The sequence below is a fragment of the Bidens hawaiensis genome, unplaced genomic scaffold, assembly GCF_021521415.1.
Source record: "Bidens hawaiensis isolate Kalapana, Puna unplaced genomic scaffold, B.hawaiensis_p1.1 tig00000820_1, whole genome shotgun sequence".
Classification (NCBI taxonomy): Eukaryota; Viridiplantae; Streptophyta; class Magnoliopsida; order Asterales; family Asteraceae; genus Bidens; species Bidens hawaiensis.
Genome location: NW_027491048.1, coordinates 587,510 through 659,598, shown reverse-complemented (window position 1 = coordinate 659,598; position 72,089 = coordinate 587,510). Strand labels below are relative to the sequence as shown.

The following is a 72,089-nucleotide window of genomic DNA, read 5'->3' as shown; positions in this document are numbered from 1 at the left end:
AGTGCCGATTAACATAAATTATTGCTATGCCAGTGCAAGTTGGAACTCCTACTGCATCGTATGCTGTGGACGGATGAGCATTAAAGTCACCAATCGCTTCACGTCCAAGAATAATGTCATGCTTTGATGTTGCTGGCAGAACCAAAAATTCGACCTCTTCGGTCCTAGAATGAATTCCGTCACTTAATGTGACTGGGAATGAGATTACACCTCGCGGATGCATTATTTCCCCTCCGAACCCCGATACTAGAGCATGGATGGGTTTTAATATTTCCTTATCTTCCTCGTCAAGCTATTCAAAACATTGTTCATGCATAATGTCGGAAGTACTACCGGTGTCGAAGAAGACGTATTGGGAACGGTAGTGTCCGAATTGGGCAGTGATGATCAAGGGGTTTTTGTTATTCGGGCCCCCCTTGATACGAGGAAAGATCACTGGCTCTTTCTTCCATTCCTCATCATCAGACTCCTTCTTCTTTTTCCTTGTATCGTACCCGCCTTGTATCATATGGACGTTTAAATCTCTGACTTGCTTTTTACTCGGGCCCTGGATATCCCGTGCGGGAGCTTTACCATTGTCAGGTTTCCCACCTTTTACCAAGTGTCCAAGTTTTCCAGACTTTACAGCTGCTTCAATTTCATTTTTTAATGTTCTGCACTCATTCGTATTATGACCGATGTCATCATGATACGAACAACGCTTTTTCGGGTCAAGGAATGACCTTCTCGTTAATGGCCGAGGTTTTCTAAAATTCACATTCTCCGTGGTGAGGATTTCGGCGGGAGTCTTTGAAAGAGGGGTCCAATTATTGGGACCTCGGTTCGAGGGTCCCGCTTTGTTTTTGTTACCTATGAGGGATCGTGCATCAAGTGGTTTTGGTGCTTCCGTACCTGGCTGAAGTCTTGACCAGATAGGGCCTTTCGCCTGTCTATTTGGTCTCGGATTTTGAAACTCGACTTTAAATTTTTGCTTTGAGTTACCACTTCTCAATGTTTTCTCAGTGTTCGCATACACCTTTGCTGCAGTCATGAGATCGTCCCACTCTTTTGGCATTCCATCTCTGCCCGTAAGCTTGGTTTTAAAAAGCGAGAGGCGAACAAAAGCGATGAGGTCTAAAACTGAAGCGCGAAGCGCAAAAAGCGAAAGCTTTTCGTATATGAGGCGTAAGGTTTTTATATAATTTTTTTAAATATATATCTTATGTTTTTAGCATCCCAACTCTAAATGTAGCAATAAATAGATGTTATATATGATTCAATATATAAATTATCTACATGTACAACTTAAAAAACATGTTTTACAACATTTTGATGCATAAAAACGACATATGTATGAAAGACGCTCGCTTCGGGTTCGCCTCGGCTTCGCCTCTGGCCGCTTTTTGCCTAAAAATAGCGCCTCACTCTCGCCTTTTGAACATTGCTCGCCTTGAGTAGGCAAAAGCGATGAAGCTCTCGCCTTAGGTAGCCTCTGGCCTCGGCTCGCCTCAGGCGCGCTTTTTTAAACCAAGCCCGTAAGTGTGCGGACTAAATCATCACATTTGACGTTCTTGCGGAAGGCACCGCGAAGCATGTCTTTACTAATTCCACCGATGTTCAGGCTCTCATCATTAAACCTGGTGATAAAATCTTCTATAGACTCGTTATCGCGACGAACGACATCTAAAATTTCTAATTGGTCTCGAGTATGTTTCTTCTGTTGACTGAACTGTTGAGAAAATTTCTTCACCAAGTCGTCCCAGCTAGCACCGTCAGGTAACTTTTCAAACCACTCTCTTGCTGCCCCTGTTAGTGTCAACGTGAACATGTGACACCAATAGGGAAGCGTCCAACCACTAACACCACCTAATGCCACAAAGTTCTGGAGATGATCACTTGGATCAGTCATACCATTGTATTTACCTACCGATGTAGGTATTTTAGCATTAACAGGAAAAGGCGTTGTGGCAATGCTTGCTATGAACTTTGATTTTTCGGCGAAGGCCGCGGGGCGGTATGGTTTGGTGAAGTCTTGTTCAGCATTGCTATGGTACTCGATGTGGCGGACTATGTCATGCGGACGACTGCTTCTCGCTTGTGGGCTCATCCTACTATCCCCAGTATACATACTGTAATCTTCCGGGTGGTAAGATGAATCGTAACTATCAAACTCATCCAAATAAGATGGTATCCGCATGTCTATGCGAGGACGAGGGCGTAGCCTCGGTAATTCGCCAAACTCCGGCTCTGCCTGTTGGCTGTAACGAATCTGACTTCCTCTCACTATTGGTGGAGGGGAAGGAGATCTCCTAGGAGATTCCTCATAATCCAAAGTGCGAGCGTGAAGTCGTTCATTACGTTTTCTGCGCTCGTATTCAGCCACCAAACTTTGCTGTTGCACGTGGAGCCACTCCTCATGAGTTAATGCTCCTCTGGATCTAGAATTACGTTGATGAGATCTCGCGATCAGAATTTCCTGAATCATTTTCCAGATCCAATTCTGGCCGTTTCCGGCGAGTCTCTTTCGTAATTCTTTTTTGACCCAAATTGGAACCTTCTGGTGCCAAGGCACGTCCCATGTTTGTGGGAGTGGGATTGGATGGTGCTGTAACATTTTCTAGGGAAAAACCCCCAGGTGTTACCTCAGTGATTCGTGGCCCCGGAGCAGTGACACGTTCAAGAGCACGGCCACCCGGAGTCGTGATACGTGCAAAAACACTAAGACCCGGAGGTGCTTCTGTGTTAGTTACACGTGAATCGGGTGCAGGAGTTCCCGTCGGCCCTTTAGGAAGTTTACTCATATCAAACGAACCAAAAAACCAACGGAGACGAAATTATGCAGTTCTAACACCAACACGGATGGCGCCAATGAAGAAACACGGATCCGATCCCCGGGTATGGGTCCTGGATCCAATGAGTCCACAGGGTAAGATACGATAATTACAACCAATGATATAATTATTACTCCCCAAAGTCCAATGACCTGAACCTGCAAAACAGACACCGTGAGTCTCGTTACAGGAAGGACAAGAGGGGGGTCTTCCTATAACCACCTTCCGGCGTGAGAATCAGTAACGTTCGTAAATGGAGAAAGTACTGAAGTAAACAGACTAAGTGTAGTCAGAATGTTAGTGAGTGAATGAATACCTCATACCGTTTGACAAGGTATTTATAGCCGAAGGACGTAGGAAGGTAATTGGGCCAGCTGTCCTCTTCTAGAAGATCTTAAATAACCATCTGGACGCGTGTCCTTTTATGATAGGTTGAGTCATACGTCCCATGTGCATGGGTATAACAACCTGGACACGCGTCGCCCAATGATAAGACAGATCGCACCCTGGCCATGTGCACGGTTATAACAACCTTGCCAGGTGTCCCTTGTTCATTGGCCAGTAGGTCACCTATTCCTCAAGTAACAATCTTGGATATTCTTCTAAATGGTAATTGGTTGGTGACAGCTGTCCCGCTGGCACTTTCTCTCGATCGTTTGGGCGGACTGATGTCCTATCCTGCGGACGACTTTTGAGGGTGCGAGGATGCTTCCGCATGTGGTATTAGGACGTTCTTCCTCTACCATGATATGCGGGTGATCTGTATGCTCCGCGGGTGGTCTATTTAGAAGCTCCTCTGTGACCCGCGGGTGGTACTTAAGAGTATTTGGGCCTTTTTGATACCCTACCTCTATAAAGTCGTTTTCTACGGGACCATTGTATGCGTGCTTCTTAAAAGATGATGTTATTTAAAGCCAATGTCACATCTATAAAATCACCTTTTTAGTTTATTAACTTATCAACAAAGTTAGTTTATTATATATATTCTTTTAAACAAATTAAACGGATGTCTATATGCTATCTTATCTTAAAGTTTGTTTTTAATCCCAAATTCAGAAAATTACATTACAAATTTAGTTAAATTTAATAGTGCTGATCTTTTAGGTTAAATAAATATGAAATGACTTGAATATCGTCAACATAAAAATTAGATCCGTGTACCTTTTAAATTTAAATAAATAACTATGAAAAGTTAAACCAAAGAGTGAAAATGAGTGGTAGATCTAGGATTCGCTAGACTAATGGGTACGGGTTATTCCCAACCCTTGAAGGGTCCTCGTAGACAATCCATCCTTCAAGGGCAAGACCGAACACCCCGCCGCCCCTTAATAATTCATGCCTGAAATTAGGGTGGTTACGCGGTTCCTTTGACCCCTCATCCAATCAAGTTTTTTTTTCCTTTTCTTTTTATTTCCTTTTGTTATCACGCAAACTTATAAAGAATGAAGTATAATATTAATATGACTTGAGTGGTGAAGTTGAATGATGAAGGAAAAAACTGAGTTGAAACAGACATGACGAATAATAAAAAATAAGAATAATGATCCATAACACTTCACCTCACACTTACACTCATATCATGTTGTACATATATTAGTGTGAGAGGGATATATCTCTATAATTTGACGTTTACGTGATGAATATATGACACTATTCCCACACAATTATAATCTTAAATAAATGGTATAGTCAACTATGCAACAAAGAAAATTTAAAGTTCCAAACTAATCTTGTTTTAGTTATACTGTGAAAAGAATTTTGATAGTGTGAAATGAGAGTTTGTCATGGACCAGATGGGCTTTTAAAGAAAATGGGGCTCATGGATTAATGCCTCATTGACTTGTCATATTATCTTGTTGAGTTTTAAAGGCTCATTAGATGCTTGCCTTCAATTGCTTATAATTTTTTTTATAAGTTGAATGATTCTTATAAAAATTTGAGTGTTTTTAAAGGTTTAACTTTATTTTAAAGCTGCTTAACTTTTAGTTTATTGATATTATTTTTTTTTTAAATTAAGTGACATATTCAAAACATTTTTTAATATTGGCTAATGGCTAATATTTAGTCATTATTTTATTCATTACAACTTAAATGGAACATCATATATAGAACTTGTTTAGAAAATAACTACCGAACAATACCTATCATTCATATATGTTTCATTTATATCACTTAGTTTTACATTTATTTGGAATACTAGAAATGAGGTGGTATTTGAAAGGAAGACAATCAATGTGAACAATGTATTGGATGAAATTAAAGCCTTGAGTTTCTTATGGATGCGTCACAGATCAAGGCATTCGAGCATTACTTGGGAGAGGTGGCGCGTGTTTGATATAGATAGGATGTAAGAAAGGAGTGCTAAAGTGAATTGGGTGTAATTTTATTATGGAGGTAGTGTAACTTTGTTGGACTAGCAACTTGCTAGGTCGACTTTTATTTTTTTGTTTAATAAAATTCTCTTGATTGATCGTTCAAAAAAAAAGTTTTACATATATTTAACATTTACAAAAAAAAATACAAAATAACCAGAACACTTATAAAACTCGGTTATTACTAACTGAATTTTCCTTTTTCTTTCTTTTTTTTTCTTTTGTTATTTAACTTATGACGATCACAAAATATAAATATGATAATATGATAAATGAAATTTTACAAATAGATGGTGTCACATGTTGACAGGTTAAAAACTCAAAATGAAGCCAAACATGAGCTCAGCAATGACACGCTTGCTCACATATTAACACAAAAACGAACCATTTAGCCTTGATTATATTTTCTTTTCTTTTTTTCATTATATTAATATTTAAAAATTACAAGTTAACTTTAACAAATGATAAGTGTTCTACTTTTATCATTTTCTTTTTAACAACCAACAAACAGAGAAATGTCTAGGTATATCGTACGGGGCGACCCAATGATAAAAGGTCACTACCAGCTAGCCCAACCTAGTCGTACAGAGCCATTAAGCGTCTAAAAGTTATCTCTAGTTTCGGAGAAAACCCACCCGTCTGAAGGCCCACTAGTGGTAAAATCTGGAAGCCCTTAGAATCGAACTTAAAATCATAAAGATCCAATGAAAAAATAATAATAATAAAAAAATGTTGTTTGTAGCCTTGTAGGGATCAAACATGGATCTCTATTGAAGAACCTAGGCTTTCTATCACTACCATATACACCACATTTTTATCGTTTAAATTATAACATGATAAATAATTTTATAAAACATTTTATCTAGAATAACAATCACACACTATTTAACTCTACTTTCCATCATTTGAAAACACAAAGTCTTATTCACCACCTTTGTATCATTTGACCAAAACACTTTAATTTCTTATTATTATTTTTTTAAAATAAATCAGTCAACCCGTGGTGAAAATACCAGCTCGACCCAAATCTTACCCATTTAACAAAACATGATCACATTCGACCCAACGTTATTCGACCTGACCCGACCCGATCCGAACCGCTAGAAAGTAAAACCAAACTCATTCGTTAAATATTATAATATTATATATATGTTTCCTTCCATCATAAACTTGTACCATACTAAATAAAAACAGTAGGCCGTTGATAACGCATTTCATTTAGGTGGGAATAAACTTTACATGATTTTGTATTGTCGATAGTGGATTTCACCAATCGGATCATTTGTTTCCTAGCGAATTCAATAATAATAATAATAATAATAATAAGCTATTATAAGCACATGCACTATTCCCACCACAAACTCCACATCTTCAAATATTCATCCATCATCAAAAAAGCATCAACACACATTCGAATCATTTCACTTTCTTCTCAATTCCAACTATGGACGCAGCTCAATACATCAGGAGACACCACAGGCATAATCCGGGTCGTCAGCAGTGCGCGTCCGCCGTCGTTAAACACATCACAGCTCCCGTTGATATCGTAATTATTAATTCCATAACTCTATGCATATTCATGTCTATGATCTTGTATGGATTGATTTTTACGCTATGTATGAAGAGTCAATCAACTTGATGATGTATCGGATTAAGCTTATAAGCTATATCGATAACATGTCAAATATGACACGATAACTAATTATCATGTCATATTTTTTTCCAAACAAGAGCACAAACCTGTTAACATATCTGCCATGTCATGTTAACAGGCTTGTGTCAGAAATTGTCAGTCATGAGTTTCGTACTTTTGTTTATTCGCTAGTAAAACACAAAGATCATTGAAGATCCGAGATGTTTTTCGATTACTCCTCAAGTCAACTATGTTTTTCTCGTTGTTTTTGATAATTTTTTTAATACCAAATAAGTATTTTAATGTAGTTTTAACAATTGAAAGTAGTTATTTGTCACATAGATGAATAATTTAGCTTAAGTTATCCTGATTAATGTTATTGGATGATTATTGACTTTTGTAATTTTTTTTTCTAAAATTGATCAGGTTTGGTCACTAGTTCGGAGGTTTGACCAACCTCAAAACTACAAGCCGTTTGTTAGCCGATGTACTATGCGCGGGGATCTTAATATCGGGAGTGTTAGAGAGGTGGATGTCAAGTCAGGGCTTCCAGCGACTACCAGCACCGAGAGGCTGGAACGTCTAGATGACACTGAGCATATTCTCAGTGTCAAAATTGTTGGTGGTGATCATAGGCTAAAGGTATATATTAAACTCCAAACAAAATATGCGACACGTTGGTCTGGTCTAGGGATGGCAGTTAAACCCGGACCCGATAGGAATACCCGAAACCTCGACATAATTGGGACGGGTATTACCCGTCCCATTAGGGTTTGGGACGGGTTTGGGATTAGTTTTGAAATTTTTCGCGGGTCTGGGACGGGTTTGGGATTTATAAAATACCCAGTTACCCGACCCGATTACCTGATAACATTGACCCATTTACCCGATTATATACCCGATATACCCGGCATAATTTTTTATATATTTGTTATATATATGTTTAGTATATAATAATATTAAAAATTAATATATATATATGTTTGCTTTTGTTAGTTCCGATAAGTGGTCATCTTAACATTTGAAAAGTTTAATGTTATCATATTATATATATATATATTGTCAAAACCCGATGGAAACCCGATGGGTTTAATTTGGGTGTGCCTGACGGGTATGCCCGAAACCCGTGGGTTTACCCGATACCCGATGGGTAATTACCCGATAAAAACCCGACGGGTCTGGGACGGGTCTTTATAATCGGGTTCGGGTCTGGGAATACCTAGACCCGTCCCAGACCCGACCCATTGCCATCCCTAGTTTGGTTCGGTTCGGTTTGGTTTGGTTTAGATTATGTTTTAATTTTTTTTTATTATTTTGTAGAATTATTCTTCAATCCTGACCGTTCATCCGGAGGTAACCGAAGGAAGATCCGGGACACTAGTCATAGAGTCATTTGTGGTGGATATACCCAATGGCAACACTAAGGATGAGACATGTTACTTTGTGAAAGCCTTGATCAACTGCAACCTAAAATCCCTATCTGATATCTCCGAAAGAATGGCGGTACAAGACAAGATTTGAAAAGATGAAAGAGCCCTTGCCGTGGTTTGGTTCGTGCGGTTATTAATCAAGCTTGCTTCTCTAGTTCTCTATCATTGATGTGGTTTGGTTTTAAGTTAATATGGATTTATATATAGTGAGTATTATGTATAATTGGTGATAGCCAGTCACTAGAGTTGTAGCAGCTCATTGTTTGCATATTGCTCATATTTGCAAACATTTGGTAGCGGTTTATATAATATTATGGTAATTTTCTTAAGTATTTTAATGCTTTTGTTATTTAAATATATTAATATGATATTAGGGCTGACAATTTATACACGAGACACGACACGTATCTACACAACTTTAACATGTAACATGTAAGGCCTTAACATGTTTCGTGTATTAAACAAGTAGACACAAATTTACCTGTCAATTTTCGTGTCTAGACAGGTAAAATACATGTTTACCTGTTCAGTACCTGGTTAGATATATATATATATATATATATATATATATATATATAATAGTTATCCTATACCTTAAATTCCTAAAATATTGTCACTCTCTGTTTTTCAGCCGTCACCACTCACGAACATTCCTTCTCCGACTTTTGTTTCATTAAACAAGTTGTCAAATATGTGTTTCTAAACAGCTCTTATCATGTATTATCGTGTATAAAAGGTAGTAACAAGTTCGTGTTTGTGATACAGGTACACGATAAGTTTCGTGTCGTGTACAGGTATACACATTTCATGTTCGTGTATTATCGTGTACGGATATACACGATATGCCAGCCCTATATGATATGTTCAAACTAAGAAAAGCTAAAAGATAAACATGTTGGCAAGTGGTCATGAAATGTCACATTTCGAATTATCATGTTTGGATTTACATACTTGAAGTAATGGGTTTTGATATTTGTTAATTTACTTAAATTGGAAACCAAGATAAAGATGTATCATAGTTGTCTTTTCACTCTTCACTAAAATGTCCAACAAAACATTATTTAATGGAAGTGTAGTTTACGCATTGTCTTTATATTTTGGGAAACAATAATTCGTTTTTTTGTAACCTAAGTGTGAATTTTGTGACATGTAGGAGAAAATAACAATATTGTCATCAGGCTACTTTGCTAAATATATAGTCAGAGATAATAATAATACTTGTGACTAATTATTTAAAAAGTAGAGTTTGGTTTCATGTGCTTTTTTTTTTCAACATGATTGAAAGTAGTGGAAATTGTACCGAATCCTTTTAACATTATAAATCACATTGCATTATAAAGTATATATTAGTTATGGAATTAAAAATTGTCTCACGTCATTTGAGTTTGTGTAGACTTTAGAAATTTATATTATAACTTGTGCTGCATTATTTTGCATAATATGCTATTACTTTAGTAAATAAAGTTTTCTTTTCTTCTCTTACACTAATAACATTTCATTTTCTTCATTTACGAAGTATTAGTAACTTTTAGTTTTCTTCTTTTAAAGTATTTAAATTAAAGTTTAATAAAGCATATATTTATAAGTTTATTTAACTAATGTTTTACGTTTCAGTTAAAGTTTTACCAGTTAACACACTGCACCGTGCGTGCGTGGCACAAAGTTTCGTTGTCTAATTTTAGGGTGGTTTAAGGGCCCTGTCTCAACGCGAATCATCATTCTTTTTTATGGTTTTCGATGTAAAACACGTGTCGATATATCCTTTACAACACTGATACCCATGTTAGTATCAAGACCAGTATCGAATATTCATTTTAATGGTTTTTTAATTGTTTTAAACTCCGTCACAGTGCACGACTATGTTTACTACATATTAAAAATAAAGTTATATGTGTGATGTATTATAAACTTGCAACGTATCAATTATCATTGGGTGCTAAGACTAGATAAATTAAATAAAAAGCTTTGCTCTTTAAAATCGTGTTCTACCACCATTGGATAAACTAATCGTGATATTTTTCTAAAATATCATCGACCGTAAAAGATATTCTGTGTCGTCCCAATAATATTCGTGACATTATTATTTAAAAAAAAAAAAAAACAAGATTGACATACATCGTACATACTCCTTCACTTTCATTTCTGGATTCCATTTAAAATTCTTTTCAAATTTTCATATTCCCTAATTCCTACATCATGTGGTCCTCAGGGGATTGGTTGTCAATAGAAAACAACATATACTTTTGATAAACAAAATTTATCTTTAGAAATGAGTGGAAGAGTTGAATAGATAATAAGGTGTTGGTCGTTAAGGCTCGAATCAAGTCCAGCCTAAGAGTCTAAGACCTTGCGATATATCTGCGGCATAATTTGCTCCACCGCCTTCCACGTTGTATATTAATCCATAGCACACAGCCTAAACAAGTTCAAACTTATACTTATAATTAAGCCTATTTAATAAACAACCTCAAACCAAAGCTTTTTTTATCGAGCTCAACTAGGCTCACAAGCCTAAAATCTAAGTAAACCCAATACTTATATTTGATATTGAGGCAAACATCATAAAAGTTAAAAACCAACATGTTTTCTATTTTTTCTTACTAAATTCATTTAGAATTTTTTTTTCACGTTAATATCCATCTACATGTTAAAAATGGACAAAGTTTTGAATTAAATAAAAACTATTTGAAATCAATGTATTTAAATTGTTTTAGAAAACAACCAGGACAAAAAATAATATAAGTAACATAAGAAAAAGTAAACACGTAAGCCATATTACAACAAGATGTATTGGTTTCAGGTTGTTTCAATTTTTTTCTTTCACAACTTTGGTTCCATTAAGTTTACACTTAGTTTTTTTTTTCTTCATAATAATGCTTTTAAATCCCATTCCTTCAGAAACTTTAGTTTACATCATATGACAATTTGGTTGTCCGACAAATATTATAAGGTTCTTGATAAATAAGACCCATTAGATTTCGACCCAATTGTCCGAGTTTCGATACAAGTGTTGAGCCTTGTACCTTCTACTCACCCCTTATGTTACCAAAACATGTAAGATGATTATGTAGGTTATTTAGAAGCATTCCGGCACTGGCTACACATGTGGAGTTGGTTACGCGTGACCAAAGTCTTGATCATAAAAAAGTCGTACATGTATGTATTATTGTATTTAGCTAATTGATTTGCTCATAAAACATGGTATCTATTGAATTCTGTATGGTACATGTGTTTATGAACATTAGATATATCTTTCTAATTCAAAAATACGAATTTTAGAATGATATTTGTAAATTTGTTTTTTTCTGTCAGTTAGGTAGAATATTTATTTTCCATTCTTTATATTATTAATCTTTGTTTTTTTGCTTTCCCTAACCTGCTAACCATTAAATTTATGCTTCCCATTTTGGGTAATTTGATTTGAAATGAATTTGACTTATGGGCCTGGGAGATCGTTTTGGGATGTAGTGGGTGTACATGAAATGGTTTTTGGGCTGAAGGTGTATTTGTACTTCGTAGTGGTGGCAGGCTGGGATCAAATTAGAGGTGTACAAAACCGGTTTTTTATCCAAACAACCGGACCGGTTTTTTAAAGCCAGTTTGTCCCAAGCCGGTTCGGTTTGGGAACCGGTTTCAGTGAGCAAGAACCCGGACTGGTCTGAACCGGTTCGGTTTTAAACCTGTTTTTTTTTTCTTTTCTGGACTGAGCTGCACTACTGCAGCAGTGTATTTCTGGTGGGCCTGCTCTCTGATATATAAAGTCTGGATTAGGGGCTGCCAAACTCAAGTCCAATTCCAATTCATTGCAATTTGCAATATTGCATTATTGGTCGTTACATTCATTTATTTAAAAATAAAGAAGATTTAATAATACCATAAATCTTGTTCCAGAAACAAACAAAAGTCCAAAAAAATGCAGAAACAGAAAAGAGAAAGAGAACAAAATGAAAAACTAAAAATACATGTTTTCATTCATTTAACGATTACTGACGTTCGTTACTCGACACTAAAATGCTTACATGATAAAACCATAAATCTTCTTCACTCGACATTCGTTTGCCCAAACTAAAACTCCAACGTCATTTTTTCAACTCTTTATTCGATGGCTCGGCAATCGTTTTTTTGATCTTCCATCTTCCGTCTCCCGAACCGGAGCTATTTCTTAGGTACTCATCATATGCGGCTTCATCTTCAGTAAGTCCGGCCATCAATCCGGCGTCCACCTCGTCCTCATATATTTCGCCTTCGTATTCCAATTCGTATTCAAGTGAAGAAACATTTTGTTTTCTTTCTAAAGCATCCAAGTAATCCTTCAAGCAAATTGCCATCTCTACCGACACGAGAGTGAGCTTTGTTCTTCGTAAAGATATAACCCTGCCATTAAAAGAAAAGGCGGACTCCGAAGCTACCGTAGAAGCTTGGACGGTTAGTAGATCTCGGGACATGGCGGATAGAATCGGAAATTGATATCCTTTTCTTTCCACCAAGCCAACACATTAAAATTTTTAAAACTTTTAGACCTATAGCGGTCAAAAAGTCTGCTCCGGCATACCTTCCGAGTTCGCTACATCGAGTGTTTCCCCTTTGCCTTTTACCATTTTCTTTAGCCAAAGTATTAAACAAATTTAACAAGGGATCGGAATTACTTGAACTTCCCGCCGAACCTCTCATTGATTCATGAATAGATGATGTTTTACCATATTTTGCTTGATAAACATCAAACAAACTTGATAAATCTTTTTAAAATTTTTCTTTAGCATTTTTAATATAAAACGGGTCGTCATCGTGTAAATCCAAATCGTAACTAATTCTTTCAAATAAAGTTTCCACCCCGTTTAAATTTATGGTCGGGTTCAATGTGGCGGCACAAGTAATTACCGGGGGCATATCTTTGAAATATTTTGAAAGTTTTTCTTTGATCGGTGGTATTATATCGGAAAACGGTTTACCTCTAAATGACAACTCGTTTAATTTGTTACAAATTAAAAAAAGTTGGTTAAGTACTAGATAAGAGGACTCGTGGGATAATAAACTCTCGATAAAATAGTTGTGGCGGTTTTGAAAACGGAAAGCATATCGGTTATTTGTTCGATAATAGTCCAACTCGATGTAGAGAATTCCTTAAACGCACGAGGGTGACGGGTCACAAGCACACCATGATATAAAATTAAACTTTCTTTTTGTTTGATAGCCTTCACAAACATTGTACATTTCGAATTCCATCTTGTAGGCATGTCCCAATTCGGGCCTAAGCAAATGGAACCCGCCTTTTTACAATATTTGCGATAGCTACTAAACGTTTTGTTTGAGCTAAAAATGTCACGTAACATTTGTTTGAAGTTATCTTTAACATTTTCTATTGCTTTTAAACCGTCTTGTACCGACAAATTTATAATGTGTGCAACACATCGACTATGAAAAAATTTACCGTTACAAATCGGTTTATATTTCAACTGAAGTTGTTTTATAGCACTCGTATTGTTCGACGCATTATCAAAGGAAATTGATAGTATTTTTTTCCCCAACTTAAACGTTTTAATCACTTTGTCTATTATATAAAACAAATTTTCACCGGTGTGAGGATAATCAAACAATTCAAACGCAATGGTACGTTTCATCATCCGCCACGTTTCGGGTTCTACTCAATGAGCAGTGACACAAATGTACGAGTCCGGTGAACCATGTGGAGCCGACCAAGTGTCACTAGTCAAGTTAACACTAGTTTGTAAGTTTAGAAAACATAATATTGTTCAATATTGTTTCATTTTTTGCACTTTGCCACAATTTTAAACAGTCTCTTCTAAGGGTAGCACGACTTACGTGTTGATAACACGGTTGAAGAGTTGTTTGAATAAGCTGGGTCAAACGTGAGTTGTCAAAGTGATTGAATGGCAAACCTTCTTGAATCACGAAACGCGCAAATTGGTCCCGACACGTTTCCATGTTGAAAGTCCATAAGGCTCCATCCGTTGCCACCGAAGCTTGGCCTTCACCCGGTTGGTGCAGCCCAAATACTTACTCACGGTCCCAATTGTATAATAATCAATTAACTATTAGCTAACATAAAAAACAGGCCTAAAGTTTCAAGCCCAAGTTCATTATTTCGGGTCATCTTTCTCGGCACAAAAGTTACAAGCCTAAATTATAACCAAACCCACTGTGAAAACAAAAAACCGACCTATGCACACACTTAGTTTTATTAGCTTTCATAGTTTAGCAAGGTATGTGCAGATCTCATGTGTTTAACAAAAACCGTTCCATGCACACTCTTATATTGCCCTCGGTGTCGACTACCTTTAGCCCAAGCAAGCAACTTCAAGCCTTTTTTTTATCAACTCAGTTACTAGCTCATGCTCTTGTAACACAACTTACACAAATAACCAACAATTAACTGAAACATTTATGATTTATTCATATCATATATTTGATATTCCAACAAGACATGACCTGACCTTCAAACAAAGGATGATTGATATTGTAATCTTATTTACTTATTCATATCATAATTAAATAAAGACTCATTTGCCACATCTACTAAATGCAAAAGAAAGAAAACTACAAAGATCATTGAATATTCAAATCATTAACCACTAATATATAGTAACTTCTTTAGCCACTAAACGAGCCTTTAAGCGATTGACCATTCCATTGGGTTTAAGTATAGTTTGGAAAATCCATTTACAACCAATGAAGTTGTGGGCGGATTCGGGTGGAACAAGAGATCAAGTATGATTCCGTTGTAAAGCATCAAATTCATCTTGCATGGCCTTTCGCCAAAACGGACTTTTAAGTGCTTGAGTAACAGTTGCTGGTTCGTTAGGATCAGCCGAAGTAGCATTGTAAAGGATGAAAGAAGTTGGTCAGGTGTTGTTAAATCTGGAGGTGCGGGTGTGGTAGGGGAATCAGGGGCGAATCTTATTGAGGGGGGGGGGGGGTGGCCCCGCCCCCTGTTTCTCCCCAAAGTAGGCGAAAATTTGTGTACGTAGTGTAAAATTACCCGTTTCCTGCCGAAAATTTGAGCCCGCCCCCGTCGTTTATGAAATGTCCATACAATATAAGTTCGCCCCCCAATTTTCGTTCAAGCTTCGCCAGTGAGCGGAATGGGTCGGGTATGGACGTAATGGGCCTGGGAGATCGTTTTGGGATGTAGTGGGTGTACATGAAATGGTTTTTGGGCTGAAGGTGTATTTGTACTTTGTAGTGGTGTGGCAGGCTGGGGATCGCGTACGGAGTACCCAACGTTACTTAGGGGTCATTCAAAAAAAAAAAAGAATGGTGGACCATTTCCAACCTCTGTCGTCGCCACCGTCTCCAACCTCCACCGCATACATCGTTTCCCGCATCTACTTATTCTCTCTCTCTCTCTCCCTCTTGAAAACCCTTTACACCCACTTCAGTCACCGTCTCCCACCTCCACCGCCGGCCGAACATGAACCTAATCATGGTTGTCAGTAACGCAACAACCCTTTAAAACCAACCCTAACGAACTCGTTTGCCTTCAATTCGAGCTTAGATCTGAACGACTCGAGTTTAAATATGTTCGAAATTGACCACAAAAATAGATCTAACCCGAAATCTGAACTTTTATCTTACCAGAAAATAAAAAAAAATAGCTAATCAATCACAATTCACAAACCCAAAAACATTACCACAATATAACACAACCAGATCAAAACCCCCAAATTAAAACCAAAATTAACCTGTTAGTGACGTTCCGTACTTGATGCTATAGTAGGTACGGAGGTAGGTGGAGAAATGAACGGTACCCAAGCCTCAAGCGAACAGATCTCTGGTTCTTGACCGTAACCCATAACCCGCCGGCATGGATGAGGTGGATTTGGGCACCGGCCGTGGTTGTAGTCGGATGGTGGTGGTATAGAGGGAGGAGAGAGAGAGAGAGAGAGAGAGAGAGAGAGCAAGTGACAAAATGCATTTAACTTGTACCGACCAAACCGGTTCTTGTGCGTTACGTCGAATGACACGAAACATCCTTTTTGCCTATTAATAGAGAACACAAGTAGCAAATTTAACCAAATTAATTAAAAGGGTCGAATACAAGTTGAACTTGGCTGAAATGTTCCTAGTCATATTAAAAGTGAGCATGTTTCAAATGAAACTTGTTGTGACCCATTACATAAATCAGAGTAACAGAACTGTTGCAAAGATTTTATTCACAACAAATAAGTATCTCACTGAAAACCAAACCATCATTCCTCCCATATATCAAACAGTTTTGAGATTCTTGTATAGAATATATAGAACACAAACAAATCATAAATAATAAATTAGAATCGATGGTGCAGGAAGTCGCGTATGTAAGTACGATAAGCGATTTTATATATATATATATATATATATATATATATATATATATATATATATATATATATATATATATATATATATATATATCCATTTCATTAAAATAAACCAATTAAATTACTATTTTATCCTTAATGAACTAATTAAACTATTTACATATATCCCCAACCTAAAAACATTAATTACATATCTCCCCTATTTCAACCTAAAGCAAGTCGATGTTAAGACGATGATATCGCTAGATTCGTTGTGATACCAACACTAATTTCAAAATAAAAACTGTATTGCTAGTGGCAATGCCGACGCCACGTTGCGGCGAATCGGTTCTTAACATCGAAAAGTAGATTAAAAAGAGAAGTAAAAAAAGTAGATTAAAAATAGATGAATCCTAATTTACATATGATTCGGATCCAAATAACCAGTAATGCAAATTTACATATGAATGAGATGAGCAACCAACTTGAAGATATCTCACTTTTTTTTACCATTGACTAGAAAGTAATCCCATTAGATCAAAGAGGCAGGCCAAATACAACAATTCGAACTTGTTTTATATTTTGTAATTAATACATTCTACTTATTTGTGATTACTATATGTTAAGTGTTTATTTTGTTTTATTTTTTTGATATTATGTGGTGTAATTCCGGATTTGTGGATGAACTTGTGCATATTTATGATTATTACTTTTGAATTGATATGTAATCATTAATGTTTGTCTGTCCTTTAGAGACGTTTATGTTCGTTTGTCCATTAGTTTCCATTGGTGTCTATGCGTTCGTTTTTCAATTAATGTCCGTTTACAATATTATTAAAAGGACACAAACGGACATGAACAAACTCAATTTCTTAATGAATGAACATGGACATGAATATTCGTTCGATAGAGTGTTCGTGACCTATCTGTTTATACGACAAAAGCTTAATGGATAAACACGGAAAAGGTCTCGTGTAGTTCGATTCATTTACATCCCTAAGTATAGTATCATCACTGGTTTAACCGAATCAAGAGTGAGTCACATTATGCTACAAGGATAAACAAGTTCGATACCAAATCGGTACCAAGTTTTGAGGTACCGGTATTTTCCGTTTCTTGCATGAAAGACTAGTTCAATATACGCACTGGTACAAAATATTTTCAAATTTTGGGATCGGTACCTGTATCGTTCCGAGCACATCCCTATTGTTCTACGTAACATGTTATTGGACCATCCGTGTTTTTTAACATTAGAAGTTCTAACATTAGAAGTTCTAGTTATAAAAAATGATAGATCTAAACTTAAAAGTTATAGATCTATTAATAAACATAATAGATCTAACATTAGAAGTTGTAGATCGAGTTAAAAAGTTGTAGATCTAACCTTAGAAGTCGTAGATCTAGCTAAAAGAATGATAGAACTTGTAGATCTAGTTGAAAATGATGCATGTAGATGTGAATCACCCTATCATAATCTTTTACTGGAAAACTAAAAAAAGAAAAGAAAAACATTACCGCCGTCATCGCGGCCTCACCAAGCTCTGCTATTCTCTCTCTTAGAATGTTTAGAAGTCTAACAAACGGTAATCGAACTAAAGAATTGTAGAAGAAGAAGAACAAAGAAGAAGAGTTAAACTCTCAAATCAATGCGCTGTTTAAGTACAAATACTAATTACACTTACAACCCCCATAATATGATCTTATTACTATTGACCCCCTCTATTATTTAATACCTAGCATAATGTGAATGAGTGATAGAGAGATGATATTTGTATTTATAACATGTTTTTTAAGAATTTTAGGGAATTAAATAAATAATCTATAACTATTATTTAGAGGACATGATATTCAAGGGTACTCACGAGAGCTGGTTGTTTCTCAAAAATGGCTTTGCTGAATTAGTTAAAAAAATAACTAATTATCATTAAATTTCAGTAGTTTTAATAGTTTTAAGCAGGTACATGAATAATAATGTATGAGTTGTACCGGTTTAGCCATAAGGTGTGCCCACTATATCATTTTATATATTGTAATGATTTATTTTATTTTTTAACGTGTGAGTTCTTTCAATTAAGATGTGTAGGTTTTTAGTTTTTTAACGAACGAACAAACATAAAAACAAGTATTTGTCTTATGAAAAACGAGTGGTTGATGTAGATGGCGATGATTGTTAATGCATGAGAGGGAAGGTTGACGACGGTAGATGGTAATTTGAAGTTAGCCGGTGATGGAGAGAGTAGACCAGCGACAGGGAATATGTAGATGAGATAAATTAAATTTAGGTTTTCATAAATAAATAAGATGTTATAATACGTTTAAAGGCTATCAGGGTGTGATGAGACCCATACCGGCAAAAATTATTGTTTGATGATTAAGACGTTATTTCACAAATAAATGAGATGTTATAACCCACCCATTTAAGAACTATTCAGGTTTGGTGAGACCAATACCCGTAAATTGATGTCAAACGCATGAGAAACCTCAAATCACAAATCAAGCAATCTACATCGAAGAATCGAGACAATAAACATGCTATACTCATATAATCTTTTAACATTACAAATTTTGAAACCAATGATGAAAGGCACATACGTAACAACTAGACAAAACTACAAAATTGCATTTGGTCCGAGTCAAACAAACATTAACGAAACTTACCAATTTAAGCACGAACCGATTGATTCACTTTACGCATGGGCTCCTCGTCGTCTAACTCCATGTCACTAACATCCTCCGAATCATAGTCATTATGTCTATCCCTATCCACGTCATCACCGTCATCTTCTTCATCATCGTCACGTCTATTGACCGTAACACCCAACTCTTCTGAATCTTCATCATCACCATTGACCTATACATTCAAATATTCAATAACAAGCAAAAGTTCAAAAAACTTATTGGATGTAACGGTTGGTCAGGTCGGGTCGGGTCGGGTCCAGTTGAAAAGAAAAGTGAACTTACGGGGAAGAGTGTACGGAACGCCTTTTCCGTGATGGTTCGGAACCCGTTTGGTTCTGGGAAAAAGAGGTCATCTTCCATGCCCGGTTTAGGCGGGTAGCCACGGGTTCGAGCCTGCAGCCATTGCTCGGTTACCCCGCGGTTGATAGCATAGGTTATACTATGTACTAAATATTCTTTGTCAGTCATTAGGTGTGGTTGAACTATCAACTTACTTAAAAGCCCTGTATCCATCATTTCAAAATTGACATTAGAATTATTGGTGTGCACAAAACTTAAATAACTGAAAATAGTAAAAAACCGACGGTTTGGTTTTATGTTTTTAAACACCAGAGTTTTTGGTTCGGCTTTGTTTTGCTATCAACCAAAAACCGGGCCTAAATAACGGAATCCAATAAAAAACCGACGGGGTGGTTTATCGTTTAAAAAAAAACTGATGTTTTGGTTCGTTTTGCTAGCAACCAAAAACCGAACCGAAATAACCAAAACCAATAAAAAACAGAAAATTTGGTTTTATACTTTTTAAAAACTGATTTTTCGGTATGGTTTCTCTCAAACAACCAAAAAAGTAGCCGAAAAAACGAACCCAATATATAACCAAAGGTTTGGTTTTATGGTTTATTCAAAAACCGATTTTTCAGTTCAGTGTTGGTTTTGCTAACAACCAAAAACCGAAAAAACTGAACTGAAATAAACGATAAAAAAAATTAATTTTAATTAACTTATAAGAAACTAATAAATGGCGTAGCCAAAAACTTTAGGTCCTGATGTGTAATAATCAATTAATTATTAATTAACAAAAAAAAATTAAGCCAGAAGTTTCAGGTCTGAATTCATTATTTTAGGCTATATTTTTCAGCCCAAATTTTCAAACCCAAATGGTAAAAAAAATAAAAAAGGATATTAAATAATTTATAAGAAATTAGTAAATGGTGACTTTAGATCCGAATGTGTAATAACCAATTAATTTTAGTTAATAAAAAAATATTAAAACCGAAAACAACTACACTGAACCCAGCCCAATGTAAAAAACCGAAAGCCCAAAACCAAACGCTTTTCAAAATCCCAGAAACTGAATTTTTGGATTTTGGTTCGGTTTGAGCCCAAAACCGACCCGTAACAGCACACACAGACGAATCCTAAACACGCACTGTTTACCTGCAACAAGTCCATCTCCAGCTGCAGACATATCAGAAGTGAAAGGAGTTATCGGCGGGTCCTCCATGCCAAGAACCGACCCGTTATGTTCCTTCGTATAGTAATGAACCTTAGAAGTCCCATTTGTAACAAACAGAAGCTGCAGATTATCATGTAAAACCAGAGAGATAATATCCGGGCTGTAGTGAACGAACTTGGACCTATCGTTGTCTTTGGTGTCAAATCTCTCGGTGGGCTCGATCCCACACAAGAACTCAAGCTCTTGTTTTGTAACCTCAATTATATCCGCAAGTTCTAACGCCTCTTGAATAACGGACCGAGTTTCTTCTGCAGAATGCCACAGTGGCAATGGCAGATTGAGGTCAAAAAATATAAGCCCTCCAAGCTGCTTTGAGATCTTGATGGCTTGTAAAGCACTTGTTTTTGTTCTGCGGTCAAGAAGTGAAAACGAATTGAAGTAAAACATCTTTGCCTGCAAAGACAAGGATAGTGTTGACGGTCAACCAAAACCGACAAACTGAACCCTAACAAAAAAAAACCGACAGTTTGGTTTTATGTTTTCGTAAAAGCCGAACTGAAAGTTCAGTTTTGATTTTGCATGTAGTTAAAACCGGAAAACCAAGCTGAACTGAATTATGGATTTTATTTCTAGTTTTTGAATTTTAAGTGGCTCGTAAATATTTAATAAATAGGGTAACCCAAATATATTTTAGCCCAAATGTATAATACGATTAATAATTAATTAAGAAATATATTTAGGCCAAATTTATTATTTTGAGCCAACTATTTTTTTTTGTGACAAAAACTTCATTTGTTTATAAAGTTCTCAAAAACTCAATTCTTTAAAGTAAATTATAAAGTTCTCACCTCTTTGAGCACATCGATGTTGATTTCGGTTTTCCTTAACGCATCCTCTGCACACGGACCGATACATGTCATTCTTAAACTACCCCTTTTGCTCATTTTCATCCGTGAAACCGCGGTTGTCCGTTTCGGGTCAATCCGGACCGCTCGCGTTTGCACTCGACTCTCATTCAAATAATACAACAACGCTTGTCCAAAATCATCATCCCCAATTTTACCCATAACCGCTGCATTACTCCCAAATCTAGCAAGACACAAAGCCACATTCGCTGCACAACCTCCCGGTGCCCTTACAAACTTCTCTGGGGCCCACAACGCGTCCTTCATACGTTCGTGTGATTCGTGGTCTATAAGTCTATTGGCACGTCTTCCTGATGGCACAAACGCGTGTTGAATCGGTCCGAAACAACAAATTAACGGAGGCCATGCGTATGTGAAGCTAATATCTTCTCCACCACTTGCATCAAATTCTAAATCTTTTTCATTATCGGTTTCGTCTTCGGTTTCACTAAGCTCGGTTTCACTACCTTCGTTTAATGTGTCTTCAACATTTTTCTTGGTGCGTCTTCTCCTTGTCACTTTTTTCTCCGGTTCTTCAGTTAACTCACTTGAAGTAGCGGTAACTACACTTTCCAGAAACGAAAAACACGCGGTAAAAACAAAACATTTTGCAAGTTATATAAGGTTAATTAATCACACAAAAAGCAACATACTTTAACTTTACTAATCATACGAGCATACGACTAAATTTTCAAAAAAGAAAAAAGAAAAAAAGCTGACCTTTCTTGCGAGTTCTTCTTTGAGGTTTCTCGGGCTTTGCTGACTCAGAAGGCAAAGATGTTTCATCATCCATGTTACTAATAACATCAATCTCGGATACTGCGGTTTCCTCTGTCATTTCTGGTTCTGTTTTTTTCTTTCTTCTAGTTGGAGCTTGTTTACGCGTTGTTTTCTTTTCGGGTTCATCTTCTTCTCCATCAGATGTGTTTTCCGCCTGTTTTTTCCTTGGAACGGCTGTAACTAGAATTCTACTATGCAGTCTAACTTGGGGAAATTGTACAAAGTTTATGGAAGACAGTGAAGGCAAATTAGACTGCCACCTATACATATAAAAACAGGATTTGTGAGATTGAGAAACAACTGATATAAAATTACTTAAGCAGTTAAACTACGTTTGATAGGGCTGTAAACGAACCGAACAATGCCCTGTTCATGTTCGTCCGTTAAGCTTTTATCGGACAAGCAAACAACTCACGAACACCTAATCGCAAGAAATTTTTTGTTCGTGTTCGTTCATTAAGGAAATGAAATTGTTCGTGAACGGTTCACAAACACAAAACGAACAACACAAATTTTTATTTGGTTAACCAAAAATGGTCGGTGTCAACGGTCCGATCCGGTCTGGCCCGACAACCAAGTTTGTGTCGGTGTTTTTTTTTTGAACACTCATATTTAAATTTTTTAATTTTACATACTAATAAATCAAATAATACTCAGATATTTTTTATAGTTTATAATTTTGTTAAAATAAATATAATAAGATTAGAAAAGTCATTGTTAATATAAAAAAAAACCTTTAATGAACAAACATAAAGAAATAAACACCTAAACAGTATCGAACATAAACGAACACATTATCGAACGTTCACAAACACAAAGCATGAACCCTATTCGTGTCGCTCATTTAGTTAATCGAACGAACTTCTCGCTAAACAGTTCACGAACAGTCCACCGACAAGTTCGGTTCTTTACATCCCTAATGTTTGATTCAAACTTCAAATTGTGAACAATAGATGATGACTAACTACAGTTTCAAAGTTCAAACTAATACATTTAATGAAAATTATATAGGATAAAATGTTACAAGTAAAAAACATACAATCAAGCTACAATCTTTTTACATCAAAACATAACCTTATCCACTCTTTCTTTCCCAAACCACATAATAATCCAACTTTTAAGCAAAACCCACAAAACCCATAACCCAAGTTTCATAATCCCATCATTTATTATGCAACTTACATGACAAATATTCTTCCAAATTACCATATGTATATGTTGGTATATAAATAATATACATGTAACTGTGACTGTGTATGCATAAAGATATAGATATAGATATATATAGAGAGAAATAGAACCTGGGTAAAGAAGAAAACTGTGTAAAAGAAGGTAAAGATGCCATTTTTGAAGTAAATAATAAAGCTTTGGGTTTTCAAGAATTTAACCTCAAGGCCACCATTTCATAGATACTGAATGAACACCTTCTGTGGGTTTAAAGATGAGGGCTTTGGTTTGCATCTTTTACAGTCTGGTTTTATTTGAAGACAGAGAAATATACAAATTTTTATGCATAAGGTACAATTGTGGGAGTTTTGGAAATTTTAGATCTTGTTATCCTGTTGTTTATTTATTTATTTATTTTTTATTTTATTTTTTATAATTTTGCCACTACCTTTTCAGATATTAACAAAATGGCACATAAAGAAATGAGTTTTGCTATGGTTGATGGATAACCAAATATTCTAAAGAGAAAGTGATTATCAAGTCATTGTCAAAAGTTTTTTTAAGTGAAATATGAATTGATATCGAAGTTAGGCCTGACCATCTTTGGAAATCGTTAAAACTTTTAAAACGAAAATGAAAACTTTTTTGGGTCTTAAGTAAAAGGGTTTTTTGTTGGGTTTAAGCAATAAAGTTTTTAAACGGACTTACTTGGTTATGATTTGGGTTGTGTAAATTATTTTTTTTATAAAGTTAGATTTGAATGAGTTTAGTAATTGCGTTTAAACACTAAAAATACATATTTTTTCAAAAAAAAAATATATAAATTAAAGAAAGGAGGGTATGGGGCCATTGACCACCCTACCCTCCTTCAAAGCTGACATTGAAGTTAGGTTTCTTTAAAAAGGGTGAAAGTTGGGGTGTTAGAAGAAAATAATGTAAAAGTTGGGAGTGATAATAAACATGTCGTTAGTTGTGAGTGTTCATGGTCAACAAGTGAAAGTCAGGAGTATTTTAATCTAATATCTATTTTAAAAATTGGCAATTATGCTTGACTGATATTTCAGTCTCTTGAAATCTCACATTTCACCACTTCTCTGCATACACCTGAACATATAATCGGCACCATTGTCATTTTGAGGAAACGGGGATTGCCTTTCTCCACTGTACTAGTCTTCCAACCCATTTTTGGTCATATGCCTTTTAAACGGTTCTCGTTTTCTAGTTTTGATACAAGATCGGAGTCTCAAATGGATCCTCCATTTTGCGGGACATGATAAGGATAAATGAATATTAACAATAGCTACATTCATGTGAATGTAATTCGAATAGAAGTAGATATGGTTTTAGTCAAAAGTGTTGTAACCTGTGAGTATTCCTATTTCTACTCGTGTATATCTCGTATGTTGCTATTTATTGTTGGTCAATTCATCAATGGATCTCTAATTATCTATAATAACGACAGTGACTTATATGCATTTGATATTGTTGGTTTGTTAAGGGAAATAAACTCTCTATTATCTTTCTCTTTGTAATAACATTTTTTTATGAATGAAAAGTAATGTTTACATTGATAGAGAAGACAAACGAAAAATAAGTTGTGCTGTTATTTTTTTTGGCTTTTTGAATTGCAAACCAAATTTTTAAAAAATTTCTTTGATAGAATGACATATTCGTTTAACTTACTTGCTTAATCATTTTACCAAAGGAACACGGTTCTCTTACAGTGATAAATTTTTCCAAAACGTAACTATTATAACACATACACTTGAAATGTAATGACATCTTGGTGAAACCCACGGTTGCTAATGTCGGTTCAATTCATGGTCCAGGCCAAAGAAGTGTTTATGATAGGCAATGAATATCCAGCTAGCTAACAGATCTTGAGTCACATATTATCAATGTGACTTTCAGCTTATCATAGAATTGTGTCATGTAAATATATTCACGCGGTGTCTTCTGATTCGTTAAGTTTGTACTAATGAATAAAATCTTCACTAACATTAATTATTCATCTCTAGTTGAATAATTAAAGATTTCATACCATGTCACACATATGCCATTGTCGTGTTGACGTGTAAAGTCTAAACCAAGCAGTTGATGTCATTATGCCAACATCCAACATTCACCTCACAACTTGGCACATTAATTTGTCTTACGTAGATGCGTGTACATACGTGTAAACATCATATATTTTTTAAATTTCATTATTTGTGTGACGCGTTTCTACATGTAAAACTCATTATCGTAAGTTTTATACAATCATAAACCGTGAATTTAATAGTTTATATTTAGAAACTTTAGATTATTAATTATAATTAAAGAACACACACGTCATAATAATATTACCACGTATTTTTTTTAATAAAAAGTGACCTTTTATCATTTTTTTACTTGGTATACAGTATATACACACATTGTCTGACATCTAATTTTAAACGGTCTCAAACGTCCGTCGAGATATTTGTCAAACGATATTTTAACCAATAGTTTTCAAAGTAATGACCATGTACTTTCAAAACGTTCATCCGGGTAATTCTCAAACGGCCGTTTTGACCGATAAATTTTAGAGTTTGACACCCCTGCTTTTAGAATGTTTGTCGGGTTTTTTAGGATGACCGTCTTAACTGTCTACTCTGAAATAACCATTTGAGTCATTAGTAAACGATATGGCTGTAAAAATCGCGCCTAGGTGCGAAGATTAATCGCCAGTCGGTACCCTACCCAATAGTAGCTGATTTATCGTTATTTGGTCAAAATTGATAATATTATATATACCATTTGGTATATGTAAGTCTATATATGTAGTATATATATTTGACTAATTACATAAAAGTTTCAATCTGATTAATCCCGAGTGATCGTTATTAATCCAAATTAATCGTTAAATCCTATCTAACCGTCCGACTAACATCTAGTGAAATTCTTCCATAGTAAACAAGCATTTAAACGTGTAAAAAGTATATGACCCTATTTTTAGGTGGTTGTAGGGAGTTTCATCATTTAATCACCGACATGTTTTTCACTTTGTCTATATTATTACACACCTTAAAATTCTAAGCACATCCTTGTCTTACTCTCTTTGTCCCCCATCCTCCACCACACACACTAGCTCTGAACACACAAACTTGTATATTATATAATGTCACCACAGTTTTGGGTGGTTCCGGTGGTGACAATATTGTTGTTGGTAACATTGTGTGAAGCAGGATGTGGATATGATGCTATCTTCAACTTCGGTGACTCGAATTCTGACACCGGCGGTTTTTGGGCTGTATTTCCTGAAGCTCCACCCCCTAATGGCATGACATATTTTAAACACCCCGTTGGCCGCGCTTCCGATGGCCGCCTCATCGTTGATTTCATAGGTATATATATATTTTTAAAACGACAACTATATTATAAAAAAACTGTCTAGTAAAAAAACTGTCCAGTAAGAAACTAATTAATTTGTTATTAAAACTGTTACTATTTAAAACTTTTGTATTTCATAGGTAATATATATTTTTTATAATGACAACTATATTATAAAAAAACTGTCCAGTAAGAAACTAATTAATTTATTATTAAAATTGTTACTATTTGAAACTTTTGAATTTTATAGGTATATATATTTTTTATAACGACAACTATATTATATAAAAACTGTCTAGTAAGAAGCTAATTAATTTGTTATTAAAACTGTTACTATTTAAAACTTTTGTTAAGTTGATGTTATAATTATTTTAATGAAGCTGAAAGAATAGGAATTCCATTTCTGAGCCCGTATTTGAAATCGATCGGGTCGGATTATACTCACGGTGCAAATTTCGCAACGTTAGCCTCTACGGTTCGACTACCGCAAACATCATTGTTTGTATCTGGACTCAGCCCATTTGCATTGCCAATTCAAGTCAACCAATTGAAACATTTTAAGGCTCAAGTAGACAATCTTTACTCCCAAGGTATTAATATATACATGTTTTAAAGTTATGTTTGAAAATGAATTTGTTGTCACATTTTGTGCTTTGGTTACATTTATAGGGCCAACTAATCTTCCTCCACCTGATGTGTTTGGGAAATCACTCTATACATTTTACATCGGTCAGAACGATTTCACATCCGATTTAGCGAAAATTGGCATCACCGGAGTCAAAGAGAGAATTCCAGAAATCATTTCTGGAATCGTTAACTCGATTAAGGCAAGTATTAACAATAATAAGGGTATTGAGCCTAGTTGGGATAATAAGATTTATTTATACAATTATTATGTTTTAACTTGTTATGAAAATATTTTGTTGAATTTTTTTTATTCAGGATTTGTACGCGCTAGGAGGGCGCACGTTTTTTGTACTAAATTTGGCACCCATCGGATGTTACCCTTCATTTTTGGTTCAACTACCTCATGGTGATGACGATATTGATGAATTCGGGTGTTTGATCTCGTACAATAATGCTGTATTTGACTACAATAATATGCTTCGTGACGCTCTTAACCAAACGAGACAAGAGCTCTCTGATGCCCAAGTCATCTATGCTGATTCTCACAAAGTGTTGCTAGAGCTTTTCCAACATCCCACATCTCATGGTACGATTATTTCACTACAAGGAGCCGGGTCAAACGTGTTGGGTAACATTTCGAAATAAGTATGTGTAACACAACTTCAAATGGGTCGGGTCAGGTTGAGACCCAGAGTCTAGCGTTAGTAGACATATATACCTTAAACATCAAAATTTGATTTACCTCTCTCATGTTGGTTGTGGAAACAGTCGGGGGGGGGGGGGGGGATACTGGCATATACCTTTTTTTACATCAAAATCTTGCTTTTTTAGTTTTTTACACTTTGTATACTATTGAGCGTATCCTTTATGACTAAAAGTATTAACCTTTTACTCGTGAGTAAAAGTAGAGAGATGATGTGATTGATTTAATAGATGAAATAAAACAATAAGAATGTTCGTGTAGCATATAACTCTTATAACTTGTTGCTTAAATTTCCAAATTTCAACATTATTTCTCATGGAACGGATTTTAAAGTGTGTACCTCGATGTAGGTTTGAAGTATGGTCCATTAGCATGTTGCGGAAATGGCGGAGATCCCTATAACTTTAATCCACAAGTGTTTTGCGGGAACACAAAGGTTATAGACGGTCAAAATCTGACTGCATCAGCATGTGAAGACCCCGAAAACTATGTTAGTTGGGATGGAATCCACGCCACCGAGGTTGCAAACAAGATAGTCACTGATGCCATCCTTACTGGTGACTTCACCGATCCACCTTTCGAGATCAATTGTTCATAGGTCAATTTTGGTTAATTTACTCGGTAAATAAACCGAGTCAATAAAGGCAATGAGTAAATTCAATAACAAGAATTTTCATTTTTTGAGAGTATGCTAATAACAAGTTACACTGTAGGTGTTTTTAATCATAAAAGGTTACAAAAGTTCTAAGGAAAATAATCATTTTCAAGAACAGGTTGTGTTCTTATCCCAAAAGCACAAGGCATTCTACTATGGCCAACATATTTTGTATCCAAAACCTCGCTTTTTTCGGATTCTTTCTCCATTTTCTGAATTTTTCTCTTTTCGACAAATCTAATTACCTTAAATAATACTATTCCGCACAAGAAGAATCCAATGCTCCCGACACCAATTCCAACCACCCAAAGCTTCCATATCTGGTGTGAAGAAGGTGGGGTCTGTACCATGATCGCGAAGTACCCTTGGCCCCACACTTCACATGTGCGAGACAACGACATGTTGGTTATTTTAGTCATCCCATTAGAGTAAAACTTGACACATTTCCCATGAGGGAGCCACATTGAGGGAAAATTAACCATAATCGGTTTGATGAGAGGTAACTCTATTTGTGTAACGGAAGATGTGAGATGACCGTCTTGACCTCTCACGTAGGTTTCACCATAGGCACTGAAACCGAGAATTGGGGTAACAAAAGTGTAATTTGGTATATTGTAATAATAAGATGACCAATTTCCTAAATTCGAAAAGACTATATCTAAGGATGTAACATTCGGCTTGGGGACTATCCTTGGAGGGACCCGAAAATGACCCAAATTAGCTCCGGTAGCCCAAACAGTCGAGCTGCGTAGGTGGACAACCGAAACTTGCATTCCTGTGAAATTCGAGGGTAGAGATACGTTATACAACTTACCCACTTTTGGAGCTTCAGGCATTGATTTCTTCGCATGATCTTGAAGAAAATCATCCAATGATCGATGAAAATCATCCAATGATTGATCGTCATTAGTCATCGCTTGTGTTACAAGAAACGAACATAAATAATAAAAAATCACAAACTTGATGATGAAGTATGTTTTAGACCCCATCAACTTCAATACCAATCGTTGCTTCCCCAAAGTCCGTCATATGGACATCTTTTTTCTTTCTTTTCGTGCGAATCTTAAAATGAAATCTAGAAAAGAGTCTGAACAAGATCTTGGTTGTGTGATCTTGTGAATTCTTGTTATTAGGTGGTATAAAATGAAATGAAAGATGAATGTTTTGATGTTTTTCGTAGTATTCTCGAAGACGTTGAGATGTTTTGGGTTGTTCCTATGATTGTGGAAAATATGAAAAATGAAATGTCTAGTAGAGTTTGAGAGGGTGATGTTCACTTCGACCGAGTTTTTTGCTCATTTCAAAGACATTTCTTAAAATAGATCCTTCGTACACACCTTACCTCACACCACAAATATTTTAGAGGAGCTGCTGAGAATCCTTCTTAAATTAGATTCTTTATACGTTGGGAAATTAGTGTAAGCAAATGCATTTGTTGTTAATCGTTAACAGAATATAATTATAATATTGATATGAATAATAAGTGACATATGGTTTACTTTCACTTTGATGAGAGCTTCAAAATCATAAAATTGAAGCTACGATAAATGAGATATTAATGTTTCAACCAATTATGTGTTTTGATATGAAAATAGGAAGTTTTGAATCTTAAAAGGTTTCATGATATAAGTCACTTAATAGTTTTGAAGCTCAATAGCTTTTATGATAATTAGTTAAAGACCATTAAATTTTGTAAATGCAATGTTGCTTAGTAATACCTTCCAGTTGTTGGTCTATATGAACTTATGAAGTGTAAAGTATAAACAACTTTTAGCTTATTTACATGTACAACTTAGTTTATGATGAAGTATGGACATGGAGATGAAACACGACAAACACACGCTTCCGATGCTCTTGTTCAATATCATGCTGTTGGTGGAAATCGAACTCACAACCTTGCTTTTAAAATGTTTGTGTCTTACCAATTCAACTAGGTTGAACTGATGTGAGGCTTCTCTTTTTCTTAATTGGTATAGATTTGCAACTTTCCATTTTGATTTCTTTTAAAATACAAACACAAATTATTCTTACTGATTTATGTATTTCAGGAAATTATTTATATCTTATGAATCCATAAGATATGTTATTATGTATATATTATTAAATTTAACTTTTTTGTTTAATTATTCTAACCACCCGTGTATGATACACGGGCTATATCATGGTATTACAATATATCGGAACTTATATATTATAAACGTATTCTCTCTCGATTGTTCCCCACAAACTCAAAACACAACTTAATTGTAAATACATTGGATAATAATTAACAAAAGTTAGCATAATAAACACTAGCAACTTAAGACAAATACCATCCATTTGTCACTTTTATGTAGTTATCCCATATTTCAAAATAACATGTATAAACAAACAAAATAATAAAAGTTAAGGGCAAGGTCCCAATAACTTATGGCTCAAACCAAAATAACGTGGATTGTGAAGATAGACAAACAACCAATCATAAACCTTTATTAATCCACGTGTCACAACAAAATCTTTTACTTTCAGTTTCTTAATAACAAAAGCTTTAGAAAACATTTAATAAAACATTCAAAGATAGGACGAACCTAAGTTTGTGCGGACAACATTTGAAATGGCCACGACAGTTTTTGCGGCGGCCACCGTTGTCATGTCACCACGTGCTGCTACCATAACCACCACTGCCCGTTGCTCCGCCTTGCCTAACCTACCTGTTCGTTCGTTTTCTACCTCCATCAAACAGGTTTCAGGTAATGTTACATCAATACATCATACATTAGTTAAGTATGTTATAGACACGTGTATTATGCGAGTTGGATAATAAAAAACGATATAATTTAGTTAAACGGGTTAAATAAAAAAAGAAATGCTTAGCTTATAAAAATGTTTTTATGAAAAGAATTATATAAATCATTATCATTTAATAGATAAAAGCGAAAAATAAATTATAAAGAGTTCTAAAGACAATTAGAAATAGAAATATGTATAACTATAATTTAATAGGATAGAGATGCCGGAAAAAAAAAGGTGGGATGCAAGTCTGCAACATGAAATTTACTCTTTAATTATGTAGTAAGTATGCTTTTATTGAATAAGATGGATCCATAAGATCATGATCATACAAAAAACTACTAAATATTTGAATTCTTTCGAAAGGCGAAATATGTATATAGTGAATCCAATTCCATTTCGTTTAGAGGTGTTTAAGATTGCTTATTATAACCGTCCATTTTATTGTTGCCTTTCGATACAACAATAAGCTGTTTTGAGGGCAATCGGGATCTTTAACCAAAAAATTGTTTATCTGATTATTTGCGAGTGAAATAAGCAGTTTGAAGTCGCTTATTTGAAAATGTAATAAACAGATAACTCTAAAAACCATTAACTAGGATTAAAACCCAAGGGTTGCATACATGCATCATTGGCCTATCCTTAAATTATTAAACACAAATCTAAAGATACAACAATGATACACAAGATGAAATTTGTTTTAGGCATAGTTATTAAAAGCCTCGCGTTTCTTGCGCATGGGCCCATTTTTCAGGCTAGGCTCAATAAATGCGCTTTTGGTTCCTAGGCGAGCGCTTCGACATTGTTTATGCCAGGAGCATGAGAAGATAAATGCCGAGAATAAAAACGCATGAAGTTCTACTGAAACTTGACTATCTTAGAACTTTTGGTACTAATTAGATGATATTAAATGTTATATAATAGCTTTTGTTTATTTTATTTTAGGAATAGTATAATTTATTATACACATAATATATTTTAAAATTTTTTATTTAAGTGTGCCTTTTTTTCTCATGCCCTTGTTTTTTGCGCCAAGGCAACAAGCAAGGCCTACGCGCCTTGAGTGCGCCTTGCGCATTTGATAACTATGGTTTTAGGTAATAACTTTTAATGTGTAATTGATCAAATATTTTTTGTTCCATTATTTTCGCATACCAGAGTCGAAAAGGTCATCTCTTTTCCGAATCAAAGCCTCAGAAGATGCATCATCCGCACCAGATGCCACCGAGTTGTTCAACGATTTAAAAGAAAAGGTAAATATATATGATATTAAAACATCACAACCATGTTCTATCATTATGATGAATTTTTGTTAAGAACATCTTTTCTCATATTGTTATTTAATTTTATTAATATTATCTTCTTCTTTTTTTCTTTTTTTTTTTTTTTTTTTTGCAGTGGGATGCTCTTGAGAACAAGTCCACAGTCATAATCTATGGAGGAGGAGGAATTGTAGCAATATGGATATCGTCGATTCTAATCGGCGCAATCAACGCAGTACCATTAGTAAGTAGCATCATAAGTTAATTAATATTATTGTAACAAAATAGTTTTGTATGATTGTACATTTGTACCATACTTATTATAAGTTATAATCTCAGCTTCCAAAGATTTTGGAGTTAGTAGGACTCGGATATACCGGATGGTTTGTCTACCGATATCTCCTCTTCAAGGTAAGAGCTTCGACTAGTCTTTTGACTTAACTGATTTTGTCTTAAACGGCTGATAATTATAATATCATCTGTTTTTGTACTGCAGTCGAGCAGAAAAGAGCTAGCGACAGACATTGAGTCCATAAAGAAGAAGATTGCAGGGACCGAATAGATTGGTTATTGTTATGGTTGCTACAATCCATGATCCTGCATTTACCTGTTTTGTTGAATTTGAATCGTTGTTTTATAAAAATTATGTATGCGAGTCGTATATGGTCTTGTAATGTATAGTATCTTATGTGAAATTTGTATGTAGCCTTGATATTGTTTAACTTGGTTATCTGCTATACATATTCTTTAAAAAACCAGTTTGAGATTCGGTTCGGGTTTGGACTATAAACATTTTTTTAGAATTTATTTTCCAGTGTAAACCAACACTGGTTTAGATTTCTAGTTTTTAGATTAGAAACACCTTGATACCATCTGGCTGCATTATTTCCGACAAATAAAGAAATTTATGCATCCTATAAAAATTTCACACGCAAAGCATACTTTAATTGAGATTATAAAAATCGAGAAAGTTGTCATCGTATGTTTGAAATACTAAACTTACATATAAGATACATACCGGTAGGGCTGTAAACGAACCAAACTTAACTATACCGAACAACGCCTTGTTCATGTTCATGTTCATGTTCATCCGTTAAGCTTTTATAGGACAAGCGAACGGTTCACGAACACTTAATTGTGTGAAATTTCTTGTTCGTGGTCATTCATTGAGGAAATGAACCTGTTCGTGAACGGTTTATGAACACAAAGTAACACAAACAATGTTTTATTTTATTTGGTTAACCGAGAATGGTCGGAGGAGTCAACGGTTCGATCCAACTACCAAGTTTGTGTGTGCTTGTTTAAAATTTTTTTAGCATTCACATAGATGTGTTAATTTACATATTAATTAATCACATAATACTCATTTTTTTATAGTTAACAGTTTTGTTTAAAGTTGTATAATAAGACTTAAAAGGCATTAAATATAAAAAAAATCTTTAATGAACAAACACAAACAAATAAACATTATCGAACATAACCGGACGTAAACAAGCACGTTATCGAACACAATTTAACAAACATGGCCTCGGTTCGAGTTCGTTCATCTAGTTAATCGAACGAAATTCCTTGTTCATGTTCGTTCATTTATTAAACGAACACAAATAAACGAACTTGTCGCCCAACCCTACAAACTGGAATCCAAACAGATATCCACATTTACAAGCTCTGTCAACCACTCAACCTTGGAGTCTCAAAGTGAAAGCTTTCAGAGCCAAAAGAACAGATTTCAACCTCTCTAACTTCATCATCAATCAAATTCCCATCATCATCGAACTTAGGCGGATCTTCAAACGCGTTTAAAAAAACTCCAGTTTATTAATAAAATGAAGATCTAAATAAACACCACTTTGCCTGAGACTATACTGCGACAAGCCTCCACCAAAACTCCCCCCAACACTAACAATGGCCGCAGCCTTATCCGCCCACACATTCGGTAGCCTTGATGCCCAGTCAATGGCATTCTTCAAAGGCGCAGTGACGTTGTAGTTGAACTCAGGAGAAGCGAATAAGAAGCAGTCCGAGTTGAGAATCTTGTGACGAAAAGCCTCTACTTCTGGTGGAAACTTGTTGTCGATTTCAAGATCAGTGTTCAACATGGGCAATGATGATATGTCAATGTATTCGATAGACATTCCGTCGAGAATTTCATCGGTTATATCGATGGCTGAGCGGATGAGGCCGTGGTGGAAGGAAGCTTTCCGAAGGGAACCGCAAATGGCAGCAACCCTTATGATGGGTTTGGGTGGCAATGCAGGCTCCATGTTATGTTATCCAAAGGAATAATATTTTGCTTGGACTTTATATAAACAAGACAAATAAATGAAAAAAAAAGCCATACTAATTTTATCTTTGAAATTACTATTTAGCCCCTGCAACCTACAGTTATAAGTATGTGAAAAGGTTTCAAGAAGACTAATCTTGGAATATAGTATTTAAGGTTCTAGTGTCAACCCCATGGATCCGGTTTAACTCTATATATTGTAATCGTTTATTGAATTAAATGATCCAGTATGTGTATTTGTTTAGTTATTTGTAGAAGATGTCGGTTTAAATACGAATTCGCACAACAGAAAAGAAATATTCGAGTTCCAGATTACCACTTTACATTTCCAGTTTTTGTGTTGAGAGAAAAACATAAAAAGAGGTTAGAAACATTCTAACCGAAGTCGAATCTTCAATGCCTAATTGTAAGCTCGGCCCGAAGATGCAGAATACCATTGATGAAGTAAAGACTATCCTCTGAGGTAAACGAAGTCCATGGAATCGCAAACAAGTTCCTGTAACCAACCGCCTTTCCACCCGTAAAAGTATAATTCCCTTTATACTTGCTAATATACTCTTCAGTCGGCTTTGACCGCGCTGCAAATTCATAGTCAACCGCAAACGTCACCGACCCTTTTTCCTGCATGCCTAGGAAAAGCCCGAAACAATGAAACGAGCTTTGTTGGTCCATGTTACAATGAGCCGATAAGAAAAACCCTTGACCGCCTAAATGGAAAGCTTGAGAATAAACCCGGCCCGATGGAAACAGATTCAAACACTCTTCACGTTTCAAATCTAGGTACACCACGCACTGCTGACGTGGAAGCTCGAATTCCACTACCTTAACTGGCCGGTACTTGTATGCCCGTTCGATGAACCGGCGGTTTGGGCTCGGGTTTTCGTCGGCAGCTAGGGTGCGTTGTCGGTGTGGAGCTTCGGCTTTGAAGAAGAGGGCTTCGACCACAACTTTTTGAGCAAAATCGTGGTCAAAGTCGTTGCAGGCCATAACTTTTCTGAGCTTTCTGCAGGTCATGTAAGGGAAGATGATGTACTGAGCAAGACGTGTGGTTAGAATTTCTCGGCGTTCTTCTATTTTAGGGTACTGGATTCTTGACCATTTGAGAACAAAATCGTAAACTGCGTCTTCTGATGCCACCTGGAGATCATCACTTGCCAAAATTGCTTCCACTCCAGCTAGAGGTAAGTTAAGAATCTCGTCTTGAAACCTGATAATTACATGATTAATAACTCGATAACGGAAACCGAAATTCAATAACGGAAAATGAGCTTACTTTGTTATATCTTTGTAACGAACAGCAAAGAACTGTTTTGCTGCATCGGTCAATGGTTGAACTGCTTCAGCCATTAAAACACTAGATGGAAGATCAAGATACAATAGTGCAGATTCAGGTGTCATAGACAAATTTCTCAATGCACGGCTACAATATCTCATGCATGAAGCCACCTCAAACTTATCAGCAGCCATCAACACGTCCAATAGACCAAGCGCAGATGTCACTGTTAAGGTGTTGCTGTACATGAAGTTAAGGAGTTCCATAAGTGCAGCTTCCTCTGTTCCATAAAAAAAAGGTGAGAAATTAGCTAAAAGTATTCATCATAATGCATTATAGTAAGCTCAAAAGAAGATAATTAATACGTACCAGAGGCGTTGATTCGTAAAGTCACATGCCGTTGCTCTGACTCCCGCATACCATTGGAAAAGAGCTGGAAATGCATTCTTATTAAGTAAAATAAATAAAATTCAACGACGGAAAAAAGTACTGATTGGATATTAAGGTTCACCTTGTAGAAAAAGGGACTTTTTGCAGCCAAAATTGGAGAACTAATGTGTAGAGTTTTTACTCTCACGACAGTTGAACACTCCATGCTCCAGTTTGAATCAGCATCGTTTACACCTTCATCTCCTGTAAAGTGAAATGAAAGAAACAGTAAGTATAAACAGATAGAAACTTGTTTTGGTAACTTGAGATTGATTTGTGGGGTCCATAACTGCATTTATGTGATGTGAGAAGAAACAATATGTGATAGTATGTTATAGTTACTTGAAGTTTGGATTAAGAAGGGGCCACAGAATGAAGAGTGGAGAAATTCAAGTAAACCAATAAAAGTTCGATGTTTGAATTAGAATCATAGCAACATCATTTGCTCATCTTGCTAAAGGAAAGATAAAAAAATCGTATAATAAGAGAAAAACCATATTTTATCTATGAAGAGTGAAGGCCAAACAATATTATCATCTATAATGGATTACATGTTTCATATGCAAAAAATATAGCTACTTGTTTGACCACTACACGTATTTTCAAATTCATCCATTCACCTTATACGACTCCACCTTATCAGCGGGTCGACCTATCTGGGGTCCAACAGGTCTTGGTTCAGTTACCTTGACCCAGTCAATCAGGAACAAAGGTTTAGGGCTACACAAGTGGGTGGTTGACTGTTAGGGGTTGAATGTTAGGAGGCATTAACTGCCAAGTTTATAAAAGTATTCCATCTCACGTTCTACTTTTCTTTGTCTTGTTTTATCTTGATTATCAAGTGGTTATTGTACACACAAACCTCCTATTAAATTTGGGTAGTTTATAAGAAGACAAGCAACAAATTTTTTGGAATCTTCAATCAAGCAAACTAAAACAAGACAAAATGTATGTACAAAAAATTAGCAAATGATGTAGGCATCTAATATGATACTATTGTTCAATAAATATCTCAAGTTGGCTTCGCTCAACATTTTCTCTTTATTAAAATAAGGTATGAGTTATTGAATAGACTTTAGAATGTAACACAGCCAACAGATTTTAGTGTAATAATAATCGTGACATGATTCACATGAATACAACATGAAGAAGTATTTACAAAATGAGTAGGAAAAATCACCATACCTGATGGTGGTTCTTCAATCATCGCTGCAGGCTCATCATCCTGATTTTCAGTGTCCACGTCATCTGGAATGCTATCAGGTTGGTTCAGAATTTGTTCCTCTGCACCCGCAGCAGCCATGTCTACAGCTGTAAATGCTTAAATATCATTATCAATAACAACAGATACGTGTTTGCTCTAAAAGTAACTGACTAGTTTATTAAACTCCAAACAATTAAGTATCAATCAAGGTTATTCAGTTCATCAAATGGCAGCAGTGCAACACCAAGAATTACAATCAGAAGAGTAAAATAGTACTTTCTTTGTGTCAGTTAACAATTAACATTTCTAATAACACATTAACAACCACAAACTGATAAAATAATTATGTTCTGCAAGCACAGTTTAGCCAATAATAAACCAATTTTCATGTATTAACCTACAGGTTCAATCTGTTAACAACACATTATTTCGGGCATGTCGAAAACTTAACCAAATTACATACAACCAAACTGGATTAAGTACTAGGGGTGCAAACAAGCCAAGGCGCACGCAAGCTACCAGAGCTCAGATTGATGAAAAAAACTCAAAACAAGCCGAGCTTTTTCGAGCCTGAGCCTCAAATACGCCCGTTTAGTAATCAAGCCCAAGCTCGAGACTTGTACGCATAGTTGTAAAAATTGCGCCTAGGTGCCGATTAATCACTGGTCGTGCCCCACTGACTAGTCGCCGATTAATTGCTATTTAGTCAAAATCGGTCAAAATTGAAAATTTTATATATAAAATTAGGTATATATAAGTATATTTAAAAATTTACATATAAACTTTAATCCAATTAATTCCTATTAATAGTTAGTCCCTACCACACCGCTCGACTAGCAGCTAGCGAGTTCTACAACACTACTTGTATGGGAAGCTTGTTTAGGCTGGTCGAGCCTTGAGCATTTTTATGTTTTACCTCTTTCAGAATTCTATGTATTAATTTCACACCGCACAGCCAAGCTCGAGCTGAGCTTTGGCTTGTTTAAGGTACTACAAGAGCTCAAGCTGATCTTAGCTTCGTTAAAGGTTTTTCTCAAAATATATATAAAAAAACCCTAAAAACGTATAAAAATAAATTAATAAATAATAAACGAGCCAAGCCTGAGCTTGAAAAAACAATTCATGAGCTTGATCTTTTGAAAAAAGCTCGAAACAAGCTGAGCTAAAGCTTCAACTCTCATAAGTCAAAACGAGCCAAGCTCGAGCTAGAGCTCTTGTAAGTCAAAACTTGTAAGTCAAAATGAGCCAAGCTTGAGCTCCCATAAGTCAAAACGGGCTAATCTCAAGCTCGAGCTCTCGTAAGTCAAAGCAAGCCAAGCTCGAGCAGGGCTTGTTTACACCCCCTATGATTAACAGCTAAATCTAAAGCCATCTCCTTTAACTAAAATCTGTCCCTATTCCCTAATAAATTCTTGACATCTTATAGCACTACACTAACACAAGCAACAATTCTTTTAGATCATGTATATCACCAGCAAACAATAATACAATTAGATACAACAAAATATATAAAAGAGCCAAGCTTTGGCTCGTTCAAGGTACAACACGAGCTCGAGCCGGGCTAAGGCTCGTTCAAGGTTTTTCTCAAAATATATAAAAATCTAAAAACATATATAAATTAAGTGATAAACAATAAACGAGACAAGCTCGACTAAGAAACGTATACAAATTAACTAATAAACAATTCACGAGCCAACCTCGAGCTCTTGTAAGTCAAAATGAGATGAGCTTAAGCTTGGCTTGGCTCGTAAACACCCCTAGGATTAACATCAAAATCTCAAGGCATCTCTATTAACTAGTATTATTATTATTATTATTATTATTGTTGTTATAAAACAACTACACAAGCAACAATTCTTTTGATCATGTATATCACCAACAAACAATATAATATATATATATACAAATTACCATTCTCTCGTTTAATATCCTCTCGCCTTCGCTTCCGGTTCCTCGCCCACTCGGCTAAACTAATCGAGGCTTCGCCATCGGCAATACTACTCTCCGTGGACTCAGAAACCACCTCAATTCGAAGTATCCGATCGGAGAAGTTGCTATCGTTGAATGCAAACCCAAAGTCACTACCAACTTCGGTACTATTATTATTATTATTATTATTATTATAGTCCATCACAGCTGTTCGTGGATCAAACAGGTCCAAATTGGAGTCTCGCATGGTGTAATTTCAAACCCTAATGGTTTGGTTTGGTGGTGAAGATAGAGAATGAAATGGGATAGATGAGCTCAACAAAGGTGTTCTTTATTTCTTTATGGTCAAACACAGACAAATTTATTTATTTTATTTTATTTTATTTTAAATCATACTGTATAATTATTATTAGTAGTATTAATTTATTTGGACATGATAGATAGATAGATAGATTTTTGGTGGTTGTAAATGTAAGAAAGTTGATTAAATGTTTCCAAATTCAATTATTACACGTTGTTATTATTATTATTTTCGGAACGATCAACTAAGTAACGTCGGGTACTCCGTACGTGGCCTCCATTGGCTAAAGGTAGCCCGAGCGGCCATGTGTTCGGACGGACGGGGCCCTAGTGGTCCACCTATTGAGGGATTCACCGGATAAAACCAGACCCACACACCCGCCAAACGGCACGATAACGAGGAGACAGTTTAACCGGGTGAGATCAGGACTCGAACCCTAGCAAGCTAGAGTTATCCCTCGTCTCTCTCATATAAATTAGTGATAGTGAGGTTTGAACTCATATCTCTCACTAGTAAAGTGAGTGCTCTACCATTAAGTCACATCCAATTTATTATATTTATTATTATTATTTGTTTTAGACATGTGAATAAATAATTTTTATTAATGAGGTTGGTGGCATTTGATAGAGATAAAGTTTTTATTTTTGTTAAAGTCTTTAGTTCAAGTCTTATAAATATTTTAAATGACATTAGAGAAAAAAAGAAAGAAGATGGTTTTCATCAAGTATGAATCTTTTTCTATAATATTTTATTTTTTATTTTATTTTAAATCATGCTGTATTATACTATTATTAGTAGTATTAATTTATTCGGACATGATAGGTAGATTTTTGGTGGTTGTAAATGTAAGAAAGTTGATTAATGTTTCCGAATTCAATTATTATTATTCGTTATTATTTGTTAAAACAGGTGAATAGATAATTTTTATTAATGAGGTAAGAGACTTGAGTTTTTTCAGGGAGACTCAAATTCGAATCTCACATGTGTCACTTTTGAGTGAATATTGACAATGAATGATTTTAGCTAGACGTTGTGCAAAAGTTGCCAGTTTGAACTCTGAGCCTACATGGGTTTTCAACATATCGTGTGTTATGTCAGAGGGTTCTACTCTTGTCACCTTGTGGTGGCACAACAATTGTCAATGGACAATCGGTGATATGGTTTCCTGGGGTACGCCCAAGCCAAACTCTGAAGTCAGCGTGGACCCGGTTAAGACAACATAGTCTAGCCAGAGTGGGGTCATCGGGGCTCTCCAAAATTGAATAGTGCGATAGCCTAAATACAATGTCACATTTCCAAATTTTCCAAAACATATAAAGGAAAATAAAAAATAAGAAAATAGAAATACCCCACTTTGAATAAAGGAAAAGATGAATTCATCCCACATTGAAAGATGAAAAAATATGAAATTTTCACATGGGTATAAATATGGAATGGAATTTGATCTCACATGAAAACTTGAAAGGAAATTGAAGCTCTTTATAAATAAATGAGTTTTCATAATAATATTCTTATAATAAGTCACTCTCAAGTGGTCCTAGCGGAGGGTGCGTAAGCACCCGAACGCGCACGGGCACTAGCGAAGTGCGATGGGCGCAATGTGGCGCTTTGATGGCGCACTTTGCGCATCGCCGCGATAGGGCCGCCTTAGTATTTTTGTGGAAAATTAAAATTTTTATAAATCCACCCATCGCGATACGCGACGGGGTTAGTTAGCCTCATCGCGATACGCGATGACGTGTAGCTTATCCAGAAGCTTACGTGTCCATCGCGATACGCGATGAAGTGACCCGTCGCGATACTCAACGTGGAAGTTACGCAGAGGTGCCACGTCACCTGACACGCGTCAGAAATGGGGATGACTCATCAACCCATCGCGATACGCGATACCCGCTTATTGGTCAGAAAATCAGCTATAAAAGGGTGGGGAAATCAGCCTTCGTCCCTGCTCATAAATTTTCTTTCTCTCTCTAAATTTCTTAAGGATATTGGTATAATACCCGAGTGGTCGTAACGATATCCTATCCGATCGAAAGAAGCTTTTTATACACGAATCCAAAAGCCCTACCTGAATAAGGTAAGACATTGTGTCATTGTGTAAAGTTTCTAATCTCGTGATTATCGTTATGATTGAGTTTATATTAACTTAAGCTATACTACATGGTATTTAACCTAGGTGCTTAATTAATACTAGGAAGCTCATAAACCGTAAACTTGCAAGGTGAGACATTCGAGTTTTTGTACCACTCACATTTGCGTGAGACAACTGTTTTTCCAACACTGTCATGATGATTTCAAAACCTATAAAACTCATGGTAGATGGTCTAAATGTTTTCAAATCTATTTTAAAAGTATTTTAAATACATTACAGTGATTAAGTCTCTGTAGACTTACGGGATGGTTACTACTGGTATTGTGGGGTTTTGTATACAAGGCTTGCCTACTGGGCTATTACACGTTATGTATTGGACAAGTGTTAGCCAATAAGTAATATGACCACAGTCATAGATACGGTCAAGTGACAAGTACCTTCCGGTAATTTGTAAGCAGGCAGAGGTAAAAACATCTTTATGTTGTAATTGTATATGTGTCATTATAAATGAATGTACTCACCAGTATTTTTCGCTGATCAAATATTTTAAAACATGTTTCAGGTGAGATGATAAAGATAAAGGAATGGTGCTTGCGGGCCTTCCAGCTAAATAAGTGGCTTATCACCAGAATAAAGAAACATGTTTTTTTTGTAAACTAGGGTTTATCCCTATAAAACATTTGTAAGGATATAAATGGGTTTTACCCAACCAGATGAAATGAAAATCATGGTGTTTTACACTCTGATAGTTTTTCCTAACTACGGTCCTGATGAATTTTCCGCTGCTAAATAATAAACACCGATATCACCACTCGCGTTCACGGCTTCCCTCCCGGGGTATGGGTTCGGGGGCTGTGACATACAAGAGAGTCGACGTTTTTATAAAAACTAATGAGGTTGGTGGTTTATTGATAAATATAAAGTTTTTATTTTTATTGAAGTATTGGGTTTAGGTCTTCAAGTATTTTAAATGGCATTAAAGAAAAAAAAAGATATTGGTTTTTAAGGGTTGAGTTATTCTACAAAAGTCAACAAAAATTAAAAGTGTGAGAAGTCATAACTAATTGACATGTGTCAAGTATGGATCAAAGAAAAAGGGTATAAAAGTAATAGTACACATGTTCTCTTTCCACATGCAAGTCACTCCATCATTTTTAAACGTTTATAATTTTCATATGATATTTTTTTTAAATAAAATTCACCATAATCACAAGCGGTTTTTTATCTTTAATATAAGTATGATTTTGTTATATAAAAATAAAAAAAAATTACGTCATTGTGTCTTTTTGCGTACCATTGTGTCTTTCTGTTTGTCGATGTGTTTTTTTCGCTATTGTGTCTTCAACTGATCATTGTGTTTTTTTAAATACTAATAACACCGTTGTGTAATAATATGTACATATAATGAAAAATACCAACAAATTATCTAATACATTAAAAACAATGATGAATGCATATTACACAATAACCTAAAACGTAAGATACATTGATAAATACATATAACACAATGGTCTGAAACGTAAGATACAATGGTAAATACATATAACACAATGACCTGAAACGTAAAACACAATGAAATCTACATATTACACAATGACTTGAACGTAATACACAATGAACATAATACTTTTTTTCTCAACTTAAGTGAATGTTGAGCACAATGACTAAAACACAATGATAAGTAGAAAGACAAATGTTGAGCATAAAGACACAATGACGAACAAAAAGACACAATGAAGTAATCATTGTTTTAATTTTTTATTTAATATGAGTATCAATTGAAAAACACAATGACCAAAATTTATAACACAATGCATAGAAAAACACAATGGACAACCAAATAACACAATATAAAAAACCCACTAATTTTTTATTTATTTTTATATAACAATATGATATTCAAATTAAAGATAAAAAAACGTTTGTTATTATATTTTCTAAAAGAATGTTGTATGAAAAAGTTATAGACGTTTTAAAATGATGAAGGAATTAACATGGGTCTTGTATGTGGAGAGAGAAAATTATCATAAGTGGGCTATTATCTTCATGCACTTCTCATCAATTTTTATGCTTAACTTAACCTCCACCATCAAAATTTATGATCAATGGATTATATTTCTTTTCACCATTCTCATTTTTGTTGTACTTCGTATTTTAACTTTATCCTAGTTTTTAATACTCTCAACTTTCCCTCATTGGTACATAACACTCTCAACTTTTGATTTGTCACCTACCACTCCCAACTTTCACCATATTTTCTTATATCACTCTCCATCTAACTGAAAACTAACCTTATTAATGTTCTGGACTAAACATGTCATTCAAATTTGCCTCCAAATGATATTTTTAGTCCAAAACATTAACGATGTTAGTAGTGTTCATTTAGACAGGAAGTGGTACGGGAAAATATGATGAAAGTTGGGAGTTGTGGGTGACAAATCGAAAGTTGAGAGTGTTATCTACCAATGAGAGAAAGTTAAAAGTATTAAAAACCAATATCCTAAAAAAGAAAGAAGATAGTTTTCGTCAAGTATGAACCGTTTTTTGTAAGCAATAAAAAAATGTTTGGTTTATTATATAGTTAGTATGTTTTTTTATTTTAAATTAATAAAAAAAGGTATTTTAAACGTACGGATTCTCCATTATGTTTAACTAGGTTAGTAACCCATGTGCTACACGGGTTGAATAAATGATACAATGTCAAACAAAAAAAGATGCTCACAATACGCTCTAACTATATGTGATATAAGTAATATGGCAAAATAAACATGAACCAGATGTCACGAAATATGAAGTTGTGCACACAAAATATACATTATTCAGAAAAATAAATAAATAAATCACATAATTCATTTGGAGACGATCAAGCTAGTAGTGGGTAAAATCATGTTCGTTTGATTGAACAAACAAACAAACAGCTAAGTAATGAATTTTTAATCTTGACCCTTTAAGGTACCTAAATTTCTTCTAGAAGCAGCGGTTCATGGAGGTTTTACAATCCATCTCATCTATTGTTGCAGTTAGCGAGATAATTGGATAGTTTTTTTTGTTGTTATTTACATAATTGAAAGATCATGTTTGTGATTGAACAAACAGCTAGTTTTATACCAAATATTAGCATGAAATTGAAATCGATGTGAAATTGAAGAGAGATGAATCGATTGATGGTTGTATGTTCATCAATTGGTATGATTCAGATAGCGATTCGCATAAAGGCAACGAAAACAAATACAAATGAAATATAAACATTGTGAATACAAATGGAATACCTTATGAAATCGAAGAAAGATGAAATCTGAGTGAAAGAATGAACAAAACCCTAAATAATTGTATACTGGAGAAGAAAAACCCGTGGCTGGAGAATAGGAACTATTATTAGTGAGAGATTTTTTATTTTTATTAATAATAAACCTAAATAAGTGATGAGCGGGAAAATAAAATACTGGGTGATTGTGAATGTGACAGCTGTCCCAATATGGTTTCCTTTATTATATAGGTTAGATTTTACTAAAGTTACCATCATCGCCTTCAAGTTTACTACTACGATTCAAACTCTTTTTTTTTTCATTTTGTTATATTTTATTATCATTGTTACTTTTGAAGACAAATTTTTTTTTCTAATCTTTTAAAGAATTTTTTTCTCTATTTTTTTAAATGTTATAAATTTTTTTAAATAACCAAAAACACTTTTTTCCTAATAAGAAAAAAACGTTTTTCTATAACTTTTATATCTTTTTCTAGAGAGTTTTTCTTAATATATAAAAAAAGTAAATACTGGCTAGAAATATATTAATACAATTATGTGTTTTCTTTTCATCAAAAGTGGTCTCTACGTTAAAGAGAGAAAGAGAAGTTTTAGTTTTAGACCTTTACATAAAATACTATTGTTTTGGAGGTCTCAAACACCACCTTAGTTTATTGGAAACAATAAATTTTGGTTGTTATGAGTGTATACAAATTTAATTATTACACATTATTATTTGTTTTAAATAGATAACCTTCATCAAATCCAAATATTTTTCTATAAATAAAAATTGAAGATATTGTTGTGTGTGGAGGACCGTATTTTGGGGACCTCCAGTGGAGGTTGGCTTCCTTCCCTATGCGTTGCGGAGGCTTAGGAATTTTCTCGGCTGAGGATGTCTCCGCATATGCCTTTGTGGCTTCCAGGTCCCAGTCGTGGAAATTGTAGGACCACATCCGGCGAAACGCTGGTGTTATGGGGTAGATCCTGACTACTATTATGCACTTGGTAATATTGGAACAACTCTCCCGGACCTTGATCTAGGCGGTTTTACTGATAAGGAGACCGTCCCAAAGAAACCTCAACAAACCTTGGCGGGTGCTCTTTATGGTAAACACGTACATGATTTGGAGGAGTGATTCGATATGACCCCGAGACAAAAGGCAGTTTTAGCTTGTCTCAAGGGGGCTCATGCCCAGGATTTTTTGATTGTTGTGCCCATTGAAGGTCTTGGGCAACGGATGTCGGCAGTTGAATACAGAGTCATCCTTAAATACCGGCTTATGATTCCTCTTTTCCCTCCAGATGAATCATGCCCCATTTGTAAAAAAGCTTGTTTGGATAGATTTGGTGAGCATGCCCTCCACTGTAAGGAATTGCCTGGATTCAAGTATCGTCATGACTGGGTTAGAGATGTCTTATGGGATGTGCTTAGGCGTGCCGGGATCTCAGCCAAGAAAGAGGCACCTGCTAACTTTCTGACTGATCCGCGAGAGGGAAGATCTACCTTGCGTCCTGCGGACGTTCTTGTGTTTGGCTGGGCAGGGGGTAAGCATGCATGTGTTGATCTCACTGGGGTGTCCCCGTTGGTGGGGCTGAGAGACAGTGGCTTCGTACCGGGACAGACGGTTTTGAGAGCGGAATCTAGGAAGGTTGCTAAGCATGAGGCAACGTGTTTGGAGAATCAGCACGTGTTCATTCCCTTTGCCTTCGACACATTTGGATCCCTAGCTCCCGAGGAGGTTCGCTTCTTGGAGCGAGTGCAGAAGGTGGTCCACAGTGACTCGCAGGGAACCAAGGATTTATATTTAGTAGGATATGCTTTGCGATTCAAAAGGGGATGGCGGCGCAGCTTGTTGCTCGCTTACCCATTATACAGATGTAACTCGGTTTGTGTTATATAAAATATTTGAATTTGTTTGGATTGAAAAAAAATAAATAAATAAAAAAACACCCGATTTCTGACATGTATACTTGGTAATTTAGTATGTTGTTACCAATTTACCATACATGAATCTAAAATATCAACTAAATTGGAATATTTGTAGAATTTTAATGATAAAGTTACTAAAGGTAAAATGAGAATCTAAAATGTCTCTGTTTGTAGAAAAGGATTTAAAAAGCTAACAATTTAATCTGTTTATACAGTGATATATTTGTAATTTTAATTTTTTTATATAAAGGGTACAAAAGTCATTTAAAAAAGTTGGCGCAAAAAATAACCAGATACCCATTCATAAAATTAAAACACGTTACAAGTCGACAAATCTTGGACCGAACCGTAATTTATGAACATTAAATTATTAAAATCTTAAGAGTATTCACATTCGTACTATGTATTACCCTTCATATCTAAAATGTAAAAAGAAAATATAGTTTTCACCTATTTAGCTTAACTCATTATTCATACTCCAAAATATAGTAGATAGTAATAGTAACTTTCACGATATATAAGGTGATTATTTTTTATTCTATATAGTTATAAGTTATATAAATGTGTAAGAAAGAGAAAAAAAGTAAAATAAATTTTTATAAGTTAATAGAATGAAATATTTACATTTTTAAAATATAAACAAAAATAAAAGAAAATTAAAATTTTAGTTAGTATGAACTTAACATATAAACACTTAATTTACTCTACCTTTTTCCTTTTAATTATTGAAAAGTGCAACTTACCTTATTTTGGGACTTTAGTTTATTCGTATAGGTGGTTTGTACAAATATTATTGTAAATCTATCTAATTTAGTAATAGCAGTGTAGTAAAAGTTAACTCATCTAGTAATCATATTTGGATGATCCGGTCATATTGTTTTTTCAACTTTTGTCTTAAATGTTTTAAACTACACATTAACAAACTATAAATATTTTATTGACCGTAATGTTGATATTGAAAAATATTTACCATTAGTGTTTTTTCTAAATTTGCGTCTAGACCTAATCTCATTACATTTAAGAAAGTTGAATTAAAAAAAGACAGATTCTTCGGTTTCAGTTTTTTCGGTTCGGTTTTTCAGTTTTCATTTCGGTATTTTGGGTTTTGCCATTTGAGCTTAAAAATTTTAGTCGTAAAATAAAGCTGGCCGAAAATAATGGTTTTAGGTATAATTAGTTTTGTTAAGTATTAACTAATTGACTATTTTACATTTGGTCAACAATGTTTTAGTTTCATATTTATTAAATTATAAATTACTTATCTAAAAAAATAAAAATCTAGAAATTCGGTTCGGTTAGGTTTTTCGGGTTTTATTACATGTAAAACCAAAACCGAACCATAAATTTGGCCTTTACAAAAACACAAAACCAAACAATCGATTTTTGTTTCAGTTTGGATTTTCAGTTTTGTGGTTTCAGTCGATTATTTCGGTTTCTTGCACACCCCTAAATCTACTAGCTAATTACGGGTATGGCTTGCGCGATGAATTTTCAATCTAACGCATTAGCAATCTGACTTGTTACATAGAAGATGCAATATGCAAAATCTGACTTGTTTCCAAAAAAATAATGATATACAACTTACAATATGTTACTCTATCAGGGGGGACGGGGCACCACGTGATGGAGCTTCCATCACGCGCGGTGACCATCTCCACACCGCCGCCGCCCCCTTGTCACGCGGAAAAGATGGAATTTGCGTGATGGGTGTCACGCGTGATGAAGGGTGGATTCCAAGGAATTGTAACGTTGGGATGTAGCCGTTGGGAGGAGGGGGGAGGAGGGGGTTTAAATAAATAAAAAAAAACCAAACCAAAACAAAAACATAAACCAAATCCAAATCAAAACCACACCACACGACGAGTAGACGTTTATTGTAACTTTTAATTTTTAAGTTGAATTATGTTCTAGTAACTATTGTTTTTATTTTTAAGTTATATTAAATATTGTTTTAATTTTTAAGTTACAAAAAAAATAAAAAATAAAAAATTCCATCACACACCACCACCCCTAGTAAAAAACCATGACATGTGATGGATTTAGGGTTGGTGATGTGGCACCATATAATTGGGTGGGGTGTGTGATGAGTGATAACCAAATAGAGTTTATGTATCTAATAATCTGATTTTGATAAGATTTTAAAGCAAACTTTTGTGATTACTGATTAGATGGATAATTCTTAGAGCGGTTATGGTTGTTTGTTTGGGGCGTGAAAATGTCTGTGTCGCCATGGGGTGTTGCGCCATCCAATTTCCTCATGGGTGCTGCCCAATTTCATTGTTAGTTTGTTACTCAAACCAGTTAGATTTAGCCATTTCATCATTTTGTTCATATAGTTATTTTAAAAAATTAAGTCCACTCATTTCATTATATTTCACCCCACTGTAACACAGTCTCAATTAAAATGTGAAAGCCCCATTTACAAAATACCACTTTCACATAGCGTAACTCACACTTATTATATAGGTAGCCTTAGGTTTCCAAGCTAATGGTGTCACTTAATTCAACCATAATAATGCACTCTAGAGTAAAGCTAATATAAATATTAAAGTGAGGCATTGAACTCCTACATTCATGGTTTATTGTTTAATAATAAACAACTTTGAAACAAGAAAAGAGACTCACATCACCCTATAATTAAACACCCCGAGTAAGCTTTTGTATCATTGTTAGGCTTCTAATCTTGTTTTTTAAACTTCGTAAATTACTACTCATCATACCAAATCCGTACGTTACAAATGTATATAGAAATGAATAACATAAACAAATAAAAATGTGTACAATTGTTTGAACAATTTCGACAACTAAAGGCTCTTGTTGTAAAAGCTAATAATCTTTGGACTAATAGGTTATTCAACATTTGCGGATGAAAATCTTCTTGTGATGAATGTTGTCTCTTTATTTACTTCCGATTTCTTTGTTGTGAAATTTCATCTCTTTCTTTATATCTACAAGACATAATAAAGTTAGAATATAAAGGTGGAGCAAAAAAGTCGTTTTTATAAAACTGATCGACATGCATCGTGTTTAATTTAAATTCACCGATACCTATATCATTATTCTTAGCATTCAGAAACCTATAACAAAGGACAAAGATGAACACAAGGTTTTTTATCCACAAATCTGAGTCGTTACATTCTAGCATAACCTAAACTTATCAAGGAAGTGTTAATTAAGTACATAAAAGGAAAACACAAAAATGTTAGTGAATATTGATTCAAAACAACCCATCTAAAGGAAATGAAATTGTAAGAAGATCGAAGTATTTGAAAGCATTTATGGAAGAAGCTCCCTTCACTCCAAGTCAAAAAAATAATGGAATCATGGCTCCACATTCATGCTCACCGTTGGTATGCACACTATAACTTTTGATGCACCAACATGTATTCATGAATGAGCAATCATAAACCATCAATTATTTCTTTCAGGATTGAAGTGATAGAGAGCTCCAACCATAAATATTCATCATGACCTTGTTGATGACCATGTATGTAGAAACCAAATGCTTTATATAGGCAACGTAATAATCATCTAGTAATCAAGTATCTTAAATGCTTTAAATTACAATAACATATTTAATGATTTATTGAACAAAATGATGATATTGAAAAATATTTACCAATAGTGTTTTTTTTAAATTTGCTTCTCTTCCAAATCTCATTAGTCATTACATTAAATAAAGATATTAATTTATATTATTGTTTCTTATTGTAATTCTTCAAAAAGTTAAGAAAAAGCTATATAATACATATATTATTGGACCTTTATATTTTATATTTTTAACTTTCATTAAAACCAAAAACCACGAGCCCTAGCTAACCAGCAGCTAGCAGAATTCGGCTACAAACATATAAACAATATTACATAACGTTCAAATTCCACTTGTTAATATATATTATGACATTTTGATCTATTTTTTATTCATAAATAACTTACAATTTTAATGTTATTGAGCACGCTCTCTATCTTTAAATTTTTGTTGGAGAAAATCAAGTTGTTCCACGCTTTCAAAGTGCACCAACACGTCACTATTAAAATAGATTGTACTAACTTTCTCTTATGCCCTATGTTCGGAACCTTTTTAGGGGTTTGGCTTGAGCGATGATTTGCAATCTAACGTATTAGCAATCTGACTTGTTACCAACAAAATAGTGATATACAACTTCTGAAATGCTAAAAATACTTTATGTCAACATTAAAAACTGAAAAGATTGTATTTATTTATTTCATGAGTATCGATCTTTAATTGTGTAAGAAATAGAAGCGGGTTTTTCTTTTGTAGAAAGTTTCCGCAAACAATGCTTCTGCATCTGTAGCACACTCACATTCAAATAATAACACAATAGAAGTTTGATTTAGTATCGAAGCATTATAAGTGTCTTTAGGTGTGTGCCTAAACTATAATTAATGTATTGTAGAGTGTTGAGAAAATATATTTGTATCTTCTTATCTTTTAGGAGTAAAGTAATAAAACTTGAATAAACATGTGCCATTGAAAACTTTCTATTCATATAGATGTAGAACTATCTAACTTTCACATGTTTGCTCGTCTACTTACCTAATCAGCTCATTTTAATTTTTAAAGATTTGAAAACAGTTTCGACTTTTGTGATTAGATGGATAATACTTAGACCATGTGTTATGGTTGTTTGTTTGGGAGGTGAAACTATCCATGTCAGCAAGCTTTAACGCTCACCACCATAATGCCTTTACCGCCATGGGACGCTGCCCTTTCCACTGTCAATTCCCTCACAGGCGTTGCCCAATTTTATTGTTAAAATTGGTTCCTCAAACCAATTAGGCTTAGCGCATTTTTTCAATTATTTATAAGAAGCGTACTCGATCACCACATTCAACCCTAACATAACATACTCTAGCTAGTGAAAATGTAAATGGCCCCTTTGTCAAGTTGTTACAGTCATAAGATCATTTTTCAATTTTGAGTTGATTAAACAAGTTTAAATTTATTATTTTGTTTTATGTGAAGATATGTATGGTGGACGAGGAATACATAAATACTTCTTGAAATTACAAGGGCTAATAATGTAATATAGTCTAGACCTATAAAAAAGCGTTTACGAGTACAAAAAGCGAGATGGTCAATTTCCTGATCTGTTCCGAATCAAGTTGTGAAGATCTGCTGCTAAATCATTCGTCAATTCAATCTTTATAGAATCATTTTGCTCTAATGTGTTTAATTTTCTAGGGTTACAAATTCGTCATTAGATCGTTTTTTTCATTCTAGTTAGGTCTAACAGTGTGTTTTCGAGAGGTTGTAATGTTATTTTTTTAAGACAAACTTGAATTAAACACCATACCCGGTTAGAAAAACCTACAGGAGACAACAAAAATTGCATGCTAAGTAACAGGTTTGTGAATCAAGCTACCCAGTTTAAATAAAATTTACAATTATGAGATGACAATCACAAATATCAAGCCGAAACAATCCAATCAAATCGAGTTTCTTTGTCGTCATTATGTTGACCAGAAATAGCCTAATTTCAAGCTCTCCAAATAATCTATCACATCTATAATATATATATATAAACGAAAACATAAAAATCCTACGTGTCGCGATGTGGTCGCTCCCTCTTTTTTTGGAGTCACCAGATTTGCTTGATTTTTAAATGGAGGTTTCTCATGCATTTGACCCGAATTCATGGGTATGGGTCTTACCAAACCCATATATTCCTTAAATGGGTTATAACATCTCATTAAATAAAAAATTATTCTCACCAAATTATTGATGTAAAAATCTTATAAAATAGGATATAAAAAAAATAATATCTTATTTATTTTAAAAAAGATATATATATTATTTAAATTAAAAAACCAATTTTAAAGTTAAAAAAATAAACGGGTCTTGGGTCTCATCAAACCATAAGTATATTATTAACTTTCATAAATATTATTTATAATAAAAAAAACAATTTTATAGTAAAAAAAAATAAACGGGTCTTGGGTCTCATCAAAACCATATAGCTTTTAAACCGGGTTATAACATCTCATCTATCTGTGAAACAATTTATCATCAAACCATAAGTATATTATTAACTTTCATACAATAAAAAAGTACGAATTCAAAAAATAAATAAATATTAGAACAAACAATATAAAACAACCCCCGTAATACGGGTGATAAAAACTAGTAGTATATATAAACACCTCAATAACATTTTTCTTTTTCACCCTTCCATGAGAATCCAAACAATCTAAAATTTTGGCCATTTATTAATCAGAAGAACCATCTCCAGCCAAAGACCAATAGCATTCCAATACCCTAAAAAAACGAGTTCCAAACTTCCACCGAAATCAAACATACTCGACATAAGATAGAGGGAATATCAAAACCTTTTAATACTTGAATTTGAGTTGTATTCTTTAACTCTATAAAATCTGGTCACGTTAGTAAAGATTTGATTTAGGAATTAATCATAGGTTCACAATTGAACTTGATGTTCTTACGTTTAATTTCGCCTGGTTTTTTTGGGACACAAGTTGACGTTTACATGTCACAAAATAATTAAATTCCCAATCTAATGTTGTCATCCAATTCAACAATTATAATGTACTTTGAGAAAAGCTAATGTGTCTATTAAAGTGAGGCATCTTAACTCCTAAGAAACATAACCAACTCCCCAATTAAATTATATTCAAAATCTGAAAATCTCAAGTGGTCATCTGAAACTTAAAGTGCATGATTTATTGTTTAATATTAAACAACTTAAAAAAAAAAAGAAGAAGCACACATTACCCTATAATCAAACACATCAAATAAGCTTTTGTATCATTGTTACACTTTTTTTGTTTTGTTTTTTAAACTTTATATATTACTATTCATCACACCGAATCAATACTACACGAATTCATACAAAAAGGAATAATAATAAACAAATAAAAATGATAATACTCATTGGACTAATAGCTATTCAACATTTGCGGATAAACATATCAATTTTCTTTATTTAGATGTGTCAAAAATTGGGTTCCAATATGTAGAAACATAGATATTACATCAATATAGCAGGTAGGCGGGCAACAAGCTGCGCCGCCACCCCTTTCTGAATTTGCGGATGAAAATCTTCTTTGGGGAATATTGTATCTTTGTTTACTTGGGTTTCTTTTTCTTGAAATTTCAACTAACTTCCATCTTTCAATCTTTTTCTATCTACAAGACATAATAAAAGTTAGAATATAAAGGTGAAACAAATATGTCATTTTGTTTTAATAAAACTGATTGGCAAGCTTGTTTTTATCATTACAATTTATAATCAATGTACATCGTTTAAGGAAAAATAAAAATTCGTTAGAAGATCAAAGTATTTGAAAGGCAAAAAAGATGTTTAACTAAAGTACATAATACGAAAACATAAAAAATGTTAATGATTCAAAACAACCCGATCGAAGTACTTGAAAGGCATTTATGGGAGGAGCTCCCTTCACCCCAATCCAAAAAGATAACGGAATCATGGATCTACAACCATGCATGTTCGTTGTTGGTGCATGCACCTACATGTATTCATGAACGAGCAAACCAAGAACCATCAACTATTTCTTTCAGGATTGGGGCGACAGGAAAGCTCCAACCATAAATATTCACCCTAGCCTTCATGGTTTATCTACTTTCTCCAACTCTCAATTTGAATGTCTTAAGAAATTTTTTGATGACCATGTATGTAGAAACCAAATGCTTTATATAGGCAACATAATGCTTTTTAAGTTTTAAAATATTAATTTATAAGATTTCTTTGTTCAAAGCTTATGTCACAAATAATTAAAGCCATAAAGGCATAAAGACTGAAATTAGTGCTAAATAGCATCCATACTTTTTCTTTCCATTTCACACGAATTTTTCCTTTTGTGTTTTGATTACCATTCTTAAAATATTGTGTATTTGTGCATTGAATATGAATATTGAGTGTAAATCTATTTATTTAATTTAACAATGATATGTTAATGTGTTAAATGATGCTCCTCTTTAAAATTGAGGGTTCGAGTCGCGCTATAGATTGTGGAATTGAATTAGAATAAAATTAACTCGTACCGGTTATGTTATATTGGAGATTTGGAGATAGATGAAATGTTTCGTAAAATGGATTAAAACCAAGTAATTAGTTTAAAATTAATGTAGATAATAATAATAATTATTATTATTATTGTTATTATTAGAAAAAAAACTAAAATAAAGAAATGCCTTGAGTGGAGTCGACCTCAAACCTTAGCGCAATCTCGTACGAATAGGATCAACCTCGATTCATGAATCATATTACAGAGTTTAGTTGGTTTATTATAAAGTATAAGCTACATTTATATATTTTCCATATATTATGATATTTTGTTTGTCTTAAATAATTATTAGTTGATGCTATATCTTTTGTACTTATTTGAGCTCTAAACTGTTTGATTTTTTTAAAAATACATGCATAAGTTTTTCTAAGATATGATGTCAACCGTCTATATTGATTTTAAGGTTCCATGTCTGACTCATCCAAGAACACCATTAAATAGAAAATTCACCACTCTGGAAAAAACCCCGTTGAATCAGGTTTTAAACCTGAAACCTCAAGAATCTCAACCCTTAGGTCCTTAGTCATCACTCTCATACCATTGATTTAAACGACATCTTATAATTTTCTTTTCATCCATTATGTTATTAATTAATAATTAATAATTACTTTTAATTTTCTTCTCTTAAAGTATTAGTAAAAATACAATATAACCTTGAATTTTAAACAGGTTTTGTTTAACTATTATTATTATTATTAATGAGTGAAAGTTTATATATTTCCTTTCCTACGTGCGTTTTATATTGCTACATCTTAGTTATTCCTTTATGATGATGTTATATGTTGCAAGTTAACAAGCTTCAGCGTGTAAGTGGTTCAACGTTTTACGTATACTTTTTTTCAGTTTAATGACCCCCTCGTAACGTATGGGTCCTATGTCGACTTAGCTATTCTTTTCTATTGCGTGCTTAATTTAATGTTTTTACGTCTATTTTTTGTTCAGTTTAGCGATTCTGTCGCAAATCACGGGTCTAGTTAATTACAATTATATATGTATATTTAAGTTTTATAATATTTAAATGTAAGTGATAATATTTAGGTGTATTGGTTTTTATTAATCCCAACGTATCATCTTTTGGTCGCTTCCAGTCCCAACTAACGAATTGGCTGATAACGATTTCACATTTTATCATATTTGTTCTCCACGGTCCCAACTAACCGAATGCTAACACCGTTAGTTGCAGTCGACTTAAAAACGTTTTTGACCGGAAAACTCGCATTTTTCCAGAAAACTCAACATTTTTCGCCCCAAACATCTTTGCAACCTTAAATCGGACATTTAGAAACTTTTTCAAGTAAAAGTCCCAATTATTGAGGTTGTCAGAACCCTAGAACCATCATTGTAATCGGTTGGTGGTGGTTGGTTGTTGGTGAGTCAGTTGGTAGTGATTGTGGTGTTCAAGTTGAGTTTCCCGGCAAAAAATGTGACTTTTCCGACCAAAAACGTTTCTCGGTGACATGCAACTAACGGCGTTAGCATTCTGTTAGTGGCAGATAATTGAGAACAAATATGACAAAAGATGGAATCGTTATTAGCTATTTTGTTAGTTCAGACCAACGACGACAAAAAATGATAGTTGAGATTAATAAAACCAATACACCTATTATTTATTAAGTAACTACACATCATATTAAATTATATAATTTAAATACCATTGATTTATTTAAGTAATACTATTTATATAATTTACACATCATACAACAATAACATACATATTAAATTTTATAATTTAAATACTATTTATTTATATAATTTAATTACTATTGATTCAATCATGTGCATATTTTATTATCTTTAATTGATGTATATTTTTTTTAACATACTAGACTTAGAGTTATTGTAAAAGATATTATGTGTGTACTTGTCATGTTGTAGAAATTGTGTATTATTGTAATTATTACTATCGAAGTATAATCATCTTACCTAACAAGAGCCTCATGCTCTCACTTATACGTGTGTATTTATTATTTTAACTAATAATTTATTATCCTAGTGATAACTTATGTCATCAAAATGCATTTTAGTGATGCCTCATAATTGGTAAAACTAATTTATAAACAAAATAGTTATTGGTCAAAAGAGCATCGTTTAATTTGCTTTAACGAATTATATATTATTGGTATTTGGTTAAACAAATAAAATTGAAATAAAAGTATATTCTCAAAAGTCCAATTACAATTTGGTTTTGTGAACTAAAAGTAATTTAACTTTATTTTAAACTAATATATCTAGGTAATAATTTATACTTTTGCCGTGCCAAGTGCCAATAGAACTAAAAGTTAAATGCATGAATAAACATCGATTATATTGAATTTCTAAAATTATAAAAAAAATAGAGTAAATTATTGAAAAATCCGTTAGAAAATATATTGTGGGTTTTTATAGTAACTTTGTATACAAAAAAATATAACTATTTGTAATTACTAGATAATGGATTTGTGATCTTCTTTAAGAGAGCGATATAACAAACTAAATAACTTCCATCTAGTTGTGTTTGGGAGTGCAAAACTTGGTTTGAGTGACTCAAAATTATGACTATCATAACATGTCGGATACGGCACTGTTGCGCTAAACATGAACATGACACGATAACTAATCGTGTCATTTTTTTCCAAACACGAACATGAACCTGTTTAGTAACATGTTAAGACCTGTTAATGGACCTGTTTAAAAATATAATGAATAATACACATGTAACGAAACTAATTTTCTCAAAATAAGCATAAAAATCTTCATTAGTAGATAATCCATAACATTTTTGAAACTAAAAACCACAAATCCATAACATACTTGAAACAAAAGACGACAACTCCATAACATACTAGCTTGAACAAAAAACCATCTAAGCAAAATCACAACATCCATAAAAAATATAATATCGGGTTCAGACGAGCATTACTGAAATGTCGTTTGTAAGTATGACTTTAGGTTAAGACTTTAGGAGTATATATATATTAATTTTTTTAAAACAAAAATCTACACATATTACTAACAAGTTAACATGTCTTTAACCTGTTATGACACGAATTTAAACATGTCTTAAACAGGTTGACCTGTTTATGACACGAAACATGTTAAACTTAAACCCAAACATGTTAAAACCAGTGTCATGCCGTGTCGTTTTAACATGTTCGTGTCATGAATTGACAGCCCTATTCAAAATCTACAAACTTATGCATGCCTGATTCACAGACACAATATTGAACCAAAACCCTAAGGCTTTTGCAACCGGTTTTGCTTCGAATCATAACTTTTCTTAACTGATTTCTTCCCTTGAACTAAATTACAGTTCTACTACTGAGTGAGGGTTGGATGGTAAGTAACTATCAGCATATAATGGGAATCTAAGTTAAGAATCGTTTAATCGATTACGTTATTTCTAACTACATATGAAACATATGTGGAAACGGCTAAAGAGTAGCACACATTTTTGTTAGGTAACAAAAAGGTTTATAGGAAAAACGGACTCATCGAATAATGGTCGACATGATTTAGATGATTAAAAAGAGAATGATGTTATGGAATTGGAAAGTCACAATTGCCACCAACTCTTTATTTGGTTTATGGAACCAACTCCTTATTTGGTTTATTGAAAATCCGTATGTACAACTTAGACGAATCGATTCATTGGCGATTTGCATGTCGATATTTCCTCGATTAAGTTGTGTGTCAGTGATCCCTAAGTAAAGGCCATCCGTACTTTGTTGGGGTTAGATTCTTTAACAAACACTCACAGTGTTCACTTATCTTTTTGGTTTCAAAACTTGAAGTATTAATTAGGATTGTATTATTTAAACAATTGGCTAGCTTTATTATATAATAAATGCAAGTTCTTGATTGTAAAGAGGAAAAGTACTTGTTTTGTGGTGCATATTAATAAGTACCATGTTGTGTGTATGAACTGGTTTCTTTCTTTGGTTTTATGTAAGCAAAGCTTGTAGATTTTGCCCACCAAATGTTTGATAAAATGACAAGCTCTTTCAACTTACGTATGTAAACAAACCGAACGCGAGAAGTACGTTTATTTAATATACGAACAAACATTAATAATCTACAATCAGTAGCTTTAAATAGTTACTAGCATTAACTTTGTACGCACACTAGAATTATTGGTTCATTGTTCCTTGTAATCATATTCTTGATATGATTGGTTTATGTTGCCTGATTTTGTTGTATGGTTGGACAGTAAATTTTCTTTTGAAGGAATATGGATTCTCTAACATGTAGATTTGTACTTGACCAACCTTCTTTAACTCTACCATAAACCCTGATGACTTTCCACCCTTAACCCCTAACAATCCAACTAGCGTTAGGAAATTAATAAGGGTGCGAACTTTAGCCTTGAAGAATACAAGTTACTTGTCTCTGCATGGCTAAATTGTAGCCTTGATTCCATTCAAGGAACGGATCAGAAACACTCTCAATTATGGAACTATTTTGAACAATTTAAAATTTCCACAAACAAGTGTTCAATCAAGTATTTAGCACATCGATGGTCATGTATTCAAAAGGCCGTAAATAACTTTTGTGGATACTTAGCGCAAGTTGAAGGATTAAATCAAAGTGGTACGACTGAGCATGATAAGATAGAAAATCCACTCTTGTTTTGAGAGCACTTTATTTTTTTATTTCTTTTTTTTCTAACATGTATTTTATGTATTTAAATGCAAGTTTGAGAAGATGAAGATCATGTACCATTCAATAGAAAAGAGTAGCTTCCAGTTCGAGCACTATTGGACTACTATGAGGGCGATGATCCCGACCAAGACCACAACCTCATCCTCAACACGGAATGTGATCGAGAATGAGGTTATCAAATTGGACCGGCCAATGGGTAAAAAAGCTGAAAATTGAAAACTAAAGGCCAGAAGTGTGCAAACTGCAGAGGTTATGCAGCTTAGAAAGATGAAGTGCAAACTTTTCGATGAATTACGGGTTCATGAGAAAGAGTTTTATCAAGTTAAGGCCGAGATGATGGAGTATGACAGAAAAGCTGAAGATGAAAAGTTGATGTTGCGGGCTGAAAAGTTGAGGATTGAAGCTGAAAAAATGGAGTTTGGAAAGAAAGATTCGGACCAACGGATTATGATGATGGACGTGAGCAGCATGCCATAAACCCAACGACTATCATTTGAGGAACTTCAAAGGGAAATCGTGAAACGTTATCATGCTTGAGGTAGTCAACTTTGAAGGTCAAAGACTAGCACGTATATTTTGGTTTGACATGAAAGATATTACTGCCTATATTTTGGTGTTACAAGTCGAAGAGTAGTGCGTCTATTTTGGTTATTGACTTTTTTTATGTGCTTGCCAATGTGCTGCACTTTCATGATTTTTTTCATGTTTATTTGACTTTAATACTTTTGCATGTTTATCAACATTAAAAATATATTTAATATCAAATACCTAATTAACCCGATCCGATCACCCGTAACAAGAAATTAATACGATAGTTAAACTTCTATAAAAATTTATTAGAAATCATCTTTAAAATAAAAAATAATAAGAAAAAATAGTTAGTAGTTAATATTTGTATGAAAGAAAAAGAAAAAGAAAAAGAAAATAACAATAAAAAAATATTGAGATAGAGATGGGAATGAAGATGTGGAAGATTTTAAGAAAATGAAAGTTAAATTAAATTGTTGGATAAATTATGGGTACGGGGGAGCTCATATGAATGCTATTATCACAAGTATTTTTATATTCATCTAATATTAACAATTTTTATGTAAATATTCTAAACGAAATTAAATATTGTTAACAAACCCTAAGATTATAATAACAACTAGTGTTTTACCGGCGCGTTGCACCGGGATAATAGTAAAACCCAAGCGTTGTTGGTCATAAGTGTTGAGGCGGTTAGTCAACGCGAATTCGGTTGGTTCCGGCTACATGTGTACGTTATTGTACCAGAATTAAAACCAAAATAAAAAAATAATAAAATTTGAGGTGAGCCAATGGTGTGGCGTCAAGCGGTTATACTTGGGCGTTGGTAAAACTCGATCGTTATTGATCTCGGGCATTGAGGCAATGAGTCTACGCAAATTCGGATGGTTTATGTCACATTCGTGACGTTACCTGAACTAAAAAAAACAAACAAAATTAGCATTATGTCGATTTTCGTTACGTTTGTTACGATACCAGAGCTAAAACGAAGCGCGTTGAGTTTACTCGAATTCAGTCGGTATCCATCATGTTCGTTACGATATTGGAAGCAAAACAAAACAAAATTTACATTCGGTCGATTTTTGTTACGTATGTTACGGACCGAAACTTAAACAAACTAAAAAAGACCAATACGATGCCGCAAAGTTGCCCAATCAAGACTTTACGGCACCAAATTTCTTGTTTGTATTATACAATGTGAATTTTTTTAACAGATTTTGTAGGTTACATGCATTGAAAATACACTTTCGGACAAAGATTGAAGGTGTGACGACAACGACGACTTCAGGGTTCCCTATGCAAGATTTGACAATTCCAAGGTTTTAATATGCCATTGTGATGCGGAATTACCAATATACCCCTAGGTTATAAAAAATAAACGGTAAAAGTTAATACGGGGTAATGGTAAGGCTCAAATTTTCACCTGTTGCAAACCTCAGGGTGTCGGTAGGAGTGCAAACAAGCCGCGCCCTAGCTCAACTAGGTTTGAGCTCGACTCGTTTAACTTACACAGAGCTTGAGCTCGAGCTCGTCTTGTTTTGATTTCTATTTTTAAAGCTCGAGCTCGACCCGGACTCGGCACGTTTACTATTTCTTAATAAATTTTTTTTTATATATTTATAATTACTTTTATATACTTTTTTTTTCAATTATAATTTTATACATAACATAATATATATTACTTATTATTTAGTTATTTTTCCATAATATTTCATAGATTATTAATAACTATAAAACATATATTATAAAATATAAAAATGACAAGCTCGTTTAGGCTCGTGAGCCGGTTCAAGCTCGATAAGTGAAGCTCGAGCTTAGTTTTAGGTTCAAGCTCGGGCTCATTTAAGCTTGACTCAATCGAGCTTTTTCACAAGCAAATCTCGAGGAGCTCGCGAGCAGCTCAGCTCATTTGCACCCCTAGATGTTGGTTGCCAAAAAAAAGGAATTGAGGGTGTAATCCTGCAATTTGGTGTTGACCATAAGAGTGAATATTGCATTTAGCTCAAAAAGTTACGGATGTCTTGAAATGATAGGCAAATTGAGAGGTGTAAAAGAAATTATTAACTTTATGTTTATATATGATTTAGTAGAGTAATTACCTGCTCGTAATATGGGCTTATAGCACTTAAAAGAGTTAAAGACACCTACTAATTGGGTTGGTAGCTGCTGGGCCAAGACCAAGACTATAGCTGTCGGGTCAGCTAGGCCTAAATAGAGGCAACAGAGAGATGTGGGATAACCCGATCAATTTACGTAAATAATACGGTATGTATTTCAATCTTTATTATTACTCTATACCAGCCGTTTTTAGTCCTCTAATCTCTTTGCCAAGAGACCAGTTCTTGCCATCAGTAACTCATTAATTTGTCAACGTGCGAGTAACACAAAATGTACTCTGAAGTTCTAGAATTGTGTTTACTTTTAATTTAAGATAAACCTAGTATAGTTTTGGAATTGTATTTACTTTTAATCTTCCGACTTGTCTTGATTCTAAATCATGTAGTAATCATATTTGGTGATTCGGTCATGATTTTGTTTTTCAAGTCTTGCCTTAAGGTGCTTTTTCTTTTCTGAAAAAGGTTTGCGCAGCCTTTTTTGTCTGCGCCGCACAAATCATCTGCAGACTGTTTGTTTTCTCAAATACGTTTCATTAAAAACGTCTATGTAAACTCTTATTGGTGCAGACTTGGCTTATCCACTTATGAGATCCTCTAAGATCTACAAAGGATTAAAACACCACATCCAACCACAACACCCCCTGTCCACCACCACCACCGTCCACCACCCACCCACTGTTCGCCACCACCACCGTCTACCCCCACCACCCATCACCCACCATCCGCCACACCATCGTCCACCACCACCGTCCATAACTACCACTGTCCACCACCCACCACCACCACCAACTACCACCATCACCACCCACCATCCACCGCACCACTACCACTATCACCATTCAGCACCACCATCACCCACTACCAAAATTCGTACACCACTACCATTTAATTTTACCAATCTACGGAAAGTTAAAAAACAAACAGTCTATTTCTGACAGACTGCATTCTGTAGAGGTTTTGTCCACATCTTCTTCTACAGATGTCTGCAGATATGGTCCGCAAACTGTAGATATATATCTCTGAAAAACAAAAAACACCTAAATCTTATACCTTTTTTTAACTAACAAAAAAACTAATATATTAAAGAACAAAAGGCCGGGCATAGCAAGACACTATAGCCACATACAACAAACAACTAACAGCATAAAACAACACACAAAAACATAGGGGTAAAGACTTTTTCCTCAAATTTATAAAAAGTCACTAACTTTTATCTCTCATTTACTCACAACTACTTTTAATTATGTCCTATAATTTACAAAATTATTTCACAAAAATTTAAGAGATGGGTTGAGAATGCTTTAACTTTATTTATCAAAGTGTTTGTTAATGTAAAGTTCCTTTAAATGACAAGGATTTAAATCACATGGAATAAAAAATATTGTAATAGTTTACTGTTAATGAAAAGAGAGTTTAAAATGTGAAAGTCGATAATTTCAATACAAGGCTTTTTTTAACAACCTTTGGAACTACCCCTGATATTCGAATGAGTCTTTTTAAAACGGGATATCAACCGTCTATACTTGATGCTTCAGGCTTGATTCATTCAATAACATTATTAAAGAGGAATCTCAACACTACGAGAAATCCTTTAAGTCAGGTTTCAAATTTGAAACCTTACGAATTGCATACTTAAATCATTAACAACACATTGAGCTAAATCAATTACAATTTCAGTGCAAGATAAAAGTCTAAACATTGTGTATTTGTATAAATTATTATGATTTACATTATTTCCGTTTTTCACCTGTCTCTGTCGGTGAGTCACTATTGGCATGTGCCAACAAACTAGCATTTCAACAATATTTTATCTTTCTTAATCATGGGTGCCATCTTCACTAAAATCATTATATTTATATTAAATTTTTTACACAAATAAAATTCAAAATCTAATCATTTTAACTCAAAACATACCAAACTATATATCAACATTTATCCGTTGTAAATTTATAAAACGCCATTATATAAAAATTCATGATAATTATCAATCAGATCAAACGTCTTTCATGCCAGCAAGTCATTATTCAAATCTATAAACAACCAACAGTGGTGCCGGCTCGAAATAGAATCATGTGTATCTATTTTACTAGCTTTTAAACCCATGTATTACACGAGATTATCAATTGATAAGAATAAATAAGGTCCTTATTTCAATTGAAATACTTATGAGTTAATTTAATGTACAAAGTAAAACTTATGAATTATATTTTTTTTTCAGTTCACGATTTATGAAATGTAAATTTTTTTCATATTTCACCCCGTGTACTACACATGATAGAAAATATGAACTTTTTTAATTTCTTGTGTAATAATATTCAAAAGATAATAATTAATGTGTATTGACAATAATATAAATCATAATGTCATTAATAAAAATATATATTTTCTACAATGATGAAAAACAACCACCAACCTAAAGGGTTAAGTAAATGAGAGGAAAAAAACTATCTTATCCCTAATGGAAAAAAAACAAAAAAAAATTACGAAAACTACTAAAATAACATGATTTTTGAAATGTTAGGTGTTTGTTTGCATGAAATTTAAAAAAAAATACTAAAGTTGCTTAGTTGGTCAAACCCCGGGTATGAAAAGACACTTAACTCAATGATGAATAAAATCTACACTATGTTATAACCCAATTAACAAAATGATTTTGACCCATGACCCATGTATATCTATAATGAATGAGATGAGAGATTGGGAATTAGGAGAAATATAGGTTTGACACCTAAGATTCAACATTTTCTTTTATTAATATTGTAAGATTGCGTAAAAATTCAACAAATTATACTTTAATAACACTAAGCCTATAGTCTTAGGGCAGATAATAGACAAAAATATTTAAACACCTAAAATTTTTAGGTTTAAGGGCCCACACATAACTAGGAAAAGTAAAAAAAACTTGAGCCTGACGGGTATACTTGAAACCCGAAACCCAAAACAAATAGGATAATTGTACCCGAAATTGGATGGGTATGAGCCGGATATCAGATTATGATAACAATTTTTGCTGTTATGGGCCTCCTATGGATTAAATGATACCCGATCCGATTACTCGAACCTTATATCTGAATCGTATACTCGAAAAGTTCTTTGTATTTTTTAAATTATGAAGTATATATATAAAAATTATAATGATATTATTTATTTACTGTAACGCTTATATATGTGGAGTGTAATATATTTTAATTGATTAACCCGAACCCGAACTGAAGTAATTCTGGTTGGTTCTCGGGTTTGATTTATAAGATTTGGGTCAACCCAAAAAACCCAAATAAACTTGTAGATGTATAATATGCTAAGTCTTAGCCACTAAAGTTATCAGAATCTGGCTCTAACCGATTGTTGTCATTCTAACTATTAAGGATCGATTGCTTATTATTAATTAATGTTTTCCGTTTATTACTAATAGCAACTGTAATCGAACAACTAAATCACGATCGATTGTATACGATTACGGTTCGAGTTAGTCTTATTATTCTTTTGAATTGTTTTATCAAGTTAGGTTAGTTTATTATTTGATCATTTGTGTTATAAGCAAAGAAGAATATGTTGTTTTATTTTAGCATTTTAGTTTTTATAAATTTTTGGCTTTGTGTTTTTTAGGATACTCGAAACCAGATTAACTCAACCCGAAAAAACCTGAACTCGAATACATGAACCCGAAAAACCCGTGAGAGATTTGGGTTGGGTTTCGGGTCAAGATTTAAACTTTGAAACCTGAATAACCCGACCCGAAAAACCCGAAGAACACCCCTATACCAAACACCCGCAGGCATGTCCGATACCGGATGAGTAATTACTTGAAAAATACCCGACAGTGATATTGTTGGAAACTCGTTGGAAACACATTCTGGCCGAAACCGTTGATTTTTGTTGGAAACTCGCTGGAAACAGTTGATTTTGATCGAAATCTTGTCGAAAACTGAGCAGAACCTAATTAGAAATTAATTAATAAAGTAGAGACTATCGATTAATCAGATATTAGTCAACGCATGGTGAAGATTTTTGCAAAACTGTTTATAACAAATATAAATAAATAAAAATACCACCAAAATAAATAAAACTATTTTCGGTAAATATATCGTTAAAACATGAATGATATATGCTCTTGCTGTCCAAAAAGCATCCGGCCATACACTTGCTTTCTTCACCTCCCACCATACCCATTCACATTAACATATTATTATAGTATTATTATCATTGCCTCTCTCTGCCCAATCTCTTTGAAACCCCAACACCACAATATCCTTCTTTACTAAACCTCTGTTGTTTTCAGGCATGTTACCGGAAAAACCACTTACTCCACCACCGTGGGTCTTCCGGTCAACCATTCACTGGTCTTTTAGAGTCTTGATTCTAGCTTTCCTTCTTGGGTTAATACTCTTCTGGGGTATTGATTCTGGTGGTGGCTTAACTCAACTCTCTGATTTCCATAATGATTTTCTTACCAACAAGTTTCTTGATATTAATAATAATAATAATACATCTTCCACACATCAACAACAAGATTCGGTCTTGAATGTCACCGGAAAACCTTCAGATCCGGTGAGTCTGAAGTGGGTTTCAGCTGACTTGGACTTTGATTACTCATCCAATCTACTATCACAATGGATGGCTCCTGGTAACCAGCCATGTAAAGACTCCTCAACTGAGGATATCTTTATCCAGGGTTTGGATAACACAGTGGGTAACTCGAGGATTAACTCGAGTATCCTCGAGTTATCCACTGGGGATATCCACCAATACGTTATCCAAACCCTGGATAGCTCCCAAAACACGCGGTGTTTTGGGGGTGATTACTTTGAAACCGATTTATCGGGCATTAATTGGAAATCTAGACCCCCGGTTAAAGATTTCGGTAACGGTAGTTACTTGATTTCGCTACAAGTCCACCCGGAGTTTCATGGAGTTTATAACTTGACTATTATCTTATTGTTTAGACACTTCCAAGGGCTTAAATTCTCCCCGGAACGATTCGCTTTCGATAAAGTCCTTCGGGTGGTTCCCATTCGTTTCACGAATGGGAACAGGAACAGGAACGAGTCGGCGCATTTGCCCGAGATTAAAAAATGTAGGAAGTCTGATTACACTAGGGATGTTTGGGCGGGTCGATGGACTCGCCATGGGAAGAATGACGAGTGTCGGATTAGTAATGACGGGCGTTACCGTTGTTTGAAAAGTAACTACCCGTGTAAGAATCCGTGGTGCTATGGGCATCTCGGGTCCTTAGAGAGTAACGGGTGGGTTTATTCGACACATTGTTCGTGTAAGTTGTTTGATTCGGTATCCGCTTGGAATTGTTTGAATAACCGGTGGTTGTTCTTTTGGGGAGACTCGAATCATTGTGACACGATTCGGAACTTGCTTAACTTTGTGTTGAATGTCGAATCGGGGGTCATTCCGCGTTTGTTTGATATGAATATTACTAATCCGAGTAACGCTTCGCAGATGGTTAGGATCACGAGCGTTTTCAACGGTCATTATAACCATACCGGGAACTACCAAGGGTTGAACTCGCTTTACAACAAAGGGTACCGCGAGTACTTGAGGAAATATTTCTCGGGTGAGATGGTACCCGACACGTTGGTTATGAATTCGGGGTTACACGACGGGGTATACTGGCCGAATTTGAGAAGGTTTATAAAAGGGGCGGAGGATGCGGCGGGATTTTGGGGGGAGGTACTTGAAGGGGTGAGGCTAAGAAAGGTTGCGGTCCCGGTGGTGATTTACCGAACCACGGTGGCGACAGGCGGGTATGCGCGGAGATTGGTGTTTAACCCGAATAAAATGGAGGCTTTTAATGGTGTGTTTGTAAACAAGTTAAGGCAACTAGGATTGATAGACCGTGTGATAGATCATTTTGACATGACTTATCCATGGCATTATGATAATAGGTGTAATGATGGTGTGCATTACGGCAGAGCTCCGGCTAAGGCGCGGTGGCGCGACGGTGAGATCGGGCACCAGTATTTTGTTGACTTGATGTTGGTCCATGTGTTGCTCAATGTCATGTGTGCGACATAGAAAAACATTGTGAAGGTAGTTTGTTGTACCACGTTGTAACGATTAATATTCTTTATTATTTCAACTTGTAAACGAGGAATTCGGACATCCTGCTATTAAGGAATGTAACTATATAAGTTATTGTTATTATATTTATTAACAGTGAAGTATTATTATTATTTATGAATATATGGCATATTATATTTGATGGTGCATGTTAGTTACACATGGGTTAATTATTTATCAAGTTTGGTCACGATTCATGAAATAAAATATTAGAGGAATCTAAGCATTGTGAAACTTAACTTCTGGATCAAGTATGGGTGATGTGCTAGTTCGGGTTTAAATGGATTTGGGTGTAAACTGGGGATTGTAACGTTGCGCTTGTACTTTGATTCAAAGTCCGTGCCAGTTCGGATTTAAATGGATTTTGATGTAAACTGGGGATTGTAACGTTGCGCTTTTACTTTGATTCAAAGCCCGATTTCGTAATTGTTTCGATTGTCGAAGAGACCGCAAGTAATTGTAACTAAAATCATGAGAGCTTCAACAATAATAGTTCTATCAATTGATCATATGTCAAAGAGAATACAAAGTAATTGTAACTAAAATCATGAGAGCTTCAACAATAATGGTTTTGTCAATTGATCATTTGTGACTAAAAGGAAAAGGTATAATGGGAATTACAAAATATTAGCAAAGACTATGGTGACAATTTTTTTTTTTAGTTATTAGTAGGTTTGACATTTTTAAAATGGTTGATTTTTTAGCCAACCTTGACAAAAATCAACAGAAAGTAAAAGTACTTAATTATACGTGTGTGGGTTTCCAAGTAATCAATTGTTTTACTTTTATCTAAACTAACATGTTAATTTTTATTTAAATTCTAAAATGTCATTTTTATTTAAACTAATGTTTCAGCATCTATAGTATTCGGGCGAGTTGACACCTCATTAATGATAACAATCATGTTATTATTCGTTAAAAATTTATTTTGAAAACTTTGTTGACTTGTGAATAGATGTAATATGAGTATGGTATTTGGCCAAATATGATTGAGCGGTTAATGGGATATTTGGGTTGGCCAGTAGGGGTTATTGGTCATTTCACAACTTTCATCACAAGGGGGCACCAGATGCATATACTCATTTCTCATTGTCTTGTTGCGAAGGGTGCGAGTGGTGGCATTTTGGTTCTCGGGCAAATAGTTTAGCCGATCATGGTGAATGCTTCGCCTATTCCGTCATAGTAAGTTCTCTTTCTCACTTTTTGTCGGAATTGAATTTATGCCCCTCAAATACCGTAAACGAGCAAGTCGAGCTTGGCTTGTTTAACTTGCAATAGCTCAAGCTTGGATTGTTTTGAGCTTTATTTCGAAAGCTCAAGATTGTCTTTATGTCATATGTATGCATATTTAATTATAACTTTTATATATAACATTGCATATACTATAGTTGTTTTTATCATAGCTTTACATATAATACAAACTACCATGATATAAATATAGTTAATGTGGAGCTAGCTCACTTGGCAGAGACATTTGTCTCTTAGATTAGGAGGTCCAAGTTCAAACCTGGACAAATACGTAGTTTAATACTATTTGCGTAAAATAGAAGCAGGTGAAACATTTGTTTCAAAAAAAAACTATTATATATATATATATAGAGAGAGAGAGAGGATCATGAGAGAACTCCATTTTATGGAGAGAACTAGAGAACTAATAATGAAGTATTTTTAATTTAATTAAAAAAAATTAAATTTTTTTTTCTTTCATCCTTTTTATATGTTGTTATTCTTCACCACCAAAAAAATAAAAATAAAAAAATTAACGAGTAATGCATATATGCAATACACCGACTTTTTTTATAATGCATATGTGCAATAGTGTGCATTTTGATATTTGAAATAGTGTTGAATAGCATATATATAGTTGTTTGTATTGTTTATTTGCAATAGTGTTATATTATATACAAAAATTAAAAAAAAAATCGATATAGTGCATATGTACATTAGTGTTTTATTACATATATGCGATAATGTGTTTTGCATATAATTATTAGTGTCGTATTTACATATATTCATTAGTGTGTATTGGATAATGCAATTGTGTTGTATTATATGCAATAAAACACTATTGTATATATGTAATAGGCATTAATGCACATATGCACTACAGTACTACACCGACAAGTTTTTTTTTTAGTATCAATATCATCTTATTAGAATGAGGAAAGAAAAAAAATCAAAAATATTTTTTTTTAAAATAGTTAAAAATAATTATTTACTAGTTCTCTAGTTCTCTCTTTAAGAGGAGTTCTCTCTAGATCCCACCCCTATATATATATACTAGTAGGTGCCCGCGCGATGCGACGGAGACGTCAATTTACAACACGGTACTTATTTTCTATTGGTTGATAACGGTTTTGTTCATTACAATATCGATTGGGTTCTTTTGAATATGTAGAGTTTTAAAAAAGATAAAACAACCCACACGTAGCGGCTACGTGTAAGGTTGTTTTTGTAGTTTAATGGTACATAATTAAAATTAAACCAAATAATCTTGTTTCGGGTTTCTTGATTTTGAACTTTAGTTTTGAGTTTAACCACTACTTACATTGCCAACAATGTTATTTTGTTTAGTGCATGGTTAAGTGCGTTGCATTAGTGGGAAAAAAATTATGGCATTGTTCATAATCGACATCCAACATGTAATTATCTACTAGAGTTTACATAATCGACAATCTCAATATTTAGCCTATTTGGAAGGGAAGAGGTTGGGCATGTACACAAATGAGATTATATAACTTTGCATATGCTTAAAATTAATTATTTGCATTCAGTATCAAATCAACATTTAAAAGTCATTTATATGACCATGAAAGCCAAACTTCTACAAAATAATCTACTGAACGGCTTAGTCTTTACATTTGACTTTTTTTTGTCAATGCGATGACACCAACCAACGAAGCGCGCATTGATCAGAGAGCAAATGGGTCACGCGCTCTCTTTTCAGATATCCAACTTTAGCTCATCCATACGTATTGCTGGTCGTGGGCCATGCCATCAAAAGAACCAAATATGCATCAGCAACATGGTAAGCACCGGATTTCTAATAATAAAATATTGATTTTATTATATTCATATACAA

At 34.3% G+C, this 72,089-nt stretch overlaps 7 protein-coding genes and 1 pseudogene across 8 annotated transcripts; 4 read left to right on the top strand and 4 right to left on the bottom strand.

Annotated features, from left to right (window-relative positions):
• The first annotated feature begins 6,406 nt into the window (after nt 1–6,406).
• LOC143539496 (abscisic acid receptor PYL9-like) lies at nt 6,407–8,566 on the top strand. Its single transcript, XM_077032795.1, has 3 exons — nt 6,407–6,728; nt 7,242–7,457; nt 8,136–8,566. Exons 1-3 carry the CDS (start codon nt 6,627–6,629, stop codon nt 8,334–8,336), a joined length of 519 nt encoding a protein of 172 aa, XP_076888910.1. The 5' UTR covers nt 6,407–6,626; the 3' UTR covers nt 8,337–8,566.
• Nucleotides 8,567–19,045: 10,479 nt separating this feature from the next.
• LOC143541964 (fructokinase-like 2, chloroplastic) lies at nt 19,046–23,822 on the bottom strand. The gene is made up of 6 exons (XM_077034640.1): nt 23,664–23,822; nt 22,303–22,622; nt 21,526–22,145; nt 20,659–21,130; nt 19,504–19,724; nt 19,046–19,393 (listed from the first exon to the last, which is right to left on the bottom strand). Exons 1-6 carry the CDS (start codon nt 23,705–23,707, stop codon nt 19,205–19,207), a joined length of 1,866 nt encoding a protein of 621 aa, XP_076890755.1. The 5' UTR covers nt 23,708–23,822; the 3' UTR covers nt 19,046–19,204.
• A 2,557-nt stretch (nt 23,823–26,379) lies between these two features.
• Nucleotides 26,380–28,947, top strand: LOC143541952 (GDSL esterase/lipase At4g01130-like). Its single transcript, XM_077034629.1, has 5 exons — nt 26,380–26,894; nt 27,261–27,470; nt 27,550–27,707; nt 27,823–28,093; nt 28,561–28,947. The coding sequence occupies exons 1-5, from the start codon at nt 26,669–26,671 to the stop codon at nt 28,806–28,808; spliced, it is 1,113 nt and encodes a 370-aa protein (XP_076890744.1). The 5' UTR covers nt 26,380–26,668; the 3' UTR covers nt 28,809–28,947.
• A 7-nt stretch (nt 28,948–28,954) lies between these two features.
• On the bottom strand, nt 28,955–29,779 carry LOC143540976 (uncharacterized). The gene has a single exon (XM_077033912.1). It carries the CDS (start codon nt 29,777–29,779, stop codon nt 28,955–28,957), a length of 825 nt encoding a protein of 274 aa, XP_076890027.1.
• A 1,608-nt stretch (nt 29,780–31,387) lies between these two features.
• LOC143539487 (protein CURVATURE THYLAKOID 1A, chloroplastic-like) lies at nt 31,388–33,546 on the top strand. Its single transcript, XM_077032790.1, has 5 exons — nt 31,388–31,594; nt 32,793–32,887; nt 33,033–33,140; nt 33,236–33,307; nt 33,393–33,546. The coding sequence occupies exons 1-5, from the start codon at nt 31,459–31,461 to the stop codon at nt 33,456–33,458; spliced, it is 477 nt and encodes a 158-aa protein (XP_076888905.1). The 5' UTR covers nt 31,388–31,458; the 3' UTR covers nt 33,459–33,546.
• A 1,029-nt stretch (nt 33,547–34,575) lies between these two features.
• On the bottom strand, nt 34,576–35,190 carry LOC143539475 (NADPH:quinone oxidoreductase pseudogene; annotated as a pseudogene).
• A 218-nt stretch (nt 35,191–35,408) lies between these two features.
• On the bottom strand, nt 35,409–40,276 carry LOC143541938 (BTB/POZ domain-containing protein At2g46260-like). 2 transcript variants are annotated; one of them, XM_077034622.1, is made up of 6 exons: nt 39,998–40,276; nt 38,068–38,202; nt 36,965–37,086; nt 36,823–36,886; nt 36,454–36,733; nt 35,409–36,387 (listed from the first exon to the last, which is right to left on the bottom strand). In XM_077034622.1, exons 1-6 carry the CDS (start codon nt 40,260–40,262, stop codon nt 35,574–35,576), a joined length of 1,680 nt encoding a protein of 559 aa, XP_076890737.1. In that variant the 5' UTR covers nt 40,263–40,276; the 3' UTR covers nt 35,409–35,573. The 2 variants fall into 2 exon arrangements, with proteins under 2 accessions (XP_076890737.1, XP_076890739.1); XM_077034624.1 differs by having other exon boundaries at nt 38,068–38,193.
• Nucleotides 40,277–67,458: 27,182 nt separating this feature from the next.
• Nucleotides 67,459–69,089, top strand: LOC143541929 (uncharacterized). The gene has a single exon (XM_077034618.1). It carries the CDS (start codon nt 67,550–67,552, stop codon nt 68,960–68,962), a length of 1,413 nt encoding a protein of 470 aa, XP_076890733.1. The 5' UTR covers nt 67,459–67,549; the 3' UTR covers nt 68,963–69,089.
• The last annotated feature ends 3,000 nt before the right edge of the window (nt 69,090–72,089 follow it).

Excerpts from the sequence above, each read along its gene's own strand:
- LOC143539496 (XM_077032795.1), top strand. The coding sequence starts at position 6,627 with ATGGACGCAGCTCAATACATCAGGAGACACCACAGGCATAATCCGGGT. Across the intron at positions 6,729-7,241 it reads TCACAGCTCCCGTTGATATC|GTTTGGTCACTAGTTCGGAG; the intron begins GTAATTATTAAT and ends AAAATTGATCAG. Across the intron at positions 7,458-8,135 it reads GTGGTGATCATAGGCTAAAG|AATTATTCTTCAATCCTGAC; the intron begins GTATATATTAAA and ends ATTATTTTGTAG.
- LOC143541964 (XM_077034640.1), bottom strand. The coding sequence starts at position 23,707 with ATGGCATCTTTACCTTCTTTTACACAGTTTTCTTCTTTACCCAG. Across the intron at positions 22,623-23,663 it reads CAGTTTTCTTCTTTACCCAG|GTGGCAGTCTAATTTGCCTT; the intron begins GTTCTATTTCTC and ends TTATATGTATAG. Across the intron at positions 19,394-19,503 it reads CGTTCCGTACACTCTTCCCC|GTCAATGGTGATGATGAAGA; the intron begins GTAAGTTCACTT and ends TTGAATGTATAG.
- LOC143541952 (XM_077034629.1), top strand. The coding sequence starts at position 26,669 with ATGTCACCACAGTTTTGGGTGGTTCCGGTGGTGACAATATTGTTGTTG. Across the intron at positions 26,895-27,260 it reads CCTCATCGTTGATTTCATAG|CTGAAAGAATAGGAATTCCA; the intron begins GTATATATATAT and ends ATTTTAATGAAG. Across the intron at positions 27,708-27,822 it reads GAATCGTTAACTCGATTAAG|GATTTGTACGCGCTAGGAGG; the intron begins GCAAGTATTAAC and ends TTTTTTATTCAG.
- LOC143540976 (XM_077033912.1), bottom strand. The coding sequence starts at position 29,779 with ATGACTAATGACGATCAATCATTGGATGATTTTCATCGATCATTGGAT.
- LOC143539487 (XM_077032790.1), top strand. The coding sequence starts at position 31,459 with ATGGCCACGACAGTTTTTGCGGCGGCCACCGTTGTCATGTCACCACGT. Across the intron at positions 31,595-32,792 it reads CTCCATCAAACAGGTTTCAG|AGTCGAAAAGGTCATCTCTT; the intron begins GTAATGTTACAT and ends TTCGCATACCAG. Across the intron at positions 33,141-33,235 it reads CAATCAACGCAGTACCATTA|CTTCCAAAGATTTTGGAGTT; the intron begins GTAAGTAGCATC and ends TTATAATCTCAG.
- LOC143541938 (XM_077034622.1), bottom strand. The coding sequence starts at position 40,262 with ATGCGAGACTCCAATTTGGACCTGTTTGATCCACGAACAGCTGTGATG. Across the intron at positions 37,087-38,067 it reads GATTGAAGAACCACCATCAG|GAGATGAAGGTGTAAACGAT; the intron begins GTATGGTGATTT and ends TTCACTTTACAG. Across the intron at positions 36,388-36,453 it reads CGTTACAAAGATATAACAAA|GTTTCAAGACGAGATTCTTA; the intron begins GTAAGCTCATTT and ends TGTAATTATCAG.
- LOC143541929 (XM_077034618.1), top strand. The coding sequence starts at position 67,550 with ATGGCTCCTGGTAACCAGCCATGTAAAGACTCCTCAACTGAGGATATC.